Here is a 66,605-nt window from a genome sequence, read left to right as displayed (position 1 = left end):
TTACCACGACAAAGCCCTCGTCACCAGAGGCGAGGCAATAGTAACCAGCCTCCGACAAGACCCCAAGCGGTGGGACCGGCTTGTCGACCAGAAGGCCGGCAGCCGGTGGGGCCCACCAGTCGGTGGGCCCATCGGTCGGCGGAGAAGCTGGTCAGCCTAGACACAGACGGCTGGGGCCCGCGCCCAGCCGTATTACCATTGTACCCCCGGGGGGTAGGCCTATATAAACCCCCCGGGGCACCCATGCAGGGGGATCCCCCTTTCGATAGTTCCAGACACCTCATCAAGAGAAGCGGGCTAGCCTTGCCCTTCCTCATCCTTTCACCAAATAGCTCATGGAGCCTCTTGTAGCTACTTATCAATCTAGTGACCATGCGGAGACCCTGCAGAGCAGCAGTAGGGGTGTTATCTCCACGGAGAGCCCTGAAGCTGGGTAAGATCCGCCGGCGTGCATGTCTTCGCCTTATCCCGTTTCCAGGCACCGGCGATGTTTTATTGGCTCCCACAATGATAAGCCACCCGTTGGCATATGTCGCACCAACCACCCGACAGGCACGATTGGCCGTCTTGTCTGTGGGGTGGTGTCCCCCGCCCCCAAATGAATCTGGCTCTTCGGCCAAAGCAGGGGCCAACTTACGCAGGCGCTGAGGGTCATCTCATCTTCTTCGTCGGCCCCAGCGGGTCGAATCGGAGGTAACAGCTCGTCGCAGCCTGGCAGCACCCGAACCACTTCAACCCTATACACTGTGGGTGGCATCGGATTACCGTGGAACACGGGGTTGCCCGGTTGAATGATTATGCCCTTGGCGACATTGACCAACTCGCCGCCCACGAAGTGCAGGAGAGTGCAAGGAACGTCAGCGGCGCCCTGCGAAAACATGTAGGGCGTCAGGGATGCCCAGTCAAAGGCAAGGAAATGAAGTCATCGACCGAGAGGCTTAGTTACCATGATGCCGTCGAGCTCGGCTAATGTCGAGGCACCGCCAACGGCGGGCGTGCAACTGACGAAGGGGCTGCTTGCTGGAGAGGTGCCGGCCGGTGTACACCCGGGTGCATTAAGCTCCAATGCCAGTGCCGGCACCGGAGACACGAATATTGCCTCTGCCGGAGACACCAATGGCGCCGCCTGCGCGTTGTGCGAGTTGCTGGCCGTGAAGCTGGGAACCGGGGGAGGCCCCTGTTGGCCGCCCGCAATCCATGTCGTCAGCCCATAAATCAACGTAGGCACCATGGCGTTGAGCGTCGTTCCCAGTTGTTGTTGCACTTGCTCTTGGACAATCTCCGGAATCCGTGCCACTTGTGCCTTGAGTGCTTCAACCTCGCGCAACTGGCTTTCCGAGCTGGTCTTTTTCTCCTTTCGCCCACCAGCGGTATAGTATGACGACCATTTTGTGGACAAGCCTTTGCCGGCCACACGACCAGCTGACGTCGGCTTACTGAGCTTATCCTTGTTTTTCATTACGTTCAACGCCCTATTTAAAGGGGTGTCGAAAGGGGAGCTCTGAGACGACCCCGCATTACTACTTTCATTGTCCTGCGGAAGGAACGTGAACCATTTAGAAATATTGGGGATTAATTAGAATGCAACCCTAAACCTGAAGCTGGGTAAGATCCGCCGGCGTGCATGTCTTCGCCTTATCCCGTTTCCAGGCACCGGCGATGTTTTATTGGCTCCCACAATGATAAGCCACCCGTTGGCATATGTCGCACCAACCACCCGACAGGCACGATTGGCAGTCTTGTCTGTGGGGTGGTGTCCCCCGCCCCCAAATGAATCTGGCTCTTCGGCCAAAGCAGGGGCCAACTTACGCAGGCGCTGAGGGTCATCTCATCTTCTTCGTCGGCCCCAGCGGGTCGAATCGGAGGTAACAGCTCGTCGCAGCCTGGCAGCACCCGAACCACTTCAACCCTATACACTGTGGGTGGCATCGGATTACCGTGGAACACGGGGTTGCCCGGTTGAATGATTATGCCCTTGGCGACATTGACCAACTCGCCGCCCACGAAGTGCAGGAGAGTGCAAGGAACGTCAGCGGCGCCCTGCGAAAACATGTAGGGCGTCAGGGATGCCCAGTCAAAGGCAAGGAAATGAAGTCATCGACCGAGAGGCTTAGTTACCATGATGCCGTCGAGCTCGGCTAATGTCGGGGCACCGCCAACGGCGGGCGTGCAACTGACGAAGGGGCTGCTTGCTGGCGAGGTGCCGGCCGGCGTACACCCGAGTGCATTAAGCTCCAATGCCAGTGCCGGCACCGGAGACACGAATATTGCCTCTGCCGGAGACACCAATGGCGCTGCCTGCGCGTTGTGCGAGTTGCTGGCCGTGAAGCTGGGAACCGGGGGAGGCCCCTGTTGGCCGCCCGCAATCCATGTCGTCAGCCCATAAATCAACGTAGGCACCATGGCGTTGAGCGTTGTTCCCAGTTGTTGTTGCACTTGCTCTTGGACAATCTCCGGAATCCGTGCCACTTGTGCCTTGAGTGCTTCAACCTCGCGCAACTGGCTTTCCGAGCTGGTCTTTTTCTCCTTTCGCCCACCAGCGGTATAGTATGACGACCATTTTGTGGACAAGCCTTTGCCGGCCACACGACCAGCTGACGTCGGCTTACTGAGCTTATCCTTGTTTTTCATTACGTTCAACGCCCTATTTAAAGGGGTGTCGAAAGGGGAGCTCTGAGACGACCCCGCATTACTGCTTTCATTGTCCTGCGGAAGGAACGTGAACCATTTAGAAATATTGGGGATTAATTAGAATGCAACCCTAAACCTGAAGCTGGGTAAGATCCGCCGGCGTGCATGTCTTCGCCTTATCCCGTTTCCAGGCACCGGCGATGTTTTATTGGCTCCCACAATGATAAGCCACCCGTTGGCATATGTCGCACCAACCACCCGACAGGCACGATTGGCCGTCTTGTCTGTGGGGTGGTGTCCCCCGCCCCCAAATGAATCTGGCTCTTCGGCCAAAGCAGGGGCCAACTTACGCAGGCGCTAAGGGTCATCTCATCTTTTTCGTCGGCCCCAGCGGGTCGAATCGGAGGTAACAGCTCGTCGCAGCCTGGCAGCACCCGAACCACTTCAACCCTATACACTGTGGGTGGCATCGGATTACCGTGGAACACGGGGTTGCCCGGTTGAATGATTATGCCCTTGGCGACATTGACCAACTCGCCGCCCACGAAGTGCAGGAGAGTGCAAGGAACGTCAGCGGCGCCCTGCGAAAACATGTAGGGCGTCAGGGATGCCCAGTCAAAGGCAAGGAAATGAAGTCATCGACCGAGAGGCTTAGTTACCATGATGCCGTCGAGCTCGGCTAATGTCGGGGCACCGCCAACGGCGGGCGTGCAACTGACGAAGGGGCTGCTTGCTGGCGAGGTGCCGGCCGGCGTACACCCGGGTGCATTAAGCTCCAATGCCAGTGCCGGCACCGGAGACACGAATATTGCCTCTGCCGGAGACACCAATGGCGCCGCCTGCGCGTTGTGCGAGTTGCTGGCCGTGAAGCTGGGAACCGGGGGAGGCCCCTGTTGGCCGCCCGCAATCCATGTCGTCAGCCCATAAATCAACGTAGGCACCATGGCGTTGAGCATCGTTCCCAGTTGTTGTTGCGCTTGCTCTTGGACAATCTCCGGAATCCGTGCCACTTGTGCCTTGAGTGCTTCAACCTCGCGCAACTGGCTTTCCGAGCTGGTCTTTTTCTCCTTTCGCCCACCAGCGGTATAGTATGACGACCATTTTGTGGACAAGCCTTTGCCGGCCACACGACCAGCTGACGTCGGCTTACTGAGCTTATCCTTGTTTTTCATTACGTTCAACGCCCTATTTAAAGGGGTGTCGAAAGGGGAGCTCTGAGACGACCCCGCATTACTGCTTTCATTGTCCTGCGGAAGGAACGTGAACCATTTAGAAATATTGGGGATTAATTAGAATGCAACCCTAAACCTGAAGCTGGGTAAGATCCGCCGGCGTGCATGTCTTCGCCTTATCCCGTTTCCAGGCACCGGCGATGTTTTATTGGCTCCCACAATGATAAGCCACCCGTTGGCATATGTCGCACCAACCACCCGACAGGCACGATTGGCCGTCTTGTCTGTGGGGTGGTGTCCCCCGCCCCCAAATGAATCTGGCTCTTCGGCCAAAGCAGGGGCCAACTTACGCAGGCGCTAAGGGTCATCTCATCTTTTTCGTCGGCCCCAGCGGGTCGAATCGGAGGTAACAGCTCGTCGCAGCCTGGCAGCACCCGAACCACTTCAACCCTATACACTGTGGGTGGCATCGGATTACCGTGGAACACGGGGTTGCCCGGTTGAATGATTATGCCCTTGGCGACATTGACCAACTCGCCGCCCACGAAGTGCAGGAGAGTGCAAGGAACGTCAGCGGCGCCCTGCGAAAACATGTAGGGCGTCAGGGATGCCCAGTCAAAGGCAAGGAAATGAAGTCATCGACCGAGAGGCTTAGTTACCATGATGCCGTCGAGCTCGGCTAATGTCGGGGCACCGCCAACGGTGGGCGTGCAACTGACGAAGGGGCTGCTTGCTGGCGAGGTGCCGGCCGGCGTACACCCGGGTGCATTAAGCTCCAATGCCAGTGCCGGCACCGGAGACACGAATATTGCCTCTGCCGGAGACACCAATGGCGCCGCCTGCGCGTTGTGCGAGTTGCTGGCCGTGAAGCTGGGAACCGGGGGAGGCCCCTGTTGGCCGCCCGCAATCCATGTCGTCAGCCCATAAATCAACGTAGGCACCATGGCGTTGAGCATCGTTCCCAGTTGTTGTTGCGCTTTCTCTTGGACAATCTCCGGAATCCGTGCCACTTGTGCCTTGAGTGCTTCAACCTCGCGCAACTAGCTTTCCGAGCTGGTCTTTTTCTCCTTTCGCCCACCAGCGGTATAGTATGACGACCATTTTGTGGACAAGCCTTTGCCGGCCACACGACCAGCTGACGTCGGCTTACTGAGCTTATCCTTATTTTTCATTACGTTCAACGCCCTATTTAAAGGGGTGTCGAAAGGGGAGCTCTGAGACGACCCCGCATTACTGCTTTCATTGTCCTGCGGAAGGAACGTGAACCATTTAGAAATATTGGGGATTAATTAGAATGCAACCATATGGAGCTAATTACGCGGGGGTGTATTCCTTACCAGAACAAGCTCAAACGCCCTGGTCTTCGGATCCGTGGTAAGCTCCTTTGTTACCGGGTCCTCCTTGTACCGGTCCCTGAGAAAGTTCCTGGTCTGCTTGTCACGGTATTTCTCGAAGCGGGGCGGTAGGCCTTGCTCGGCACGCTCCGCATCCTCCTTGTCCCATATAGGCTCCGCCACTCTGTAACCGCCGGGACCGAGTTGGTGGACCCCTAAGTTCAACTTCCGCATTTCTTTCCCCCACTGACTTGATTCGGAGGTTACGCTGCTCTCGCACTTGATCTTGAACTCCTTGTAGTCATCTTCGCTCATCAAGGGATATTTCGCCTTGATCTTCTCATAACTATCATCTTTTTTGCCTTCACCGTGCTTTTCCAAGTAGACAAGGCCGTGCTCATCCTCGTGAGGGTGGCACCGTTCACTTTATTCCCTGAGAGGCGTGTGTTTGCAAACTCAGCGGGGAACTTGTATCGTTCGTGCAACTTCGTGAAGAGGAGGCTGCGCAAATTCCCTCGGTCCTTATGCCTTAGGTTCTCGGTGTTGATCAAGATGGTGCTCCGGAGAATGCACCCGAGCTGAACCGAGTACCCCGTGACTACTTCTTTGGGCACCGTCGGATGCCCGTCGGAGTTCACTTCAGTAAATTCCTCCCTGACGGTGTCGAGCACGCTCGGGCGCCGGTCCTTCCGTTGCCTCTTCGGTTGGTTGCCATCTGTGCGTGCGCCGCCATCATCAGTGGTGGCATCCGCAGCGCCATCATCAGTGGTGTCATCCCCAACGCCACTAGGGGTTGTGTAGTCAGGATTGGTGTCTTCCGCGGCGTCCTCATAGCGGTGAGGTTCTTTCTCCAACTCCTGGGACAGCTCCCAGAATTGTTTGCCGCCCGAACCGCCGGCCTCATCGTTGTGGGCCATGTTTCGCTCTAAATAGGAAAAAAGTTTGGTCAAAAAGTTGGTTATTGTCAAGGAACAAGATCATGGTCTCATCATTTAGGGTTTTTCGACACCGAGGCATCCTAAAAGCTAAGCTTTTATCATTTAGGGTTTGTCGACGCCGAGGCACCCTAAAAGCCTAAGCATACATCATTTAGGTTCTCATCGACACCGAGGCACCCTATAGAAGCCAAGTTAAGTTTTCATCATTTAGGGTTTATCGATGCCGAGGCACCCTAGGTTGGGCCTAATCATTTGGCACTAATCACTTGGATCTATTGCCACCTATGTTGGGTTTATCATCTAGGGTTTATCGATGCTAAGGAGAATTCTAAGTTGGGCCTAATCACTTGGCTCTATTGCCACCTATGGTTTAATGCAGCAAGAATGGCGGGGCAGTTGATCCTACTTAACTAAGTACTAAGATACCTCGGCCCATGCATTAGTCGCAAGTACCCCATATGTCCTATTTTTAGCAAAGTCATGCTAAAATTCATGGAAAATTTTAGCATGACCTTTGCTGAAAATAGGACATATGGAGTACCCGAATTTGCCGGAACGGAAGTTAATCAACATTCCAGCAAACTCAAGGGCCTCTCGGGGTACCTGCAAATTCATCACGACACAATGGTCGGAGACAAAACCCAGCAACTTTACAAGTCTTTCACAGATTTGTTTGCAAGTTCTGATATGTAATAAAGATGAGCCTCCAATGCTGATTTGTTTGCCTCAAGACAAGATGAACCTCCAATGCAACAAGTAATAAAATGTTTGCAAGTTCTGATATGTTTGCAAGATGAACCTCCAATGCAACAGTCTTAGACATTAGGACACTACAATGATCTACAACCTTATGTAAAGTGCCAACTCCACATATTTCTTTTTCATAGCTTTTATATTATTTCTAGAAGCAACACAACAGGGTTAAACACCAGAATCTTGAGTTTAATTTGATTAAGCTGCATTGTCTTGAGGCCTGGCTTACTTGTCTTTGTCTATCAGCCAGCTCATGCATGCATGGGCATCTAACTCACTGGTATCAGATCTGGTTATTAATAGAACAACAGGAGAAAAAAGAAAAAAAATCATATAGAAGCACATATGAGAAGATTCATCGAATCTGCATGACTTCACAGAAAAGATACCTTTACCTGGCACCATCATGTTTGTTGGACAGAAAGAATAAAATCAACCTCTTGTTAATGTTTAATTATCGTGCAGCTCTGTTAGGCATGCAGTGTTGCTGTACTACTTAGGTACACAGACAGTACGATTCTCCTTAAAATGCACCTATTTTTTTTCCTTACGAAAGTAACTAAAACATTTTTGTCAAAAGAGCACTACTACTGAAATAAGATGTTCTGCATGCATAGAAAATGAGGATTCAACATACTCAAGTCAAGCATTGTGACAGGTTCTCAACATGAACATGAACATGCATTGACAGTCATATCACCTGGGCTGGGCACCATGCCACTGCCCTAATTAAACCCTAAAATAAACATTTCTCTTTCCCCTCCCCCCTCCCCCCTCCTATCCCTCTGTCTCTCTTTCCCAGCTCCAACCCCAAACACAAATTAAACCCTATATTTACTTGTAATTAAGATTCAGCCCTGGATAATCAACATACTCATCTTGAACCCTATATTTACTTGTAATTAAGAGTCCATATCTCTTGACTAGAACCACACCAAACCCATCTTGTGTTATGTATCACACCAAACAGACCAGCAACTGAATACTGGGGCTTTAAGTTGCTTGCAGAGACTAGATAGCTCTACTCATTCTCAGGAGCCAGCACTACATACTTTATCCTATATTTTATTTTACTGGGATATAATAAAGAGCACAGTTTGCAATTAGTCTGTATCTAGTTGCAAACAGGATTGGATCCAGTTTCAGTCCTACATGTCTCTTACCTTGCAGGACAGTGGTAGCAGCACACTGCTTGCAATGGTTAATGTCCAAAATAACTCATTTTCATCTATAAACCATGGAAAAATACATGATACAGTGCATTTTTCTTCAGTGTGTCCAGTGCATTTTTTCGTCTATAAACCATGGACAAATACATGTTTGCTAGGCACCAAGTACTCATTGCGTGGTTTATGTAACAGTTTAGCGGCTTATTGCGTAGATGAAAAATAAGGACATGTTTTTTGGTAGTGCTATATAAGCAGAAAATTCTCTTTACAGGTGAGGGAGTCCTGGATTAGGGGGTGTCCGGATAGCCGGACTATAACCTTTGGCCGGACTCTCAGACTATGAAGATACAAGATTGAAGACTTCGTCCCGTGTCCGGATGGGACTTTTCTTGGCGTGGAAGGCAAGCTTGGCAATACGGATATGTAGATCTCCTCCCATTGTAACCGACTATGTGTAACCCTAGCCCTCTTCGGTGTCTATATAAACCGGAGGGTTTTAGTCCATAGGACGAACAACAATCATACCATAGGCTAGCTTCTAGGGTTTAGCCTCTTTGATTTCGTGGTAGATCTACTCTTGTACTACGCATATCATCAATATTAATCAAGCAGGAGTAGGGTTTTACCTCCATCGAGAGGGCCCGAACCTGGGTAAAAACATTGTGTCCCTTGTCTCCTGTTACCATCCGTCTAGACGCACAGTTCGGGACCCCCTACCCGAGATCCGCCGGTTTTGACACTGACGTTGGTGCTTTCATTGAGAGTTCCTCTGTGCCGTCACCTTTAGGCCCGATGGTTCTTCCGATCATCAACAATGATGCGGTCCAGGGTGAGACCTTTCTCCCCGGACAGATCTTCGTGTTCGGCGGCTTTGCACTCCGGGCTAATTCGCTTGGCCATCTGGAGCAGATTGAAAGCTACGCCCCTGGCCATCAGGTCAGATTTGGAAGTTTGAACTACATGGCCGACATCCGCGGAGACTTGATCTTCGATGGATTCGAGCCACAGCCGGGCGCGCCGCACTGTCATGATGGGTATGACCTAGCTCTGCCGCCGAACAGTACCCCAGAGGCCGCGCCCGCATCAGCTCCGACCCTTAGCTCGGAGCCAACTACGCCGATCGAGGACGGGTGGCTAGACACCGCCTCGGGGGCTACAGTCTCAACGGCGATCGAGCCGAACACCAGCCTCATCCTCTGCGAAGCCCGTGACTCCAAGGTGTCGGACTCTTTTCCGGACTCTGAACCTTTCGCGCCCCTGCTAATCGAATCCGATTGGGCGCCGATCATGGAATCACCGCCACGGATATCTTTCAGCACTCGCCCTTCGACGACATTCTGAATTCACTAAGGTCTCTCTCTTTGTCAGGAGGGCCCTGGCCGGACTATGGCCAACAGGATTGGGATGCGGACGACAAAGAAATTCGACGCCCACCCACCACCCACTTCGTAGCCACTGTCGATGATCTAACCGACATGCTCGACTTCGACTCCGAAGACATCGACGGTATGGACGACGATGTAGGAGACGAACATGAACCAGCGCCTATAGGGCACTGGAAAGCCACCTCGTCATATGACATATATATGGTGGATACACCCAAAGAAGGCAATGGCGACGGAACAACGGGGGACGACCCCTCCAAGAAGCAACCCAAGTGCCGGCGTCAGCGGCGCCGCTCTAAGTCCCGCCAAAGCAAAAATGGTGATGCCGGCACGGGAGATAACAACACCCCGGACAGTGCCGAAGACAATTCCCTCCAGCAAGATTCAGCGCAGGAGGATGGAGAAGCTAGCCCCCCTGAGAGAGCGGCAGACAGAGAAGAAGAGGATGATAATTACATGCCTCCGTCCGAAGACGAGGCAAGCCTCGGCGACGACGAATTTGCCGTGCCTGAGGATCCCGTCGAACAAGAGCACTTTAAGCGCAGGCTTATGTCAACGGCGAGTAGCCTTAAGAAAAAACAGCAACAGCTTAGAGCTAATCAAGACTTGCTAGCCGAAAGATGGACAGAAGTCCTTGCGGCCGAGGAATACGAACTCGAACGCCCCTCCAAGAGCTACCCAAAGCGCAGGTTGCTACCCCGTTTAGAGGAGGAAGCACTTAAGCCTACATCACCAGCGCATGATGCGGCTGACCGGCCACCTCACGGCCGCGACAGAGAGTCCTCCCGGCCCTCCACTCAAGCCGCACCCCGGCGTCGCTCAAAAAATACCAAGGCACGAGGAAATGCGCTAGACCTGCGAGATATGTTGGAAGATAGGGAAAGGCAAACAAGATCGATCTACGGATCGCGGGGGCGCCCCATGACACGAGACGATAACCGTCACGCCGGATACAGTAAATCCAGCCAGGCCGAACACAACAGACAAAGCTCATTTGAGCTACGTCGTGATATAGCCTAGTACATAAGCACCGCACACCCACTATGCTTCACAGATGATGTAATGAATCATCAAATCCCAGAGGGTTTCAAACCCGTAAACATTGAATCATACGATGGCACAACAGATCCTGCTGTATGGATCGAGGACTATCTCCTTCATATCCACATGGCCTGTGGCGATGATCTACACGCCATCAAATACCTCCCACTCAAGCTTAAAGGACCAGCACGGCATTGGCTTAACAGCCTGCCAGCAGAATCAATTGGTTGTTGGGAGGACCTGGAAGCCGCATTCCTTAACAATTTCCAGGGCACTTATGTGCGACCACCAGACGCCGATGACCTGAGCCACATAATTCAGCAGCCAGAAGAATCTTCCAGACAATTCTGGACATGGTTCCTAACCAAGAAAAATCAAATTGTAGAATGTCCGGACGCAGAGGCCCTAGCAGCCTTCAAGCATAACATCCGTGACAAGTGGCTTGCCCGGCACCTTGGACAGGAAAAGCCGAAATCTATGGCAGCCCTCATGACACTCATGACCCGCTTTTGCGCAGGAGAAGACAGCTGGCTGGCTCGTAGCAATAACATGACCAAGAGCCCTGGTAATTCGGATACCAAGGACAGCAATGGCAGGTCGCGTCGCAACAAGCACAAGGGCCGCATTAACAGCGACAACGCTGAAGATACGGCAGTTAATGCCGGATTCAGAGGCTCTAAGCCCGGTCAGCGGAAAAAGCCATTTAAGAGGAACACTCCGGGCCCATCCAGTTTGGACCGTATACTTGATCGCTCGTGCCAGATACATGGCACCCCCGAAAAACCAGCCAATCACACCAATAGGGATTGTTGGGTGTTCAAGCAGGCCAGGAAGTTAAATGCCGAAAACAGAGACAACGGGCTGCACAGCGACGAGGACGAAGAGCCCCGGCCGCCGAACAATAGTGGACAGAAGGGCTTCCCCCCACAAGTGCAGACGGTGAACATGATATACGCAACCCACATCCCCAAAAGGGAGCGGAAGCGTGCACTCAGGGACGTATACGCGTTGGAGCCAGTCGCCCCAAAGTTCAACCCATGGTCCTCCTGCCCGATCACTTTTGATCGAAGGGACCACCCCACTAGCATCCGCCATGGCGGATTCGCTGCATTGGTTCTAGACCCAATCATTGACGGATTTCACCTCACTAGAGTCCTTATGGATGGCGGCAGCATCCTGAACCTGCTTTATCAGGATACAGTGCGAAAAATGGGCATAGATCCCTCAAGGATTAAACCCACAAAAACAACCTTTAAAGGCGTCATACCAGGTGTAGAGGCCAACTGTACAGGCTCAGTTACACTTGAAGTGGTCTTCGGATCCCCGGATAATTTCCGAAGCGAGGAGTTAATCTTCGACATAGTCCCGTTCCGAAGTGGCTATCGCGCACTGCTCGGATGAACCGCATTTGCAAAGTTCAATGCGGTGCCGCACTACGCATATCTCAAGCTTAAGATGCCAGGCCCTCGAGGAGTCATTACGGTCAATGGAAACACCAAACGCTCTCTCCGAACGGAGGAGCACACGGCGGCCCTCGCAGCGGAAGTACAAAGCAGCCTCTCAAGGCAATTCTCCAGTCCGGCTATTAAACGTTCGGACACCGTCAAGAGCGCACGGAGTAACCTACAACAAGACCGCCTGGCACGTTCCGAGCAAGCATAGAAATACAGCCCCAGCTCCAGCCCACGCGAAACTGCGAAATCAGTACTACGCGTACATAACTACGCTCTAAAAATACCATGAGCACAGGGGGAGGGGCACGACCACGGCACGCCCAAAAATGCGGCTCAACCGCACTAGGGGCTCCCAATTTTGTCATTATTTCCTACTTTCAGGACTCCACTCTTCGGAAGGCCTGTCCGGCAGTACAACCGCTGAACACACGATGCAACAACCAAGGAGGAAGAAAGCTACGTCGAATTCCCAGGTGGTCTCTATAACGAGCAAAATACCTGTCTTACATACCGTCTCGCAGCTCGCCCCTGGAGGGGTAGATACGTTGGAGACGTATCAGCATCCCCAAGCTTAACTCCTACTCGTCCTCGAGTAGGTAAGTGATAAAAACAAATTTTTTGATGTGGAATGCCTAACATGTCAATCTTTTCTTTATAGCATGGACATTTGGACTTTTATGTTATTCAAAGCAATAGTCTAGTTTTGACATGATAATTTAAATACTCAAGCATATCAATAAGCAACCATGTCTTTCAAAATATCAACGCTAAAATAAGCTATCCCTAGCCCTTCATGCTCAATCATGGATCCATTCATGAAACACACTCGCATATTAGCTACACCCAATACTCAAGTACGATCATATTGCCTCCTAGTTGGTGCTTTTATAAGAGAAAATGGAGACTCAAATTCAAAAAAAAAATGCATAAAGTAAAAGAAAGGCCCTTCCCAGAGGGAAGTAGGGATTTGTAGAGGTGACAGAGCTCAAAGTGAAAAATTTAGAGATAAAAACATTTTGGTAGGTGTGTCCTTCCCACCAACGAAAATGACTTAGAGTTCCCAACACTTTCCATGCTAGATATATCATAGGCGGTTCCCAAACAAAAAATAAAGTTTATTCCTTTTTCAACCATGCTTTCACTTTCCATGCCTAGCCGTATCCACGGTTGCATTCCATACCAACACTTTCCAAGGAATTTATTATTTGACAACATAAAGTAAATTCATTTTTCATTTCAGGACTGGGCATCCCTAATACCTTTGCCTTACTCTCATGCAATGACAAGTGAATAAACACTCATCGTGAGAATAACACATCTAGCATGGAAAATATTAGCCACCCCTCATCGCTCCGCGAGCGGAACGAACACACAAAAGAGAAGTTTATTTTGAAAATTAGAGATGGCACATACAAATTTGCTTAGAACAACAAAAGAATACCACATATAGGTAGATATAGTGGAATCATGTGGCAAAACTGGTTTAAAGGTTTTTGGATGCACAAGTAGAGATCATACTTAGTGCAAAATGAAGGCTAGCAAAAGATTGAGAAGCGACCAACCAAGAAACGAATAATCTCATAAGAGAGCATTAAGCATAATTTACACCGACTAACGCACCACAAGTAGGATATAATTTCATTGCATAATTATTGGCTTTCGTGCTTGCATAGGGAATCACAAACCTTGACACCAATATTCTTACTAAAGCATAATTACTCATCAACATAACTCACATATCACATCATCATATCTCAAAACTATTACTAAGAATCAAGTTTATTTTTTCCAATGATCTTCATGAATTTTTTTATTATATCTTTCTTGGATATCTATCACTTTGGAACTAATTTTAATATTTTGCTTTTTATAATATCAAACAAATATAAGTGAAGATCATGAGCATAATTTTTTCTTTCTTTCTCTCAAATTAATTTAAGTGAAGCAAGAGAGAATTTCTTGAAAATTTTATTAACTCTCAAATAAATATAAGTGAAGAAAGAGAGCATTTCTCCAAAAATACTAAAGCACACCGTACTCAAAAAGGTATAAGTGAAGCACTAGAGCAAGCCCATAGCTCATAAAAGATTTAAGTGAAGCATAGAGAGCAATTCTAACAAGTCATGACATAATTTTGGCTCTCTCAAATAGGTGTGTCCAGCAAGGAATCAAGACTTAAAACACAAAATAAAACAAGCAAATACTCATATCATACAAGATGCTCCAAGCAAAACACATAGTATGTGACGAATAAAACTATAGCTTCGAGTAAAATACCGATGGTCGTTAGAAGAAAGAGGGGATGCCACTCGGGGCATCCCCAAGCTTAGTTGATTGTTCATTTTTGGATAATAGCTTGGGATGCTGGGGTATCCCCAAGCTTAGGCTCTTCTTACTCCTTATTCCTTCATCCATTGTAAGATAACCCAAAACTTGAAAACTTCAATCACACAAATCAACAAAACCTTCGTGAGATCTGTTAGTAAAAGAAAGCAAATAACTATTATAAGTACTGTACCAAACCAATTCATATTTTGTTTTTGTATTATATCTACTGTATTCCAACTTTTCTATGGCAAAAACTCATCAAAGAAAACCATAGAGCCATCAAAATAAGCACACAACGCAAAGAAAACAGAATCTGTCAAAACAGAACAGTCTGTAGCAATCTGACTATTTCAAAAACTTCTGGAACTCAAACAATTCTGAAAAATTAGGACGACCTGAACAATTTGTATATTAATCTTCTGAAAAAAGAATTGGCATTTTATCACGCTCTGGTAAAAAATAAGAATTGTTTTCATGAGCGCAAAAGTTTCTGTTTTTTCAGCAAGATCAAACAACTATCACCCAAGAAGATTCTAAAGGCTTTACTTGGAACAAACACTAATTAAAACACAAAATACACAATCATAACAGTAGCATAATTTTGCAAACACTCAAGAACAGAAAGCAAAAAGCAAAAATTAATTTTATTCATTGGGTTGCCTCCCAACAAGCGCTATCGTTTTACGCCCCTAGCTAGGCATAAGATTTCAATGATGCTCACATGAAATATAATAATTGAAACACAAAGAGAGAATCATAAAACATGTGACAAACACATTTAAGTCTAACATACTTCCTCTGCATAGGCATTTTATTAGAAAACAAATTATCAAGGCAAGCAAAAACTAGCATATGCAAGGAAGGAGAAATAAACAATCAATCTCAACATGACGAGAGGTAATTTAGTAACATGAAAATTTCTACAAACCATATTTCCCTCTCTCAAAATAATTATATATGGGATCATATTCAAATTCAACAATATAGCTATCACATAACATATTCTCTATATGATCCACATGCATACAACGTTGACACTCTTCCAAAATAGTGGGATTATCAAATAAAGTCATGACCTCCCCAAACTCACTTTCATAAAAAAATTCTTAAGAATGAACACTCTCCAAATATGTGGGATTATTTTTAGCTAAAGTTGACACTCTTCCAAACCCACTTTCAATATTATCGCAAACATATTCATCATGAGGCTTAAATAAATTTTCAAGATCATAAGAAACATTATCACCCCAATAATGATCATTGCAATAAGTAGCGAACATAACAAAACAAGCATCCCCAAGCTTGGGGTTTTGCATATTATTAGCACAATTGACACTAATAGAATTTATAGTAAATTATTGCAATCATGATTTTCATTCAAGGAGCTATCATGAATCACTTCATAAATTTCTTCATCACAATTTTCAAATTCACGAATCTCAAGCAAAACTTCATAAAGATAATCTAGTGCACTCAACTTACTAGCAATTGGTTCATCATGATTGGATCTTTTAAAAATATTAGCAAGTGGATGGGGATCCATATCAATAGATTTTTAGCAAGCGAATATGCAAGCATATAGAAGGCACATGGCAACACAAGCAAACAAAAGATCTGACGAGAAAAGGGCGAACGAAAAAGAGGGGCGAATAAAACAGAAAATCTTTGTGAAGTGGGGGAGAGGAAAACGAGAGGCAAATGGCAAATAATGTAAATTGCAAGGAGATGAGATTTGTGATTAGGAACCTGGTATATGTTGAAGATCCTCCCGGCAACGGCGCCAGAAATTCCTTTTGATGTCGGCTAGGACTACGTCGGTATTTCCCCAAAGAGGAAGGGATGATGCAGCACAATGACGGTAGGTATTTCCCTCAGTGATGAAACCAAGGTTATCGAACCAGTAGGAGAACCAAGCAACACAAAGTAAACAGCCCCTGCACACAAATAACAACCACTCGCAACCCGACGTGTTAAAGGGGTTGTCAATCCCTTTCAGGTAATGGCGCCTCAAATTGGTGTGTGGATGGGAGAAAGTTGTAATAAATTGAATAAATAGATTGCAAATAAAATAAAGTGCAGCAAAGTATTTTTGTATTTTTGGTTTAATAGATCTGAAAATAAATGGAAAGGAAAAGTAGATCGCAAAGGCAAATACATGAGAAAGAGACCCAAGGGCCGTAGGTTTCACTAGTGGCTTCTCTCGAGAAAAATAGCAAACGGTGGGTAAACAAATTACTGTTATGCAATTGATAGAACTTCAAATAATCATGACGATATCCAGGCAATGATCATTATATAGGCATCACGTCCAAGATTAGTAGACCGACTCCTGCCTGCATCTACTACTATTACTCCACACATCGACCGCTATCCATCATGCATCTAGTGTATTAAGTTCATGAAAAAACGGAGTAATGCAATAAGAACGATGACATGATGTAGACAAGATCTATCTATGTAGATATAGACCCCATCGTTTTATCCTTAGTAGCAACGATACATACGTGTCGGTTCCCCTTTTGTCACTGGGATCAAGCACCGTAAGATCGAACCCACTACAAAGCACTTCTTCCCATTGCAAGATAAATAGATCAAGTCGGCCAAACAAAACCCAAATATCGGAGAAGAAATATGAGGCTATAAGAGATCATGCATAAAAGAGATCAAAGAAACTCAAATACTTTCATGGATATAAAAAGATATAACTGATCATAAACTCAAAGTTCATCAGATCCCAACAAACACACCGCAAAAAGAGTTACATCATGTGGATCTCCAAGAGATCATTGTATTGAGACTTCAGCGAGAGAGAGGAAGCCATCTAGCTACTAACTACAGACCCAAGGTCTACAAAGAACTACTCACGCATCATCGGAGAGGCACCAATGGAGGTGGTGAACCCCATCCGAGATGGTGTCTAGATTGGATCTGGTGGTTCTGGACACTGCGGCGGCTGGATCAATATTTCGTCGTCTCCCCTAGGGTTTTGGGAATAATGGGGTATTTATAGAGCAAAGAGGCGGTCCGGGGGGGGGCACCCGAGGTGGGCACAACCCACCAGGGCACGCATGGGCCTCCAGGTGCGCCCTGGTGGGTTGTGCTCTCCTCGGAGCACCCCCCAGGCGCAGCCAGGGCCCATTAGGTGTCTTCCGGTCCAAAAAAATTCTCCATGAAGTTTCGTTGCATTTGGACTCCATTTGGTATTGATTTCATGTGATGTAAAAAGCATGCAGAAAATAGCAACTGACACTTGGCACTATGTCAATAGGTTAGTACCCAAAAATGATATAAAATGACTCTAAAATGATTATAAAACATCCAAGATTGATAATATAACATCATGGAACAATTAAAAATTATATATACGTTGGATACGTATCAACTCCTCAGTCAATATACTCTAACATAGGTGACTTTGTCGCCGACCAATTCTAGATGAAGTTCTCTAGTGTATTTCTGAGATCTTGCATTTGTCTCTTGCATGTTTGTTTCCCCTTTCAAAAAAAAACTTCATCTAGATTTCTTTTCTTTTCTCTATTTTGTTCTACATTCCCTGCATCCAATTCATTGCAGATCGTTCAGTTAATTCCTTGCAAATCTTGGTGAGATCTTATTTGCCTAAGTGAGCTGAGATGACAAATGCTTTCTCTCTGAGTTGAATTCGGACTCACCGGTTTGTTTCTTTCGGCTAAACCGAAACAACTCGGTGCCACCGAAGCTAATAACTCGGAGTAATCGAATTCAATACTGAGGAAACACTTTGTCATTTGCATCCTGCATATTTGTTCCAGCTCCACTAAATGATTCTAGTCCTCTACCTGCATCACATTCTATATGCTGCTTTGTCATGTGACTCAAGGACCAAACATATTCGACTCACACTCCAGAAGATCCCTTCTTGGAAATTGATGTCAAAGGGGGGAGAGATCACATCAAAGGGAGAGAGAGACCCTATGGGAAGGAAAGATTTCTTAGTCTTCCCAGATGCTTGGTATTCCAAGAGGAGAGAAGTCACATGTCTTTAAGAGGGGAAAAGACATGTATATGTTATAATTGTTTTGCTCTGATTTTCTTTTACCTTATCTTCTCCCATTATCCAATATAAGATTCAGGGGGAGAAAGATATCTAAGGGAAGGAAATCTTCGAATTCATTGCATATCTTTACTCTTTGGGGGGCATGTCTATATCCAAATAGAGTACCTAGTACTCACTCTCTACATGTCATCCCAATCTTGGTACTCTTATGGTTTGCTGTTCTTGCTCTGTTTAGTAGATGTTTCTGTGTTATCTAACCTTGTTTACTTAGGTTCATCTCTTCCAAAGCCAGCTCAAGACCACGAGGTAAGTATATGCATCACACTCATGTGCATGATGATCTCTTGCTGATGTACATATTGTTTGCAAGAAGGACTCGTGAACATGAAGGTATATTCCCAGTATCTACACCATTTGCTCTGATGCATATAACCAAGATACATGTAACTCATTGCTTGCTCTGACATGCTTATGCATTCACATGATCTTATATTCTAAATTTACATGATTGCATACATGTAGGGGGAGCCTATGCATGTTACATGTCTTTCCAAAGCTTTACTTATTATTCTTCATATCTTTATCTAAAGCTTTGATGTATGTTGTCATCAATTACCCAAAAGGGGAGATTGAAAGCACAAGTGCTCCCTAGGTGATTTTGGTAATTAATGCCAACATATCTCTTGTTGGACTAATATTTTCATCTAGTATATTTTAGATGAGTTCAATAGTGGAGTGGCATGGACAAGAGGATGTGGAACCCCTTCAAGATGCTAATGAAAAAGATTGGCGAAAGCTCAAGACTCTTCATTTCTATTTAGTGATCCAAGATCACATTGAGTCCATAGGAAAAGCCAATACTATTAAAAGGGGATGAGGTGTTGCTTAATGGCTTGCTTGCTCAAAGTGCTTAGTGATATGCTCCAAAGCCCTCAACCACTTTCTCATTTCCACATATATCCCAAACCTAAAGTAAAACTCGGTCCTACCGATTTAATCTATCCGGCACCACTGAGTTCACTTGACAAAGCCACTGCCAAAAATCCTAATCAGTTCGGTCTCACCGATGGGATCTCGGTCTCACCGAGATGGGATTGCAAACTCTCCGTTTCCCTTCGTAACGTTTCGGTCTAGCCGAGATGAGCGGTCGGTCCCACCGAGTTTGCCTGACCAACTCTTTGTTTGCCTATTATAGAAATCGGTCTCACCGAGATTACGTTATGACCTAACCCTAACACAATCGGTCCCACCGAAAAGCCTAACATTCATATTTTGAACTAAATCGGTCTGACCAAATTTCAGTATTCGGTCCCATCGAGTTTGGTAAATTGTGTGTAACGGTTAGATTTTGTGTATAGGCTATATATACCCCTCCACCCATCCTCCATTTGTGGAGAGAGCCATTAGAACGTGCCTACACTTCCAGCATTCATTTTTTGAGAGAGAACCACATATTCATGTGTTGAGACCAAGATATTCCAATCCAACCACAAGAATCTTGAACTCTAGCCTTCCCTAGGTTGCTTTCCACTCAAATCATCTTTCCATCATATCCAAATCTGTGAGAGAGAGTTGAGTGTTGGGGAGACTATCATTTGAAGCACAAGAGCAAGGAGTTCATCATCAACACACCATCTATTACCTTTTGGAGAGTGGTGTCTCCTAGATTGGTTAGGTGTCACTTGGGAGCCTCCGTCAAGATTGTGGAGTTGAACCAAGGAGTTTGTAAGGGCAAGGAGATCGCCTACTTCGTGAAGATCTACCCAAGTGAGGCAAGTCCTTCGTGGGCGATGGCCATGGTGGGATAGACAAGGTTGCTTCTTCGTGGACCCTTCATGGGTGGAGCCCTCCATGGACTCGCGCAACTGTTACCCTTCGTGGGTTGAAGTCTCCATCAACGTGGATGTACGATAGCACCACCTATCAGAACCACGCCAAAAATCTCCGTGTCTCCAATTGCGTTTGCACACTCCAATCCCATCCCTTTACTTTGTTGCAACTTGCATGCTTTACTTTCCGCAGCTCATATACTCTTCCCATTCTTGCTTGAAATGTATTGTGAATGTCTAAACTTGTGCTAAAACTCCACCTTAACTAGAAGAAATTAAAAACTACTAGTTTTCTTTATTGAGGGTCTCATCAACCCCCTCTAGACACCTCTTCTCGATCCTTTCATTTATTCTTGATATAAGAATTGTCTGAAGTCAAACTTTATAAAGTTTGACCATATCTATATAAAAAATATCAACAACTACCATGCTAAAGTTATACCATATGAAAATTTAAGTCATGGCGCATCTAATGATATTGATTTCACATTATGAATGTTGATATTTTTTTTCTATAAAGTTGGTCAAACTTTAAGAGGCTTGACTTCAGACAAATCTTATAGGTGAATTAAAAAGGACCGGAGGGAGTAGGGAGAGGGAGCTGTTGCTCAGGCCCTTCCCAACGCTCCACCTTGTACAGGTGCTAAGGCTGCCATGTAGGCAAAAAATCTAATGTGGCAAGGTAATTAAGAGGAGAGAGATGATTGTGGTGACCTCAGGAAGAAACAATGCTAAGTGCACGAACCTAGGCAAATCACTTAAATGAAAGAAGCCCACCAATGCATGAAGAAATTTAGTTGCAAAATCATTAAATGAAGAACGCTTAGCTACAAGTTAAACACCTATGCATTGGGAGCTTTAGTTGCTAAACTTTTTTAATGTGCTTAGCACCTCATGTAAGCACCAGTGCATTAGAAGAGGCCTCACAAGACAGGAGGTAGGGCTTCTTTTTGGGTTGTAAACACGGGGACCCTTTTACTTTCTTTTTGGGTCTGCATTTTGATTTCTTGCAGGCCCGCTAGTTTAATTTAGAAAGGAACTTGGAATCAAATCCCCCTTTATCGGGGGAACTAAATATAGCTTAGATCATTAGGATCTTTTTATTATTATATGGTGGAACACAACCCATCCGGGTTCAAGTTCTAAACTTGACACGAATGCGCATATTTCCTGCATTAATTTCAGTCTTATTTTTTTTTGTGGTATGACGTTTTTCGGTGGTAAGCCCTCTCTCTCTCTACAAACTAAACTGCTTGGGTGTTGCATCAGTCGTTACCTATCTATTTATATTTAGTACAACATGCATGTGCGTTGTTGCAAGTACACGGTACCAGTAAGTCTAGTACTCTCTCCGTTTTTATTTACTCTGCATATTATCTTTGATCAAAGTCAAACTTTGTAAACTTTGACAAAGTTTATAGACAAAAATATTAACATATACGATAACAAATCAATACCTTTTGATTTATTATTGAATATACTTTCACATCATATACATTTATTATTGTAAATATTCATATTTTTTCTATAAATATAGTCAAACTTTATGAAGTTTGACTTCAGTCAAACTTAATATGCAGAATAAATAAAAATGGAGGGAGTATTCTTGTCCAAGCGTCCGGTACAAGCAAGTCTTGTATTCTTGTCCAAGCGTCCGAGGATAAAATACGTTTGAATTCCTCCAAATTGCTTGTTGAATGGATGCAATCTCATGTTTTTTTTTCTCTAACAAAGTAGAAATGTATCTCATCTCAATATATATATGTCCAAGCGAAGGGATCCTCCTTCGGCAGTGTTGAAGGGGCGGCAATGGAGGAAGATTCAACATTCAAAAACAATGTGCTTGATCCGGACAATTGCTGTATCAAGATTGGGCAGCAGATCGGATCGCATGTTCTTGAAACTTTTCCTTCCTTTTGCACCATGATGCATCCTTTTTTATACATTTATCTCTTGATAGATAGTGGTATGGAACCCTAACCTTTTCTACTATCGTACAAGAGAGAAAAAAATACATAAACAGAGTACATGTAATAAATTATAGGACTAATTAATCAACAAAGCTAAAAACACAGGTGCTTTGTGATTTGCATCCGACCATACATACCATCAAAGCAAGTAGCATCAATGGCCATCTGCCCCTCAGCAACATAGGTTACTACAAACATTGGTTTAAAACAAGATTTTTCTTTTCTTCTCTTCTCTTTTGGCACACGGACAGACATAAAAACATATGTTTTCCTTTAATTATCCCTTTTCCTTTTTTCCTTTGATAACAATGACATAATTAATTACACATTAAAATGAACTCTTCTTCTTTTGAGCAAAAATAAAGAAAGAATCTTTCTTACACTTGGAAAACCAAGAAAAATACACTTGACTTGCTTATGCACATTTTACCGGTTGGTTGGTTGGTTGGTTGGCTGGCGCATATCTGAAACTTCAACGTTTCCAAACAACAAAGCTCTGCATCCAAATTTACATACAATTTTGAGTCCGTGTCCAGGTGGTACAATTGTGAGACCGTGTCCGTGTCCAGGGGAAGTGTCGGTGTGTCTGTGCTATGTTAGGCTTTCTTTCCCTGCATCTGCTAACACAACAACAACAACAACAATTCAATCACCTTTCTAAGGTTTTCTAAGGTTTCTGTGAAAGGAGCTCGTTACCTTTCTAAGGTACTTGGCGTGAAGTTTCAGTGCACCAGCGCAAGCCTTCTTTGCATCCAAGTTCCCATTCACATTGTTCAATATCTAAAACAAAACAACTTTCAGTCTAAAACAAATCTTATTTCAACGTTAATAATCGATTTCCAGTGTTCATGGTGCTTCAATTTTTTCCTTGCTACACACGGAAAATCCTCTTTTTTTCTCATTACTTGACTAGCCATAATTGAGCCAAACGATTTGTTATGTGAAGTTTAGCCTGTTTTCGCTCATATTATCAATTCTGAAATATGTATGTCTTGCATCATAAAACAAGAAACACGGAAAAAGCTTACCAAAATGATGTCATCTAATCCCCGGGCTTCTTGCAACAGCTTCTGACTGTTCTCTTTCAATACACTAGCAACCAGGAAAACAGAAATAGGGACAGGCCCATCAACACCGTTAGTAGCACTCTTCATATTCGCCCTCTCGTACTTGCCAAACTGACGGGTTGATTTTACTCTTGGTTTATATCCTTGAGCACTTCTGTCAGTTGCAGGCCCGCTCTCTTCATATGTGGAGAACATGTCAGGGTCATATTCTAGAGCCCACATCATCTGCAGATCCATTCAACAACCAGGGTCAATCTTTATTTGCAAAGCAGAGTTTAAACTTGAAGAAACATAAAGCATTATTATTCCTTAAGACATGACAACCAGGCTCATAGTTGGGTGGCCTTTAACTGGATAACTCGTGGACACACAACAGTTTGCAACGATGCCAATAAAACTAGCTAGCGCTTAAAAATCCATGGATTCAACCCAACTAAGCTTGAGTGTGTGACCGTTTTTGGTTGGCTGGTACTACCATTCATTTTATTTTCTGGACACAAGAACAACCATGACCACACACAAAAGAAAAACAGTAGGAAACAATGACACATATTCTGTTGGATGACTAAACCTGGTTTTCAACACCTTTGAACATAGACATGGTATCATTAAAGAGAATGGAAGAAAATATCTGAATATGGCATCTAAACAATAGTGAATTCCATTTGAACAAAAAGACGTTCAGCCCAGGATACTTTTGAGGCATTGAGGCCAACTGTACAACACACACACACACACTACTGTGCTGAATTTAGTTCATAGATCAAAGCTCACCCGGATGAAATAAATACAACAAATGTTTTAGATTTAGCTCCTCGTCAAAAAGAAGTATTTACCTCCCAAAGGTACAAGGAGTCCCCAAATGACAGTTCACGGCGAAACAATACCATGAACATGCGGAATGCAAAGAGATAGTCGCCTCCGCCAAGTGTTTCTGTGTTCAAGAGTCAACAAGCACCAATTGCAGTGTAAGAACATCAAACGGATATCCAGGTTGATTGATCCCTCCTTGAGTGTTGATTAAATACATACATACCGAGGTGGTCATGTAACTTTGGGTCCAGCACCTGAATGATAGAGGCAAGGTGCTGAAGCTGGTTCTCAACCCCAACGGATTGCTGTGTGCATCTGAAATTCCCGCGCTTTAAAAATCACAGATAGATAACAATAATAAGTGAAACTAGAAGAGACCAAAATCACAGATAGATAGCATGCAGTGTGTACCGACCAGTCTACGCATGAGTCTCTCAAAGCACCAAAACGCGTCTGCTTCATCATTGAGTAGCACTATCATCGGTGAGCATAAATCACTCATTCCTGTTTGAGATGTGAAGATTACGAACGTGCATAAGAAAGCATCGACTTTTCATCAGGCAATAAATAAGCATATTCTGGTGCAAATCAAATCAAATCAAATCAAATAGGAGGTAGGCAGCTAGCATATCCACCTTGGCAATACCCAACTTCTTTGTCGATCCACGCATAGACAGCTAGAATATCCCATAACTTGGAGAGATTTTCTTTCTTCTCGTAGAAGACCATGGAGCGGTCAGTGCGAAGAACATCAAGACCTGTAAGTGATATATATTATCCCCGCGACATGACATAGTCGTGGATAAGACTGGGGTCAGTAGAATAATGCTGGAAGTAATCGATGATTAGGCCCCATCATACCGATTTGGTGCAGCGTAAGCTTCCATTCGATAGTCTGTTTATCCGTGAGGCGGTGGTCGGCCTCATCTCCATTCTTGGTGCTGATCAAACTAGCTTGCTGGTCTGGAGTGGCGGCTTCAAGTAAAACCAAAGGGTCCTTGATAGGCACGCCATCCTCGGTTATGATGGGGGCGGTGATGATTTTGCCGCTGCCGACGTGAGGATCCATGTGTTTGCATTGTTCCTTCCATCTAGCATACTGTATCCTGCATGCATATATTGGTGGTCACACATGGACATTACATTTGAGTTAATGCTAATGGTATCCTCTTGTTGAAGCATTGAGGACAAGTATTGATAGAGATAGTGAGCATACATACCTTCTTGCTTGCCTGATGTGGTCGCGGTCATCGAATGTGCTGTCGGGATCGAAGCAGCCGAGCAGGAACTCCCAGACCTCTCCCCTGATTGCAGGGTGCACACCCTAGTTATTATTAGAAAACAAACAAGAGAGAGTTATGCTTGCTTGTGTTAGACGACGACCAGGAGGAGGAGGAGGAGATGAGGAAGAAAATTGGTTTGAGTCTTTGAGGAGACAGACAGACAGCCATACCCCGCTCTGAATCCGGTTTAGAACAGAGGCGATGTGGAGGGATCCGTGGTGCGTGAAGGCGGCGTGCCATTTGCGTACGCTCAGCGTCTTGCCAATCTGCCATCCATCCATCTTTCTTTCTTGAGTAACTCCTACTACTAGTCGGAGGGACGAATTGCTCCAAAACAAACAGAGCAAGGAAAGAAAGCAAAGAGGAAAAGAAAGAAGAGACCTTGATCTTGAACTTGGTGTCGGGGACGTTGTGGGCGCAGTCGGGGCGCAGCTGGTAGAAGGTGGAATCCGACGACGACGCCGATTCCCTTCCCTTGTGCCGCCGCAGCATCCTCCCTTCCCTTCCCCTTCCCTTCGCTGGTACAAGGTTGGATCTTGGCCGGCCGGCAGCAGAGCAGAGCAGAGCACTTCTGGATCTTGCTTCTTCTCCTTGATCCAATTCCGATTCCGGTCGAGGGGAAAGGGGGATCTGTCCGCCTGCCCGGTGCCGGTGCCGGTGGAGATGCCGGTGGCGGCTGGTGGAGGGAGATGCGCTGGCTTCCCTTCCCTTCCCTTCCCTTGCCTTGCCTTTGACTTGTTGACCCTTTCCTTCCTTCCTTCTTCCAATGTTTTTTTAATTAATACGTACTATATGATATTCCTTGTTGGCGGTAAAGCACCACGGACTACCCCTAAGATGCTATGTGACAAACACCAAACACCATGTACCTGCCTGCCTCTGAAAACAATCAAATCATTATTCACAAAAATGAATAAATCTCGTATATATTCCCGTCTTGGAATTAACAGAGACCAATGATAAATCCGCTTCCGGTGACATAAAAAATTTCTTACATGAGGGTCACCACATATTTACTAGACCACAAATGAACCAAACTTACACTTTGACAACAGACGAGACACACAAAAAATGATCTTGCTTCCATATAGTATATACTTATATTTGATATAAATAATAATAATAATGGTAAAAAGAAGAAACTTGTAACACACATGATGCGGCTATATCTTCCACGTGCCGGAGCACGACTTAGAGGCATAACTGCATAGTAGCCATGTCGCAAAAGGGGTAATCTTTACACATCTCATTTACTGAATAAGAAAGAGGTACAGAGTTGGCTTACAATCGCCACTTCACACAATACATAAATATAGCATTACATCATCCAGATACAATCAAGGTCCGACTACGGAACCAAAATAAAAGAAGACAACCCCAAATGCTAGATCTCCAATCGCCCCAACCGGACTCCTCTACTGATCGTCCAGAAAGGAAACATAGTAACGGCCTGAATCCTCGTCGAACTCCCACTTGAGTTCGGTCGCGTCCCCTACACTGGCATCATCGGCACCTGCATCTGTTTGGGAAGTAATATATGAGTCACGGGGACTCAGCAATCTCACACCCTTGCGATCAAGGCTATTTAAGCTTATGGGTAGAAAAAGGTAGTGAGGTGGAGCTGCAGCAAGCACTAGCATGTATGGTGGCTAACTTACGCAAATGAGAGCGAGAAGAGAAGCAAAGCACGGTCGAGAAGCTATAAAGATCAAGAAGTGATCCTGAAACTACTCACGTTCAAGCATAACACGAGATCGTGTTCTTTTCCCAGACTCCGCCGAAAAGAGACCATCACGGTTACACACGCGGTTGATTCATTTTAATTAAGTTAAGTTTCAAGTTTTTTACAACCGGACATTAACAAATTCCCATCTACCCATAACCGCGGGCACGGCTTTCGAAAGTTCAAAACCCTGCAGGGGTGTCCCAACTTAGCCCATCACAAGCTCTCACGGTCAACGAAGGATATTCCTTCTCCCAGGATGACCCGATCAGACTCGGAATCCCGGTTACAAGACATTTCGACAATGGTAAAACAAGACTAGCAAAGCCACCCGAATGTGCCGACAAATCCCGATAGGAGCTGCACTTATCTCGTTCTCAGGGCACACCGGATAAGCAATCCGTACAACTAAAACCAACCCTCAAGTTTCCCCGAGGTGGCGCTGCAAGGTGCTCTAGTTTGGACCAACACTCAGAGGAGCACTGGCCTGGGGGTTTAAAATAAAGACGACCCTTGAGTCCGCGGAACCCAAGGGAAAAAGGCTTAGGTGGCAAATGGTAAAACCAAGGTTGGGCCTTGCTGGAGGAGTTTTATTCAAGACGAACTGTCAAGGTGTTCCCATTATAATCTGACCACATAAGGAACGCAAAATCAAGGAACATAACACCGGTATGACGGAAACTAAGGCGGCAAGAGTGAAACAAAACACCAGGCATAAGGTCAAGCCTTCCACCCTTTACCAAGTATATAGATGCATTAAAGTAACAAGATATAATAATGATATCCCAATAATATCCATGTTCCAACATGGAACAAACTCCATCTTCACCTGCAACTAGCAACGCTATAAGAGGGGCTGAGCAAGCGGTAACATAGCCAAACAACGGTTTGCTAGGACAGGCGGGTTAGAGGCTTGTCATGGCAATATGAGAGGCATGATATAGCAAGTGGTAGGTATCGCGGCATAGCAATAGAGCGAACAACTAGCAAGCAAAAATAAAAGTGATTTCGAGTGTATGGTCATCTTGCCTGCAAAGTTCTCAGAGTTGACGAAAGCTTGATCCTCGCAAGCGTACTCAACAGGTTCCTCGATCACGTACTAGTCTCCCGGCTCTACCCAAAGCAAGAACACAAGCAAAGGACCAACAATCAATCACGGTGCAATGCGCAAGCAACATGATGCAAAACATGGCATGATATGCGAGATGCAATATGCAATGCATATGCGTGCTCCGGAAGGAAAAGATTGATCAAGGCATCAACTTGGCAAACCAAGTGTGCCGCTGGAAAGATGAGTTGATTTTCGGTCGAAATCGATATAAAGATCACCGGAATCGGATGCACGGTTTGCAAATGGCAAGCAAAACAAGAATGACACAATTCTGCGATTAACAGTACGATGCCATCTGGAATGCAACAAGAAACTAAGCTACTGCACTCCAACATAGCAAGAAGGCACATCGCAGTGATCTACTCAAGATGCTTGACAAAAGATGAACACTGGGCTACGGCTAAATCACACAAGAGCAGGTTCAAACAAGCATGGCAAAAGTGCAAAAGATAATAGCATCACAGACTTAGTGAAAATAACAACATGCCAGGAATTAACATCAGGAAGCAATGTTTAGAGCAAGCTAGCAACATGCTACATGAACATATCATAGCAAAACAAGGCATGTCGTGAATCTACTCAAAGCATAGAACAAAAGTCCCTTACTGACCATAAGCCAAAAAGGATCAGAAGATATGATGGCACCCATGTAAACATAGCAAGTTTCGTTAACAGATTCAGACTTTGCAAAAAACTGGGCATGGCATAAACAGAATTACGAAGGCATCTTTGCGAGCTCGATTCACTCATCACAAAGCCTTGCATGACAAGATAAGCATAGCAATATCAAGAAGACATGTTCAACAAGCTAACCAAGGCAAGAGCAAGTTTATATCATGCATGGATCAACTACAATAACCATGGCAAAATTGATTAACATGTAAACAATCTGCCAGGAACATTTTATAGCAAAAGTAGAGCAAGATCAAGTCATGCTAGGGCACTCCATAATTGCAAACAGGGGCATGGATGGATAGAGCATAACCATATGTCAAAATCATCCTTACTGAACATACTCAAACAAATCATGGATCTCACTGTAGCAACATGAATACATGGCATAAAAAATAACAGTAAAGCAATGACTTAGTGAAATTCTAAGTCTCTGAAATCAGCAATATCACGAGAGCTACTTTGCATGCATGTGCTAGTCACCACAAAGATCACAAAAATACATGGCATACACCCATGTAAAGATGGCATGGCATAGACCAAAACACATGTAGAGCTCATGCCCATAGGCAACACACAACAATTGCAGCAAAAATGGCAAATGCTCATAAACTGATAAGTAACAAGAACTAACATTTTATAGCACTCTTGCATCAACGATTTGGGCATCAAGATGGACTCAAACAAGTATGACACAATGGAATAAAATGAAGAGCACATCATGATGAACATTTCTGTATATCATGCGCATGAAACGGAGCCGCGAGCACAAAGTTACGGCAGGTCAAAGGTAGCACCAGAATATAAGACTTTAGGGACTTAGCAGAATTCTCACCACGGGGAAAATGGACGGAGAGGTTCAGTGGGATGGCGCGGTTCGGGACGGCGTTTGGTTGCCGGACTTGGTGGATCTTGTCCCGATCCGGGGGCGGCAGATCCGGCGACGCTCCGGCGACGGGCGAGGCGGCGGCGCCGGCGGGGTGCGCAGGAGGCGGCGGAGCAGTGCGACGCTGGCGGCGGGAGGCAAGGTGGCGCGCCGGTGGGACCGAGCCGGCGCGGGCGGCAGGGCGAAGGCGGCGGCGCGGCGAGGCGAACGGCGACGAGGTGGAGCTCGCCGGCGGGGAGCGGAGTGGCGGCGCAGGCGCGAGGCGGCGGCGCACGGCGGGCGCGGGCGGCGGACGGAGAGGCGTCGCGAGGCACGGGCCCGGTCGGCGGAGCGGGAGGGCCGGCCTCGGGCCAGGCGGGCCGGCGGCGGTGGAAGGTCCGGGGCGCCACGTGGCGGCCTGTGAGTGGAGGGGAGCGGCGGCGCGGACGTGTCCGGCGCGGTCGGGACGCGTCTGGCGGCGAGGGGGAGCGGGGCTAGGGTTTGGACCCGAAAATTGGAGAGGGGATCACATATTTATACATAGAAGAAGGTGGGAGTGTTCAAATGAGGTGTAGTTTTCGACCACGCGATCGTGATCCTACGGCGGAGGACATGGAAGGGGTTTGGAATGGTTATTGGGCCATTTTGGAGGGGTGTTGGGCTGCAATACACAAGAGGCCTTTACGGTTCCCCGGTTAACCGTTGGAGTATCAAACGGACTCCAAATGGCACGACACTTGACAGGCGGTCTACCGGTGGTGTACCAAGGCCGCTTGGCAAATCTCGGTCCATTCCGAGAAAGTTTAACACCCGCTCACGAAAAGAGACAAAAGGGGGCACCGGGTGCAAGTAGGAGTGTCGTATTGCAAAACGGACAACGGGGAAATGCTCGAATGCATGAGACGAACACGTATGCAAATGCGATGCACATGATGACATGATATGAAAAGCATGACAAGAACAAAATGCAAAACAAAGACAAGAACCCAACCACGAATCTCATAACTTAAAGCCGGAAATGGCAAGAGTCGGAGTACAAATATAGTAAGTTACATCCGGGGTGTTACAACACTCCACCACTATGAAAGGATCTCGTCCCGAGATTTAGGATGGCACCGGAGGGAAAAGGGAGAGGAAGATAAGAGGTAAAACTAAGTTGTTTCTTTGACAAACGAGTGAAACCAAAGAACCTTAAAAGATTAAACCGTTTCAAGAAAAAACTACAATGGAGATAAACGAAGTTGACAATCTCCGTCAGAAAAGGGGAAAAAGGAAGAACAAATTCGGACGGCACTCCGGTTGAAAAGAGATGCAACACTTGGTAAGGCGAAAAGAACTTGAGCAGAGGATACAACACTGGTTAAACAAGATAGGAGCGGTGATGTTGAGTTCAGGTAACTCTTATGTGTGACACCCAATACGTGAGTTGTTCATTTTTCACGCAGGTCAGTGATCAGTGTGTGATTGCGTTGGACGGATACTCTGGAAGTTGGGAGCACAAACTAGAGTAACAAGGAACTTAATTTTGCTCGAGTGTTGACTGTGGTCAAGAAAAAAAGGGACTACAAGTTGCAGGTGGAGTCATATGGAGTCTTTGGAGTAGCAGCGGTTCTCATGGGATAAGCTCAAGTCCAATGTACATGGAAGTTTGACGCATGGACAAATCCAGGGTGGTGGAGTATATTCGCCAAGGTGGAGTTTATTGGAGTTGTGTCGAATATAGTGTACAAGGTAGGTTACAGTTGTACTTGTAGTTGTATTGTGTTTAGATAGGATATGGAGTCGTGTCCTAGTAGGACACTTGTATCCTAGGCCTCTCATATATAGTGGGGCTAGACACACGATATAACCTATGCCAACATAATAGCACCGGAACGCAGGGGAAGTCGGCGGTTTGTGCTAGTGTCCAGGGCGACCGGGTGCGGTATTGTAGCGGTGTCATGGGAAGGAGTGCCCATAGTCAAGCCCCGGGGATGTAGCCATATCGGTGAACCTCGTTAACAAATCTCGGTGCCGTGCTCGTGTGATTGCTTGGTTCTCGGATAATCAATGGTATGCCTTGGATTTATTCTAACAAGAACCACTCTTCCTGCTTGTTGGATGCCATCGAAAGGGTGGACAAAATGGTGGAAGGAGGAGATGGGAAGCGACGGAGTCGTGCGATTCTTGCCCGGCGTTTGGCCTCGTTTAAATATAGGGCGGGAGGGAGGAGCTTGCCCAACGTTGCGTTTAATGATGGCCCGCTCCTGCATGGATGTGTGGCCGGAGTAGGTTTCTCAGCTTTCACTTGTATTCAATGGAGGCATTTGAATGCGGCGAGGAGGCGTGTTCAGCCGGGCGTGCAGTGGACGGCGCTCTAGGCCGGTGTGCCGCTTCAATGGCAGAGGCAGTGAGAGATCACTCCGTCCTGAGCCGCCTTCAATATGGAGCGGCGCGCTCTACAGGGGCATGAATGCGGGCAGCTGGCGATGGGCGGGAAGTGCGCGCAAGAGGTGGGAGGGGTTTTGGTGAGTCAGAACGGTCAGAAGCGGGTGTGGGGGTGGTCACGCAAAGCCCCACACATTTGTCTCTGGTTTGAGGGAGAAAGTACGCCCGGACCACACCGCGGAGCGATACGGGCCCGCGTTGGAGGCTTCCGCTGTTCAGATAGGACGGTCCGAACGGATGTGGGAGATTTGAGAGTCGGCGTTGGAGATGCCTTGAGAACAGAAACAGAGGAAAGCAGGGAAATTGAGGCAGAGGACCTTCATCTTCAATTATTCGGGGTGACTTGCTGGATTCTCCACCCGGGCCCGACAGCATGATATTGATAGAATAACATAACATGGGGGAGGCAAGTGATAAATCCACCTCTAGACTCTAGTCTAGTTCCAATGACCAAATCACAAAATCATCTTAACATTTTTGTTTAGGGTCTGCTCTGCTCCTTGCAGTAGTAGAATTGAGGACCAAACTGCTTACACTACACTACATTGCACCAAAAATGAACTTTTCGTATTTAATATATCAATGTCAATGGTAAAACAAAACAAAAAATAGGCATCATGTCACCACCACCTCTCGTCTCATTCCTCTAATTTATACGTACCAGGTCTGGCCTATCTATGCAACAATTTCCCTTGTCAACTCTACTCTTTCTACTATACATTACATTGCATTCATTCATATACACACAAACACTATATTATATATAAATTAAATAAAGAAGAAGGCCTAACGTTTCTGGAAGTTCAACACCTTGATGGAGTAGCCAAACACAAAGAAGAAGGCGATGATGAATGCAAAGTGCGCCAGCACCACATACCCAAGGAAATCGTGCTTGATGCCCAGGTTGTCCTCCAAGAACTGCTTCACAAACGTGTCGCTCCCGCCGGGGACCTTGAGAGGACTCTTGTTGTCGCCAAACTGCGACGCCACCACGCCGTAGATGGTCCACGACACAGGGTTGGCCCAGTAGTACCACCTCCACCAGATGGGTATCAACTGCAACAACCAAACAATCATCAGTCTTGACCCAACCAACGAATAACGCCAAAATGCGTTGCTTAATTTTGCTTTTCCTTACCGGTCTGACGACGAGGAACCCAGCAAACAGGTTCCAAAGAGGGAGTACAAAGGATATCAGTATGTTTGCGAGCATGGAAGAGGGAGTCAGTGACACCAGCATCATGCCAAACAATGTGAAGTAGTTGAAGCTTGAAACTATGAAGAAGAGGAAATAGAAGAACTTTGCCGCTTTCCACTCATATCCAATCATCGCATAGATGATCGCCGTGTATTCAATCCCCTGCACGATGTTGTACATCACCTCCACACATGTCTGCACCAATGCACAATCCTCAGACTTTGCTCCTTATATTATGAATGAATGAATGGATTCTCAATCAAACTAAACAACAAAATATTACCTGAGCGAATGCATAGGATAACGGAGAGTACATCCCTGCCGCCTTTTCACGGTAGAAAACTGTTCGCTCGATTGACACAACAGGCTGAACCGTGATGCAGTTGGCGGCTCCAAGGAAGAAGACAGCAGCATAAGTGGCTCCAAGTAGATTGAAGAGATCTTGTTGCGAGCCTCTGCAAACGAATCGAACATAAGAAAAGAAAAAAAAAAGGGGGTCCATACAAGCTACTCCTATATAGTTAATCATTCAAAACTACGTACGTAGCAAACAATATATAGCAAAACAGGATCATACATTTTCGTCCCTTTCTGCCAAAACACCGTGCCAAATACAAGGCCATTGATCATGGTCATGAGAAAGCGCATGGCGTTGTGGGGCGGATTCTTCCAATATGATTTGTATTGCTTCCAGAAGTTTGCAATGCATTGGTTGTAGAAATTCTGAGAATACTTGGTAGGGAATGAGAGATCCTCGTAGCCTGGCGGAGGAACGCTTAATTCCTTAATAAGTTGTTGGTTTTCCCTGCTCATATTTAAGAAATAGGAACTCAGTGTGCATATATAGAAAACAACTGCACTCTGTTTCAACAGAATATGTCCTAGTTGTTTTAAAGTTTCAAGAGAATATGTCCTAGTTGTTTTAACGGGAGCAACAATCAGCAGATAAGAATACTGAAAGGTTGGCTACTTACCTATAAAGTTCAGAATTAGCATAAATTTCAGCAAAGTTTACGTTCAGGCGAGCCTCGGCTAAAGGGGAGCTAACTTCCAGCATCCATGTTGCGGGATTATATCCTTGTGTGATCTTTTCAACACCTGGAATTGCCTGCAATATAATGCAATGAAAATCTCATGGGTTAGTAAGCAAGTTATTTGCTGCCCCACCGATCGAAACATGTAAGCTAAGGAAACTCGCCTCAAAATATTCAACTAGTTTATAAGAGTGGCGACCAAGTTCACCAGCATAAATAACTTGTCCTCCTCTTTTCATAAGCAGAAGCTACAAAAGGAACCAATCGTGAGTTTGTTGCATTTCCAAAAACTTGTAACAAAATAATTTGTCCTTTTCTAAAAACAAAATAATATGTAGAGAGAGGTGCATACTTGCATAGTGAGAGAGAGAGAGAGAGAGAGAGAGAGAGTACCTCATCAAAAGACTCGAATATATCAATGCTAGGTTGATGGATAGTGCAAACCACAGTTCGCCCAGTGTTGACTGTATTTCTCACTGCCCGCATTACAATTGCTGCGGCTCTAGCATCAAGTCCAGAAGTTGGCTCATCCATGAATATGATTGAAGGATTTGCTACCAGCTCCACGGCAATTGTCAGTCTCTTTCTTTGTTCGGTCGATAACCCGTCCACTCCAGGGAGGCCAACCATAGCATTACGCAACACATCAAGCTCCACAAGAGTCATGACTTCCTCCACAAACAACTGTTGTGAGGGACAAGGTTAATTTCATTTTCATTAGATTAAATCTTTAATAACACAAAGTTTCAAACATAAAGAGCTTGAAACATACGTGGCTTGAATGTATGTATATACTATATAGTACCTTTCTCGTTTTTTCGTCAACATCTGAGGAAAGACGCAGCCAGGCAGAGTAGAGAATGGATTCATATACAGTAACATTTGGTGAATGGATATCGGTCTGTTCACAGTAGCCACTGATGCGGGCAAAAGTTTCTTGCTTTTTAGGGTAACCAGAGAGGGTGATGCTTCCTTCAATCGACCCACTGGTTTTCCTTCCTGCGAGGACATCCATTAGAGTGGTTTTCCCAGCTCCACTCACACCAACTAATGCTGTCAGAACACCTGGCCTAAAAGCACCACTGATATCAGAGAGCAACTGGAGACGACTTTCGGCGAATCCTTGCTCTCTCATTTCCTGAAACACAAGTTGACAAATTTTATGTTAGACCACATCTGCAGATAATGCTATCATGCATACATGATGAATCTATATATGTCCTAACAGTAACACGATATCTGTGAGTAGAGTAGAAAGACTTACTGCAGGCATGTCCACGTAATAGTTTACATGGTTGAAAGATAGTGCAAGAGGCTGGAAAGGCAGGGTGATTTGTGTCTGAGTTGCTCGATTTGTGGCTTCATCATTAGTACCTACACAACACATATTGCAAGTGAAGATAGTGACAAATTAGCATTATTGTTAGCGGCTTCAAGTGGCATCACAAATACGTAAAGTAGATGGTACAATGACTGTAATATGGATATGTAAGAAAGAACTCACCCATCGGTGTTGAAGTGTTTGTCTCATTCTCATTCTCTTGGTCTGAAACTGTGTTTGAGCCGCTGGGAGCTGGAAAAAAACAGAGCATGTATACTACTGTAAGTACCTTGCTAATTAAGGCGTCAAAGAAGAAGAAGAAGAAGAAGAAGAAGCGGCACTCACGGCTCAAGTGCGTAAGCGCCAGAATGTACAATATATTGAACAAAATAGTGAACCCTAGGATGGCTCCCATGGAAACCCAAAATCCCCAATCTCCAGTAAACAAGCCTTTGGATTTAAGAATAGCCTCGCCCACTGTTGATGCATCGATAGATGCTTCAGTGTTTTTCTGTAGCAAATATGAAAAGGCGCAGCATTAGATTAGTTGATTCCTTGCCATCCAGCTTAGAAGAAAGAAACTAAAAGAAGAACAGGGTAAAAAAGAAGAAAAACTTACGTTGGCCCACCTACTGGAAAGGAATTCATTGACTGATATTGCATTTTGACTGTACATCATAGGAGATGACCAGTAAGCCCAGATCCACCATGGTCGGATGTCACCTGTGTAATTAACAAGAGACAAGGAAGGTTTACTACTTTGATCGTCCATGAAAATGAGATTTTTCATGCCAAACAAGGGTGCTTACCTCTAGGTATGACAAATCCTCCAAATATAAAAATAAGAAGGATCACAAACATGCCAAAGGTGTTGGCCACAACCATTGATTTCAAAACAGCACCAAGAAATCGGAACAAAGCCATTGCCATCTGGTGAGTACCGAAGAAAGCTAAAAGCTGACGAAAGAACCTGCGCGCATGCAATGAGCAAATAGCTAGATCAAGTTACAGATTCAAAACTTACTTTTTTAAGTGAAAAGGTTGATGCATGTATAATATATACCTTGCTGGAGCAGGTGCGAAGCCCATGACATAGTAGGTGAGGACGACCCATACCGCAGACTCCATAAGCGAAACAGGAATTCTTAAGATGATTGTTACCAGCGCAAAGGTCCACGGGGGAAAGAAGAGGAAATCCCTTTGCTTGTAGAAGGTAGGAAGCATTTTAATCGTCAGTTGTAGCTCAGCAAACCCATTGAACAAGACGGTGATCAAACTGAAAGTCAGAGCACCAAAGAATTTGCCGCCGTCGGAGATGTGCCCATATGGCATCTTTGTTCTGAGGAACACAGTCATGGCCATGAGCCCAAGGATGATCAGCTGGGTAACCTTGAAGATGTAGATGAAGGAGTTGCGCTTCATCAACAGCTGCTCTCTGGACAGCACCGTCTTGATCGACTCCCAGCTGGACTGCCCATACTTGTTGGTGGTGAGTGCAGCAGGATGAGTTTTGGACTTGTCAAAAGGGATTTGCAGCTCCTTGAGCATCTGCTGCCCTACGTGGAATGACTTGAAACGTTGGGCAAACTCTGGGACAGACACATGACGATACTGCTGCTGCTCAAGGTACCAGTACTGCTGCTGGTCTTTCTTGGAAGTCACCTCTTGAAGAAAGTCAGCAACCCCTTTCCTTTCAGGGCACCGGAAACCAGCAGCTTCAAAGAATTCCAAGATGTTGTCGCGTGGCCCATGGTACACTATGTACCCTTCTGAGAGCAGAATAATGTCATCAAAGAGGTTGTAGGTCTCTGGCGGTGGTTGTAGGAGGGAGATCATCACGGTCTCATTCATCACATGGACCAGCTGTCTTATGTATTTCACAATCTCAAATGTGCTAGAGCTGTCCAAACCAGTGGAAATTTCATCCATGAACAATGCCCTTGCAGGTCCCGTTAACATCTCCCCTGCCATCGGCAAAAGTAAAAAAAATATTAGTTAAGTAAAGGAAATCCTTTTAACAATGAATGATTGAATGGATGGGGGGTTGAACTTAATCTATGTATTCCTGCACACATACCGGTTGTTACACGCTTCTTTTGCCCGCCAGAAATTCCTCTGATCATCTCATCACCAATGGGCATATCGGCACAAATGTCAAGCCCAAGCACCTGAGATGAGAGTGAGGTGGTTTTTCTTCTTGTTAGACTCAAAAATGTGCCTAGAGAATTTCAAGTAAGTAATTGAGAGAATAGAGAAAAACCTTGAGGGTAAGATCGGTGACAATGTTAGTCTCCTGCCCTTGCACGGCAGTAGCTTTCATGTAAGCATCGATCTCAGGGTCTGGCTTTATGCCAGCTTCGCGCTCCCTGGCAGCGAGCTCAGCGAGCATGTCATATCTGGCACCAATGCCTAAGCAGCGCCTGGAGAAATCGAGCGTCTCTCTTACAGTCATCTCTGCATTGTGGAGATCGTACTGACTAACATACGCGCTGGTCCTCTCGGGGTAGAACTCCTCGAAGGTATGACCACAGTAGGTGATGCTGCCAGATACCTGTTCATTCATGTGGCCATAATATAATGCATGCATGAGTAAAAAGAAATGAATGCTCGCATGAGTGTTGTTGAAGTTGAAAGAAAGAAAGAAAGAAACCTTGAGGGTTTTGTCGAGCTTGCCAGTGAGAGCTCGCATGAGTGTGCTCTTTCCTGAAGATGGAGGTCCAAGCAGAAGGGTCATCCTGAAAACAAAAACACCATGATGAAATAACTAGTTACTACTAGCTAGTAGGCTTGAATGAAAAGAAAAAGGAAGAAGAATTGATGACCACACCTACGTACGTACCTGGATGGTTTGAGGATGCCGTCGACGTTTCGGAGTATGTTGATGGTCTTCTTGTTGGAGGAAGCGAGGCGTCCCACAAGACTCTGCATGCATGCAGGCAGTGGGCATTTCATTTCATGGACGGATCATGTAAGCAAATAAATCATGTTCCTTCCTTTGTGATGCATGATGCGTGGGGTGCATACACGGAGGGACAGACAGACAGACAGAAGCAGTGGGCACAGTACATACTACTTCCTTCATGGAGGGACAGTACAGAAGCAGACAGGCAGACAGACAGAAGCAAATAAACTATGTTTATATACATTCGTATGATGTAGTCCATTTGAAATCGCTAGAAAGACTTATATTTAGGAACGGAGGGAGTGCATACTAGATAGAGAAGAGGATGTGAAAATTTGATTGATACACTCAATTAAGGATATGATAGGTCTTGGTCTTGGTATTGGTGTTGGTCTTGGGTTGGGGTCTAAGAGACATTTGGTCGAACACCTGAGGTGCATCTTCCCTCTCTCTGGACTGAGCAGGACTCACTGACCCAATTCACAGTCACAACCTGGTTGGTGGGACCTTCCCTTCCTTTCCTTTCCTTTGGCCGCCGCCGCCGCCGCCGCGGAGGAGGAGGAATTGGCCTTGGGTGGAGGGCCATCGCCCATCGCCATAGGGAGGGAGGGAGGCAAGGAAGAGCAAGTGAAGAAAGTGAATCTGGATGACGTGGAGGGCCTACGGCCACGGCCCACCAGCTGGGTAAAATAAATATCCCTGACCAGAGCAGAGCCACCCTCCTTTCTCTCTCTCTCTAAAAAAAGCAGAGCAGAGCCACCCTCCTCTCTCTCAAAAAAAAGCAGAGCAGAGCCAGAGGTGAAAACAAACTGTAAAAAACACATACAGGAAACTAGAGTGTTTTATAGATAAAGAAAGAGAGAGAGAGAGAGATGATGGAAATAAATTTGGAGTACGTCCGTAAAGAAAGAAATACAAGAGTGTTTATAGATAACTAAAGTAGTGATGTAAATATTAGTATACAGAGGGAGTAGCTAGAATATAAGATGATGGGAAATTTGTCCACAAAAGAAAAAAGAAAGGACATGCATAGAACTTACCTGTAGGAAGTTAGTGGCCGAGTTCCAGAGCGTGGGGAGGGCGCTGGTGCCGACGAAGGCGTCCACCTCCACCGACAAGCCCTGGTACCTCACCTCGATCGCCGGCAGGTCGATGCCCACCCGGTCCACCCGGTCACGGAGGCGTCGGAGGAAGCGCTCGCTGTCGTCCTGGAACACCCTCTCCAAGAGGGCCCGCCCGGCCTCGCCGCTGGCCAGCTGCTCGATGTCCACCAGCCCCTGTAGCTCATCACCGTCGGCGCCTCCAGCTCCAGCTCCAGCGTGATTCAGGAGGACCGCGCGGCGCATGCGGTCGTAGGTGGGCAGCTTCTCCAGGGCTGCCCATCGGAGGTTCTCCTCGTCGTCATCGTGGCCCTGCTGCGACGCGGCTCGGCCGAAGGGGTCGTCGGCGCCGGCAGGCTGGCGGAAGGAGTGGGAGATGGAGCCTGTGCCCCCGGAGCGGCGCGAGCCGTAGGAGGAGCCCATGCTGCGGCGGCTGCCGGAGAGCGTGCCCAGCTGTATCTGTATCCCCGGGCCAGGAGGATCCATGGCTGCCTGCCTCTGTGCCAAGCCAAGCTTGATCGCTAGCTAGCTCTGTCTCTGGTCTCTGAAGAGACGAGAGAGTGGTGGAGGAAAGGAAGGAAGACGTTGGCGTTGGGAATGGGAATGGGAATGGGCGATCCTCACTCCATGTGCACGCCCGATTTTGTTCCTTGCCTTGCTTTGCCTTGTGGTAGCAGATGAGATGCAAATATCATACATATATAGATAGAACATACAAGGCAAGGCAGGGAAGGGAACTACTCCAGAAGAAGAAGAAGAAGAAGAAGGCCGGTGCATGCATGCATGTGGGAAACGATTCCATTCATGCTCAGCAGCCTGCCTGCCTCATTATCTTTATTATTATTATTATTATATTGTTTCTAGCATAACGAACCAACCAAACGTAATTTGACTGACTGACTGACGTTGATGGATGGATGGATGGGATGGACCGTTTGATCCCATCCATCCATTGCTCTTCAACGCGGACCTCAAGCAGCCTGTCCGAGGTCTTTTCAATTACGCGCTCCGTATGTGTTGTGCCATTCAATACAGGCCTATAAAGATAGAGCTATATTAAAAATTTAAGACGGGCGAGTCTATGCTTTAACATGTACATAGGCCTTGTTTTTGCTCACTACATAGCATATTACTCATGAAATTGCTTTGGGTTGGGCGTGCCAAGGCATAGTGTAGCTTCGCCGGTACGGGCCTGTATTGGTCCACCGAGCGGTTCGGACGTGCTTTTTCCCGCAAGCCGATGACAAACTAGAGAGGCTTTGCTTCCCGCCCGTATTCCTGCTGCTGTAGAGAGGCCGCTCCGCATTGCCGACCCAGGGCAGACGCGGCCTCTCACTAGCAGCGGCTGAACACGCCTCCTCGCAACATCCAAACGGATCAAGTCTACCTGCCTTCCGTCCTTTAAACCCATGCGTGTGTCGAGAAACCTACTCCGGTCACACATCCGTCATCATTGAGGAGAAGTAGGACATGGGAGGCCGCCGCCGCTCAGGTCCCATGAAGGCCACCACCGAGGCCACGCCAGCGTACACAACCGGTGTCTTGCCTGGTCGCAGTCCACCGTCGTCCCCCGCAGCCCCAACAACGAACCCTGATCCATGCAGCTTAGGGCACCCTTCCCCTCTAGCTAAAGCATTAGCCGGCGGTTTCACTTTGATGAGCTACACTGACAAACATGGGGAAGCGAGCGAGCCACCTTTTTGTGTTGAAGCATATACCTCTAGGGCTCACGACAGTCCGATGAGTGAGCTGCCGAACATGGAAAAGACGGCCGGCCGTAGACTAGTCAAGGGTATCCGTGTCGTCGAAATGGATATCTGCCGGCGCCGGTTGTAGACTAGTTTTACTTTAGTCCGGTATCATTTTGAAGTTAAAAATGTCTAAAATGTATGAATTTAGCCCGGTTTTATGTGAAATCTGTTGCGTTTACATGAATTTTCATTCGGTTAGTTCAAACGATGGTTGAAATGTATCTGTGTGCATGACTGGTCAAGGCCGCCATCTGTGTCAGTGTGTGTATGACTAGTCGGCGGTCACATGATCCATGAAAAGAAAAGAGCGAGGGAGTTTGGCAAGTCAAACTTTGCTTGCTTGCTTGGCGCCTTTCCTGCTGCAAGTAACACAGCAGGCTGACCACATTTTACAATTAGTAGTAATAACTTAACAATAATACTAGTAGTAATCACACGCACGCACGGACGCAAGCGACCGCTCCCTCGCTGTATAGCATATGGAGATGGAGATGGTGCAGAATTAATAATCCACTCCCGTCCGGCTCCGGCTCCTCTAGACAAGACACGGGAATGGACTGGAGTAGAAGAAGAAGAAGAGACAAAAGCTGGGCTAACTTGCGGAAATCAGAGCATATGCTGCTTCCAACTCTACTCTACATTTCATTTCACTCGCACCCAACCCAGCCTAATCCAGTCCATCCATCCATATCCATATATATAGCTCTGCTCTTCATGTGTCTTTGTGTCTTACCTCTATATGCATATGCAGTTTTTTTTTTTTTTGGAAAAGGGGTGATATGCATATGCAGTTGACGCAGGCTGAAAACGACAGATCCACTACCTTTTCCTTATAAATACTCCCTCCGTCCGAAAATACTTGTCTTTAAAATGGTTGTATCTAGACTTATTTTAGTTATAAATACATTCATTTTATCCATTTTCAAGACAAGTATTTCCAGACTAGCTACAACAGGTTTATCCCTTAATTAATTTTCTCCAACTATGTATGTATGATCTTTCTGTGCAGGTTTTCTCTTGAATGTTACGGTGCATATGCATTACTTGCGGCCAGGATTGATTGATTAGTTGTTTTGGTTTAGGGCTTCTTCTCTCTTTCTTTCTTTCTTTCTTTCTTTCTTTGTGCACAAGCAACATCAAATATATAGTAGTACTGTAGTACAACATGCATGCATGCATAGAAGCATTCCGTTCCATTGAGTTGAATTGAAATGTTGATCCGGCTGGCTAGCTAGCTAGGTCGTCTCGTCCGTATATATATAAGCAATATAAGGACGCAGGCATCATGCCATACGTAGCTACTACAGCACTCCTTCTAGAAGATCCTAACTAATTACTAGTTAATCAAGGTTTACTATATATATATATATATATATATATATATATAGTATGGGCGGGGTACTCAAACTCAATTCCACTCACCTCAATAATTCCTATGACGCTATGCCCGGCCTACTGCTACCTGCAGTAGGTATATAATCCTTGTTATAATTACGAGAGGAGAGGAGAGGAGAGAAAAAGGATCGATGATTTGCTCACAACAAACGACAACAGCACAAACAGTGCATTCTTACCCTGATTTCAACCCTTAAATTCCATCGCGTTAATTGGTTTTCTCAAAGAAACATAGTACTAAAATTTCCTTTTTCTTCCAAATTACTTCTCCCATCCAACCAAGAGACGACCAATTCCATTACGAAAAGACCGGCGGCTGACGCTCCTGGGAAGAAACAATTCAACGTTATCTTCTCTCTTCTTTTTTTGCGAATGAGATTCAACATCTCCATTTTTTTTGCGGGCAAAATGAGATTCAACATCTCGTACTAGCTAATACAGTTCATTTCATTTTGCAACACAAGGAAAAACCGTAATAATGCATACTACTACACAATGTGCGTGCACGTGCGTACCGTGTATCGAATCCATTAAAATATTTTTTATCATAACATACTGCCAGATGCTGATGTGGCGTTGCATATTCATTTACTTATTTATTGTACAAACGTACTAGTTGTAGATTTGATTATAGTACCGTATAATATCATCAGTATCAACTAATAACAAACGTATATATGTGATTGATGGACTCATGGGCGACAGCCAGTTGTATATATGTAGAAATTCTATCTCTTGTTTGAAATCAATTCATTGATACGGACGGGATCTTGTGCACGTATGTACATACCTTGGTGCGCACGCAGATGAATGATGATGGTGTATGCGTGCATGATTGGGTTGGGCCGATGCTTCTTCTTCGACTATACTATGTATTTATTTATTTACATACGACCAACTAGTTGATTGAACTGAACAATTCCGTTACATGCATTGAGTTGAATTGAAATGTCGTCAAGTGCATCCATATATCATCATATAGTAATATGTGCTCATGCATCATGGCATACGCATATGGATCCTACCTTCTTCTTCTTCTTCTTCTTCTAGAAGGAGATGCTTGGCCAGGGAATGAGAATGATGATGAGATGGACATGTTATTAGCAGCCAGCCGGTCAAAAATGCACCCTCCATCCCGTAATATAAGAGCGTTTTTTACACTACACTAGTGCTCTCGTATTATGGGACGGGTGGAGTATATCTGTGGTTAACGATGGATGGATGAAGTTGGATCAAACTCAAATTCAAATCGGCCGGACTATGTAGTATGCATGTGGACTAATCAACCACGTCCTAGCATGGCTATACGCACGTAATACTCCCTAAGAAAGGTATATAGTGTAAGTGCATCTCTAACAGATCCCCTAAAACCTATATTTAAGAACCAAAGTGGGTTTTAGGGAGTTATAAGCACTAGCTAGCAGATCCCCTATAACCAACTTTACTAAAAAAAATGAATGATACCCACTCCTTGAAAACTATCCCCAGATGACTATATTTGGTCCAGTCCTGGCCATTGGACCAAGAATAGAGTAGGGAGACGGGAGTGAAGCCCCCTGTGTGCCACGCCGCCGCAACCATAAACCCGTGTTGCCGGCTGTTCGCCGCCCCTGTGATTGGGAAAATGAAATACCCCACCGCCCCGCTACTCGTGTGACCTTGCCGATGGGACCGCCCCTGCTACTTTGGTGACCCGTGCCGAGGTCGCCAAGGGTTTGGTGGGCGGCCGATGTGGTGGAGCGGTAGCACCGGCGAGAGAGGAAGTGGATGCAGAGAAGAAGGAAAGGATGGAGATGTGGGGTCTGAAAAGGGTTTTGGTTGTCGGAGTTTGGCTGTTGTTCGGATTCCCACAAAACCCTTCATAATTTGCTTTTGGTTTGTGGAGAAAAGGACATCCATACCGATCGGCACACGGATACAGGATCATATTAGATGGCAAAACACGTCCAGACCATGAGGTTTGGACATATGCGGGCGGTTTGAGATTCCACTTTGGAGATGCCCTTAATTAGATGAGCAGCAGCAAGGAATAGGATACATCGTCCCAGCACGAGAGTAGTACATACTACTCCCTCTGTTTCGAATTACTTGTCGCAGATATGAATGTATTTAGATGTATTTTAATTTTAGATACATCCATTTTTGCGACGGGTAATTTGAAACGGAGGGAGTACAAGTTAGTAGTAGGATATGGACTGCAGTGCATCCATCTAATTCTAATCTACACGTTGGTCTGGATGATGAATGATGGATGATGGATGGAGTACACCATGGATCCAACATTCACGTCGTGAAACGTCTCACGCGGTGACTCACGGCGTGCACTTGCACTTGAGGAGGGATGTGACAAAACAAGAGTCGTGAATTGAATTCAACATTCTCTAGTGGAACTAGCATTCATTCATTCATCCTCTTCTTCTTCTTCTTCTTATGGAAGAAATGCACGCACGAGGGAGCTGAGTGCTCTCCACAAGTCAAGTCGTCTCGTCGGACCAAAACACACTCACGCACTCTCAGGCAGGAAGGCATCTTGACATGATGTAAGGCCATCCATTCATTCAATTCATTCATTTTTCCCTCCTTATTACTCCATTTTATGTGGAGCTGGACAATACATACACCATGGATGGACTAATCAACGTGCGTTCAGTGACGTACGGTCCATTCAAACCATTGACGGTTCCTTACTTCCTTGAGTTGGACTAGCACTAGCACTAGCAGTCTTCATTATCAGCTCACTCCTAATTAGTACTAGTAAAATCTAATCCATTCATTTCTGATCCACTACTACCATAATACTGTATCACCACACAATCAGCTTCCTTCCTTCCTTCCTTCCTTCCTTCTAGATAGCACATGGCAAGACTTTCTTTGAATCAAGACTTTACAAACGTACGACTTTCTAGTATTAAACACCGGCTGCCCCTGACTGCTGATATGACATGAGGATGATCGAGTCTACCTCAACAAGCACCTGCTTCATGGCTTCCTCATCCATCTCGGCGATGGTGAGGCGACGCTGCCGTCTTCGATTGTCACGACGATCCTCGTCGATGAAAAGCCGTGGGAGAGGCGTGAGATCCTGCGTCCGCTAGCTCATCGACACGTCGGGAAAATTTATCTACCGACGAGGCCGCCGGAGGCGCCACGCCGCCGCGTCGTACGAGCGGGCCGCCTCCTCTATGGTGTCAAAGGTGTCACGACCAAGGCGTTTCTCGCCAAACCAGATCTCCAAGGAGAAGGCGCTGGAGCGGCGCTCGCGAACTCTGCAAAAATCCGGAGCGCCCAGGCGGCGCATCGATATGATGGCGCAGAAGCGGCGAGACTAGTGAGTGGGGGCGAGTCGAGTGGTGGGCGGACATAGTGTGGAGGGAACGCCTTCTTAATAATGCGCGCCGAACACAGCGCGCCAAAACCAGCGCACGCGCTAGGCCGATTTTCCCCCGCACGTGCGATCCTTTCTCGCGCGCTGGAGCGCTAAAACTAGGGCGACGACATGGCCGCTTGTATGATCTATGGCCATGGGCCTTTTTTAAAAATTGTGCGCGGACATGAAATGGATTGGCGTGTTAGGCGCACTGCCGACCTAAATCTAAAAGAGGGCCGATGCCGGGCGAGCGGCCGACCAAACAGACAAAAGGCGGACAAAAGCATCGTCCGTTTGGATTGCCCTGTTGGAGTTGCTCTAACGGCAATGACATAATAAATGTACTTAGATATACTTGAAAAACGGATTTTTAACGGAGAATCAATCCAACAATATTTCCATCCATGTGTACAACGTGCGCACCGTCCAATCCATTTATTCCTCTACTACTATGCTTTTATATGTAAACTATGCTTTTATATGTAAACAACTAACTAATTAATTAATTAATGCTGGCATTGTCAGGAGTTCGTACTACGTACTGATCTGATTTGATTCCCGTCCTTAATGAAGCAACTAGTACAGCAGCACGATTGATTGGCAAGCACATGGAATGCATCTTCTCTGTGTTTCGTTTATATATAAATAAAAGCAGAGCAGGCAACATCCATCATCGCATACGTGTCCTACCTGTTTCTAGAAGACAATGAGATCCACAACTAATCATTTAATGCATCTACAGCTACTCGTTATTTTTTTCCTTTGAAAAAAAGACACGTTTATTAGTTTAAAATATAGTGTCCAGCGGGTTTGAGTCAAAATGAGAATGCATATAAACATTTTATCATTATATAAGGAAATATAAATAACAACTTTATTATTGCCTCTAGGGCATATTTCCTTCATTTAATCTGTCAAAACTGATTTTTTACCTCTTAAATATGACTTTTGAGGGATCTGCTAGAGATGCTCTTAGACTAGTCACAGTGTAGAGTAACTTACATCAGTAATATACACGCTATTCTAGACTATGTTACTACTACCTCACACTGGATAGTAACATAGGTGTAGTGTCATGCAAAGCTTCATTTATTAGGCTATACAGACTCATTTTGTGTTTGAATGTGTGATGTTACTCATAGAACGAGTAACTAGCTAAGTTACTTAATTTATCTCTCTCCTCATTAACTCATTGCCACATAGATAAATTTACCGACTTGGACTTGATGTTACTCTTAGCCCTTTTCCTTACTCTCTCTATCTCTTTCCTCCCATATAATGTTTTCTTTATCTCGGACAACGCGTAGAGCAAAAGTTTTGTGTAAGTGGGCTTATAGCCTAGTATTATACTTGTCCTAACCATTTGCCTTGGTTGAGAGGATTTTTTAGTTGAGCCCTTCAAACCGAAAGGAATGTGTTAGTAACATTTGGTTGAGATCGTGGGTGAAAGATGCAAGTAGTCGTATGAAGGTGCCGCTCTTTAGATCGCCACAGCTAGGGACTCACTTAATTGGTATTAGGACCGAGGGATGATGGAGGTGACGGCCCTTGCAGCGTGCGGTGCTCACTAGGAGTGTGCCTGACCGGTGTGGGACCCAATCCAGATAGTGGCTTGGAGGGCACACCTGGCTTTAGATGTTAGGCTTTAGTGTGATGTCTGTTTGATATTAGGCCCGGACATTCGGCACGCCTTCATTAAGGAAATAGGAGTAGCAACGGTGTTGCCAAGATGATGGCTTCAGACTTATTGATATATCATCTTGTATGGTTTTTATGAATAATTAGTAATATGGCTGCATGCATCGTCCAGATGCAGAAGCCGAAGGTACATCCTCCTTTTCTAAAAGAAAGAACTTAATTGGTACTCCCAAATTCTTTTCATTGTCGCTGAAGATCCATGCGTTGCAGCCACAGCCATGATGCTAGCAAAGCCGGCCGCGTCTAGCCACTTGAGGTTCACACACACCTATATTGAATCCCAAGCCACGGACCAGTTGCCACCTCTAGCTTCACATCAACCATCGTGAAAATGGGGAAAATATCTGGTGCACCGGTGTTTGTAGTGCTACCGGTGCATCGAACTTAAGTTGCACATTTTAAATGCGTGAAAAATTCTGAAAAAAATGTAGCACATTCACACAACATTAACGTAGATTGTCATAAAATTTCAAGTAAATATTCGAAGCATAGCTCCTAAAACAAAAATGATAAATTCAACATTGAATAGTACATAACATAAATTGGGCTTCAGATTTGGCCCGTTATCACACTGATGTCAATTTTGTCATTTTTGTATCTCAAAAAATATTTCATATTTTGATATGAAATTTTGTGGAGACATACATTGTTGTTGTGTCAATGTGCTAGATATTTTTCAGATTTTTTGAAATGTTGCATGGCATCCGGTGCACCGGTAGCACCACAAGTGTGGGTGCACCGGATACGTTCCCCGTGAAAATGCATGATAAATGTGGCAACAGACAAAACATGAAGATAACTTGCGGAAAGAGAGGATATGCCCCTCTTTGAATAATTTTATTTGATTTGATTCCAGAGACGTCAAACATCGATCGATTACTTGTTAATTACTAACTGACTAGTTAACAATATACGGATGAATGGGTGACGACAGCAAGACTGACCTGCTCTCTCTCTCTCTCTCTCTCTCTCTCTCTCTATATATATATATATATATATATATATATATATATATATAATGTATGTGCATCTCGGCGGCGGCTGTTGGAAAATGATGGAACAGCTACCCTTTCAATTCCAATCCAGGGTACTCCTACTAGTACTAGCTAGTAATTAAAAATACTCCCTATCGTCTTGCAAGCTAAAACCAAAATGATCTTATATTATGAGAAGTTGGGGTAGATAAATATCTCTGATCAAGGCCACGAATGAACTAGTTAGTAACTGTTGAACAAATTAAAAGTAGTCGATGGATCTCCTCATATATTATATTGTAGGGAAGTATATATATTTTCTCTGGTTTGAATTGAATTGAGTTTTGGGCTGGTTGAATTGACACCAGACAATCCATCAATCCATCCGGCAGCATTTACCTACCCCCTCATATATTATATTGTAGGCATCAATCAATCCTCAGATGGATGGATTGTAGCGACAACAACACAAGACAACACAAGAGTTGTTTTTTAGAAGCAAAAACACTAAGCGTGGGGTCCGGCCGGCAGCAACACACAAAACATGAAGATAACTTGCGGAAAGAGAGCTCCTCTTTGAATATACTAATAAGCGTGCACGTGCAAATGCACGTCTCAACTAATATACAAATATATATGTAAGAATAATATGCATATAAAGATAGTTTGATTGCACCAGAAAATATTACAAATCAAGAAAAGACAAACAAGCCTGCCTTTGCATATATAGCCTTTTTTTTATTTAGAGATAGAAGACTATAGGAGATCCAGAGCAGCGTGCAATTCTCTGCAGCCGGTCGAGCTTCATATGAAGCACCAGAGTGACACCTTGTTTCAGTAGAAGCTCCTGTATGCCCCGCGAAACTGTTTTCTCCACCAGGATGACATCTGGAGCACATTTCTCCATCACTTCGCTGATATCAGGTCCGGCTTGGAGAAATTGGCAATAATGTATCAAAATTGGCAATCAGGATGCTAGCCAGAGCCTCAAAATCATGCTCGAACAATATATATGTAAAATATGTAGATACAAATGTCGTGCTGGGGGTAATCTTCTTTCTTTGGGGTTATTCACTCCTGACAGAGGAAAAGAGCAATATTCCAGTACTTACTACATCGATGCATGTACATTTATATAACAAAGTTTCTCTACCAATGAAATTAAATATTAACCATAATTCTTAAATAAGAAAACAAAGTCCCCTGCACGCAAGCAGGGACAAATCTGAAAAATTAACCTTCTCCTATAAAAAAGAACTGAACAGAGGAATCAATAGAAGCCTGGGCTTTCTAAAAAATAATGTCATCACAAAGAAGCCAATGAGGACTAGAATAGGTAAAATGCTGCAGATCTTGTAGTGCTGAGAAATTATAATAGCCATACACAATGCTTGAACTCTTGTGCATCTCCCCACCACATGATGTACATCTTCATTAGTCGCAACACAGACCGTCAGGTCTTGTCAGTCTAATACAGTAATTAGAAGCACCATATCACACTGAAACTTCCATCTACACTCCAGCAATATGAATTCAAAAATTCTAAACTTCCCCAAGGAGTCATGTGTGCAACTGCTCTGTATAGTGCAAACTGGACATAAGATAAGATGAACCTTTTAAATATGTATGTAGAGGTAGATTTAAAAAATGCTGGACTGACAAGAGCGAAAGTACAAATTTGCATATAAAAAAACAACCTGGCAGTGCTGCTAGAGCAAATAATAGGTGTTACTGAGACAAGCGTTCGTCATAACAGGATAGTTAATGATTAATTCATGAATGATAATCATGTAGGATGGAGCATGTGTGATCACAACAAAGGTTTTCAACCATGAATAAATGAGACTGCTAGGTACACCAACAAATAGTTAAGAGCTAACTTTGAACAATAAAATGTTTCGCAACGCAACTTACAGAAGATGGCTTCTGTATCCTTCCAACAGAATGTGTACTGGAAAATCTGCATTTAGAAACATATGATGTTAGTTCTAAGAAACATTATAAATACACGCCCAATAGTAGAAATCCACAACAATATTTATGGATGACAAACTTGCTTCATCCCTTCAAGACATCTCTATACACAATGTTTTTGGTGCTTTTACCAGTTTGATCTATTTCTTTATTTGGCTTTGCCAGAACCCGAGTTGTCTGCCTTGAAACACCCCTTGACAGTGCAACATAAAGCTGACCGTGAGAGAATACAGGCTCCGGAAGGTAAATGCCAACAGTTGGGATGGTTTGCCCCTGGGCTTTGTTTATGGTCATTGCAAAACTCAGACGAATAGGGAATTGCTTCCTCTTCAATTTGAAAGGAAGTGAAATATCCTCCGAGGGTGCCATCGGGATCCTAGGGATGAACACTCTCTTTCCAGCATGTCCACCAACAATCTCCGCGTCGATTGCGTTATTTTGGAAAGCTCTAATCATCAATCTCGTTCCATTGCAAAGTCCATTATTAGGATCGAGATTTCGGAGCAGAATGACAGGACAATTAACTTTAACTTTCAAAATATGGGGAGGCAAGCCATTTGGAGTGAGGTTGTTCAGATAGTCAATTGGTAGTTATTGCGTGTATCATCATCGACATAATCAAAGCTATAGTATACCTTTTCTTGGCCGGGAAATCTGTCAATCATCTTTCCATTTAGGTTGTCCACGTGCTCATTCTTGGTAGAAAGAATAGCACATGTGCTCATGTAGGCACCGGATGATGCGTTCTCATGAAGAGATGGGAACACGTGTTCAATAAGCTTCATGACTGGTGCGTCACCAGGTGTGTAACCTATCACAATGTCATCAGGCAGACGCACATAATCATCACCGATCGTCTCCTCCGTTCCATTGCCAATTCTCAAGAGGTATTTGGAGAACCACGGGTCAGTCTGTGCTCTCATATTACGCGTGAGGCATACTTGTCTAATTCTCTCCCATAGATATGATCTTTGCAGCGTGACGTCAGTGATTTGTGCTCTTGTCCCACGCGGGACCACGTGAAGGACCTGCCTAAAATCCCCTCCAAACACCACAACCTTCCCCCCAAATGGCATAACACATCCCATGATATCCTGTAGTGACCTATCAAGTGCCTCAACTGCTCGACGCTTTGTCATGGCAACCTCATCCCAGATTATGAGAGATGCTCTCCGAAGCAACTCCGCAGTACCACTCTGCTTGGTGAAGCTGCAGATGCTATTATCCATGAGCTTAACCGGAATTTTGAACCTGGAGTGGGCGGTACATCCACCGGGCCTGATTGATGCGGCTATTCCGGATGTCGCGGTTGCAATAGCTATTTTACCCAATGAATGCACTTTAGCAAGAAGCGCCTTGTAGAGATAAGTCTTACCCGTGCCACTAGGACCATCAACAAAGAAAACCTGTTTCCTATTGTTCACCACGTGATCCAAGATTTCCTCAAACCCAGCCCTCTGCTCAATGTTCAGGGATGTATACATATCTAAATGCTCTTGATCCACACCGACCGACAACTCCTCTCGAACCTCCCTTAGGAGGTCGCCGGAACCATCACCGGTCTCAACCAGCTTCGGGAGGCCATAGCTTTTAATACCTTTGCCCATCGAATGCACCAAATCCCGGATGTCTCTAAGGACCATCTGTTCCAGCGCAGCCTGGTTGGACTGGGTACGACGGTAATCCTCAGACATTGACTCCAGGTGCTTCTCCCACAATGCACGGATGTTGGTCGCCTCATAGAACACATGAATAGTTGCAAAAAGCCTTCTTAGAGTACATGGCATCTGGAAAGTAGCAGACTCAGTCAAGCAGTCGTCAAGAGATTTGTCAGTCTCTATTAGGCCCATGAGCTCACACGCTTCCCTGAAAGTCGAGCAGAGCATTCCATTTACAGTTCTCAAATCCTCATATGAAGTGGCACCACTTCTATGATTCAGAAGCACTTTCAAAAAGTACCTCTCACCATCAGCAGCGTGTGCATAAACAATCCTTCCAACTTGCCCGTGCCCCCTTTGGCTTCTTTTCTGCCACTTTTTCTCACCCTTAATCCATCGAAAGAATTCTGGGAACTCTTTATACAAGAAGTTTCGTGCATAATGGTCCACCTCATTCATCCTAAAGTATTCCGTGAGCATGGTTTGGGAAGAGGACGGTCGGTTCATAACATCCTCCAGGTTATCAGTACCGTTGAATGCAACAGTATGCATGTTTGGCAAATGCAGCTGTAGTTGCAACACAGCAGGAGAGACACCAAACATACGGAAAGCACATACCCTGTACATAGACTCTGGGGGTGTTACAAACCTTGCATCCCTGTATTGCCGAATCTCATTTATCACAACACCATCATTTGCCGCCGGGTCAACTGAGAAGGAAGCACGGTCATGCCCCTTGTATATGTACTTGTACAAATATTTGACTGATTTTATGCTCGAGCAAGCTTCAACATTAATGTGAAAATTATATCTCATAAGCAGTCCGGGGTTGTATGGGACAACCCATCTGTTGTCCAACACTGCATTCCTAACTTTAACTCGGCGGCCATCATCTCGTCTCCTATATATAGGGTATGAGTCCTTTCCTTGTTGTGTTGCAGGGCAAAACTGTCGAGGGTAACGAAAACGACAATTTCCATCTATCATGCAAGGACAACTCTTCTGGAGAGTACCACATGGGCCGTGGAGCATATGCTTGATAACCAGTCCATGCAACACATGGTACTTGTCACGGCTAGGGATCTCTGCCGAGATTACCATATCATAGGCGTCTGGATTTGTCAGCTTACTATATGAGGCCATGATCAGAAGGAAGTGCTCATGCGGCAGACCCCTTTTTTGGAACTCGGTAACATGAGCATACGCCGCAACCGGACCAAAGTACTTCTTTTTTATCATAAGATCTTTCAGACTCCGCATCTTGGCCCTATATACTTTGGCCACCAGGTCAGGACAGTCTTGTGGTGTTTGTCCGGGTGCAATTCTGGAAGTTATCTCCTCCCAGTAAGGGTTGAAAGTCATAGTGATTAAGTAACCAGGCTTCCCGTATCTCTGAACAACGGCTATCACATCAAGGAATCTTCGCTGCATGTCTCGATCACCTCCCAGAAAAGTCCGAGGGAGCACGATTATGTTTCCAATCTGAGCAGCACACGTCTCTCCAGAAGCAATGGTGTCAACAACACCCTATGAAACAAATGAATAAGGCTCATAATTGGTTCTTGCTTTTAGAATACAAGCATGCCGATAACCAACAAGACTATACATTAGGCTCATATTTGGTTCACGTTTAATTATAGTTATTCAGTAACATACCGGTGTGTGTCAAGTTGTCATAGTATGTTGATGAGACTGGGGAGATTTTTGTTACCTGGTATAGCTCAACACGTATGAGTTTTTGATTCTGAGGCTTCGAGTAGAAATCAAGCCTCATAGTCTCCATTTTGATGTACATGTCAACAAGCCACTGTTGGAGAAGACGCCCCCCAAACAATAGGATGTTAAAAATTCCTTCCCTGATCTGCAACTTGAAACAGTAATACTCCCTCGCACTAACATATTTTTTAGACTCAGTGGCTTCATCATCATCTTGTTCTTCGTTGTCATCTACAAGATGGTTGTGGCAAAGAATTATGAATAATGCTACTACTAAAGATTAGAGGAATTCCTGGATGGGTCACCAATTGTTACGATACCATTACCTGTTTCTCGTTCATTGTCTTGGTTGTCGTCGTCATTGTCATTGCCTGCCTGAGTCGGTGTTGGTCCCTCATATGGCAGGCAACGGTTCCATCCTGTCTCCCCAGCTGGGTTAGATAATGGGTACGCTAAAGGATCATAGCATCCATAGTAGGCTTTGATGTACAAAGGACGGTCCCCTTTTGCATGCACAATAACACTTCTCTCAAAAGTGTGTTGAGGGTCAGTACCTTCAACCCACATTGCAGCCACCTGTGAAGCTGTAGGGGCATTGTACCTCCGTTGGTCCAATTTTATATTTGTGTTTAGTGTAATTTTATATTCCGCTAGGTCTGGAACTGAACCAAGGCTCTTAAAAGTCTCGACATATGGGTTATTCTCCAGTATACGCAGAATCTTCCGTATGAGGTTGATATCTAGATCTGGAGAGCGCTTCACCCTATGTTCTAAGGCTTCATCTGTATCATAAATGTACAGCTGCAAATGCCTGGGTCCGTGATCACCTGGTACTAGATGGTCTAGACGGTGGTACAACTGACCATGAGCACGGAAGGTGTATACACCGGTTCTTGCCGCGGTGTTGACCCGTTTGTCCAGGGTAACTCCAAGGCTTGTGAAGGAGAAGTGGGAGTTGAAATATCGAATGTGCTACCTAAAGTACTTTGCATCCTCATCTACCTGACCTGGAAATAATCTTTGCAGCTCTTGAGGAACCTCTGGGATAAATACCTTGACCTTACCTTTTCTGCAACAGAAGGCTGGACCTTCGTACTGGAACCTAATTGCTCCACAATGGATACTGTCTTTTACTGGCTTCAAAACATGATGCTTGGTGGGTAGATTGTTGTAGACGTAGTCGTAAGGATCATGAGTCTCAAAATCATACGAACCATCAGTTGTCACTCTGTACGATTCGAAGTCATTACCTGGAAAGTCATGAGCAAGAATTAAATCCGGGGTCGCAAAGAATAGTGACTCACAACAGTAATGAATTATAATCTCATGGTATAAGTAATCTTGTGCGCTGAAGCGGCTACTCTCCTCCTCCTCATCATCATACACAGTCTCTCCCTCCTGGGAGGTGCCCATGTTTTCTATGGGAACACAATGATTGAATCAGCTAAATATAATAAATGTGGGTAACATTATGGGAGGGAAGACAACACACCTTCAATTTGAGCATCCGGTCTCATTGGCTCGAAAATTCCGGCTACATCAGAGTCCTCGTCAATGTTGCTGACTCCTGGAAGACATAGGAAAACCAACCCAAGAGAGTAGACAAAGTTGTCAAATGTATAATAGCATTCTCAGTGTGAATATCAAGCGGCTTATGCGTTTAAGATCCCCATCAAACCATACTATGCAATTCAATCAGACGGTTAAATACATAGATGGTTGTTTTGTATGGCAGGTGTGCATGGTGACTGGCATACGGATCCAGATGTCTTACCAGCATGGTCGTACTGGTCGGATGAGGCACAAGTCATCCGCTTTCTTTTCTTGTACTCACGAACCCGATATAATAAGGCATCTCTCTGGTCCGTGCTCATTTCCAAGTATTTTGTTCTCTTATGAATGCGCTCCTTCTCGTAGCGGGCAGCTGGATCTATATAACGTAAGGTAGAAGTCTCCATGTCATGTCGAAAGGACATTGTGTTGTAATATAACAGAATGAATAATTGCTGGTAAGTTTCAGCATACCTTGTGGTTCAATGGACGGACTGAAGATAAAACTCGTGGGCACAAAGTCATGTTGTCCGTGCTCTCCTCCTGTCTGTAAGACGTTACTATTGTGTTCAGCCAACCTCGCTCCCCGTACGTAAGTTGGATTCATGTGCAACCAATCATCAGAATCGTCCTCCTTTGTCGTCTGGCTCTCCAACCAGCGTGTGTCCCAGACGGGTGATACTGGAATGTGCCAATCCATAATGTGTGATACCTACAGTTGATGTAGAAACTTGTGGGATGATAAGCATTCCAGCTTCAGTCCACAATTTATGTGACATTGCAAGTATGAACTGAAAACAAATGTTAGCGCTCTGACCAGGTGACGCTTCCCCGGCAGATGGTTGGCGCTGTTTGACACTCGCAGCGCTAGTTGCAGTTGTCGCTTTGTGCCGTGCCACGGGAAGACAAGTACTCTCAGAGATTGGTACCGTAATGGCTGAACCTGTTTTGAAGAAGAGCAGACAAACTCATAAACCTTGATGAAGATGTGTCATTAATACAGTGGTATTTGAAGGTGGTATTACCAGGTGAAGATCGCGAGTACGAGCTGTGAGGTAATTCGACAGTAACACTGTCAGCTACAGCTTTTTTTTGCACGCGAGCCAACCGCAACTTATGCAAGTGTTCTGCTCTTTGTTCGTCTGTTAGTCGAGCATACCAATTATGGGCACTCCTTTTTGGCCCAACATTAGCATCTTCGGAATGTCGAACAGTAGTCGTGGAGTCCCCTGTACATCTTGCATCTGACATAACGCAGGAGTCAGACGTACAAGCAAAATGAGTAAATGGTCATTTAGTAATTATGATATGCAGAGTATGAACATACCATTTGTGTGTGTGTTGATTATGTTGCTCAAAGGGGTAAATTCCTTGGATCCTAACGAAGCATGTGCCTCAGGTGCTAGTTGACCACTAACAATATTCAGAGTCTGAGCCTTCTTTTCTTGTCGGGACATACGACGTTTTTCGAGGAATGCTGCTCTCTTCTCATCAGACAGTCGGGCATACCATGTATTCTTTTTTGCTTGTTGACTATTGGTAGTGACACTTTCATTCTCAATGGTAGACGAGCTCGTTATGTCTGTAAATGGCGAACGATGCGTAGTCGTTTGTGGAACTTTGTCTGGATTACTCTTCGTCATCTTATAGGAAAAACACAAATGTTAAGAAGAATCAACAAAGTACAGAAAGAGGTGAAGAAGCAAATGCAATAACCAGACGCTGGAACAACATGTGCAATGTGCAACTACAGAGTTCGGAGCAACCAACATAGATAAAGTGCAGGACTGAAAGTCGAGCAATACATATATTTGCACTGTAAATTGATTTATTAGAAGAAGATATAAACAGAGCTTTAATTAATAGCAAGGCTATTGGATCTGGACACCAAAATAATGAATTAAATAAGTAGAACTTCAGAGAAACTACCACTATTTAAAAAGAGAGTTGTTGTATTGATCAAATGAATAGGTTATTTTAAAATGAAAAGGCCTTACCACAGAGATGTTAATTATCCTAGAGAGTTAGAAGACCAAAAATTATTTAACCCACTATGCTAATTATCAAGAAGTATATACATACATTATTTTACAAATGAGGGTGTATACAACAAATCTCAGAGTATATAGTAGTACCATATGGAGTATATACCTATGATACTGGCAATATGATTAGTATATACTCCCTCCGTTCGTAAATACTTGTATCAAGACGTATTTTAGTTTTAGATACATCTCTTTTTATCCATCTTGATGACAAGTATTTTCGGACGAAGGGAGTACTTGATTGTCAGAAAGGAGTATACTACTACAAAAATATGCAACTGTCATGATGCAACTCAAGCATCGACGAATTTGCATCTGGTGAAGAACAGATCGATTCTCCATATTTAACTTAGCTCATGTATGTATGTGATTAATCTGACCAGGCTCAAACAATACCTAGAACTGAGAGCAGCAGAAACACCAACAGAAATTAGAAGGTATTGAACATGGTACAATTAAACCAAAAATTGCGACAGCAAGCAGGAAGAATGTGAGGGTAAAGCACCTACAGCGTGGAGGTCCGGCATGGGCTGTGTCCTAGCGGCGCGTGGACGCGGCGGCCCGGTCAAGTTGTTGTACACTATGTCGTAGCTGTAATTCCCGATAACAAAAATGAATAGAATATCATAGCTAATTTATTGTTGAAAGGTGCAGAATGTAAGCAGGTATGAAATCAACCATTGTGTGTATGCATGTCAGATACATAGTTCTAGCTAGTGCTCCTTCAGATACATATGTAAATTAAGCTCAGCTCCTTTCAGCACATGGGTAGAACGAAATTTAGCAATGGCCAGCTGCATAACAACAGGGATTCTGAAAAAAAGAGCAGAAAACATCTCGTTGATCGTGAAGCAGGTATGGGGGGAGTATGGACATGATTCGTACGTACGGCAGGCTGGCCGACTCACGACCAGACTTATCGATCCCGACGACATGGGCATCCACATTAAAAGGAGACATGAAGAGAAGGAAAAACAACGCATCCTGGAGTAGCCATGCAGACCCGGTGAAGGAATTGAAGATGGACCTTTGTAGGCGGCCGTGCGAGGAGAGAACGGTGTCAACGGCGTCGTGGATGGGTCGGCCCGGGCGGCTGGCGCGTGGACGGGGCGGTCTGGCGGCGGCGTGTAGACGGAGGGGGGGGGGCGTGGACGGGGCGGTCCGGCGGTGGCGTGCAGACGGAAGCCTAGGTCGAGGGCGGTGGCGTGCAGACGGAGGCCTAGGTCGAGGGCGGTGGCTGGCGGGGAGGATCTGGGGAAGAGGTGGGGCGAAAACTGCACACGCCGTCGGGGCAGCGACGTGATGGTGAGGTTTTTTTTGGACGGGGTGTTAACCCAATGGCAATGGTGGGTAAGTAATTACCGTAACGGCATGGTGGGTAATTAAAGTATAAAACATGTTTAATATGCTGGAGGGATGTAGACCATCAGATTGAAGATTTCGATGGGTAGGATGATTTGATTCTCCGCCCTCTCGTGCTTTTATAGGGGTAGTAGATAGATAATTTGATTTGATTTGATTACTTGTTAATTAACTGACTAGTAACTACTCCTACAGTACCGGTATAGATGGGTGACCTGCTCTCTTTCTCTCTATGTTTGTATGTTGGTGGGTATCTCTCTTCGACTTTTTTTAATGAATCGGGTTCTAAGAGACCACGTTTCAAAAAAAAATATAGCTACCATCTCAATTTCACTCCATACCTTAATTTACTACTCACTCTTCAGTCACAAAATAAGTGTCGGGCTGGTTGAATTTGACTAGTACTACAGTAGTATATACTAGTAAACTAATGTAGTACTACGTAGCTGCTCTGCTGAATTGATCCATCCATTCCATCCATCCGTTGAGTTGAATTGAATTGAATTGTCATCGCTACACTCAACTAAGCTAGCTTTAGGGGTCGTCCCTTCCGTTGCTTTGCTTGCATCCGTATCTATCTATCTACTTCCTCTATAAATTAATATAAAAATATAGTAATCTAAACACTCTCATATTAATTTACGGAAGGAGTATCTATATGCATCCATCATGGCATACGTGCTACCTTCTTCTACTACAAGGAGAATAAGATTAGCTGCCACTCCCTTACCTAGCTGCCGTGTCCCATAGCACATTATTAAACCCATTAAGTGTCGCATGAAGGGCGGCCAACCAGCTATGCCACATGGCGCAAGCTGATTGGCTATGGTGAAAAAGCTTTTTGGATATTATTTTTAGATGGAGGTGAGAACTTTTTTAAATGTTTTTTTCCTTTTTAGATGAAGGTCATGGCCCCACATATTTTTTTTAAAATTAAGGGCTACGCAAAGTGGCGCTCGCTGGTAGGCTGCGTTGATGATTTTTTCTTTTCTTTTTTACTTCTTTTTCTAGACGGAGGTGCGGATTTTTCAATGTTTTTCTAGATGGAGGCGAGGACTCCGTCTATTTTTTACATAAAAATATGTGCATAACTTCCTCTCAAGCGGCGCCACAGGGTGGTGCCCCAACACTAGTAGAAAAAGGATCAAACGTGAAGCACATTAGTGCCGGTTTGAATTTGAGCCGGCACTAATGGTACCATTAGTGCCGGTTCGAACGGCTATGCATTAATGCCGGTTCGTGTTGAACCTTTAGTACCAGTTCGTGCCACGAACCGGTACTAAAGGGGTGATGGCAGGCTGGCGTCAGGCCGGGGCCCCACGATTACCTTTAGTACCGGTTCGTGTCACAAACCGGTACTAAAGGGCTAACCTTCAGTACCGGTTTGTGCCACGAACCGGTACTAAAGGGGTCTGACCTATAGTACCGGTTTGTGACACAAACCAGCACTATAGGGCAATTTTCAAACTCTACCCCCCTCCCTCCCCCCGTGTGTCGCCATTTCAGTTCTGAAAAAATCAAAAGAAAATGATAAAAACTTCAAAAAATAAAATCCTTCGAGAAGTAGTTATATTACTACATCTACTAGTTAGGAAAATTTGAAAACTTAAATTTGGACATGTTTTGCAAAAAGTGTAGGGAAAATGTAAAACGGCTATAACTTTTGCATACGATGTCGGAAAAAACGTATAATATATCAAAAGATTCAGCACGAAAATCCGCATCCGATGGAGACGGCCTACGGCCTGTTTGCAATTTTTTAGAATCTTCAAATTCCAAAAGGAAAAAAAGATATGGTCAAATTTCAGTTTTTTTAAAAAAATTGTTAAATCTAGTCAAACTACTTATTCAAGAAGTATTAATGTTACTACATAATTATTCAAGAATATTAGTGTTACTAAATAATTATTTCAATTTTTTAAATTTTGGTCAAATCTGGTCAAACTATGGTCAAACTGTGGTCAAACTGTGGTCAAACTTATTCAAGAAATATTAGTGTTACTAAATAATTACTGTTTTTTAGAATAATAGTTTCAAACTCAAACAGTGAAATGTGTGACTTCATGCTCAAGCTAAACTCCTGAGGGTTAATAGGATTGGCATCTTACTATTGTCAGGAAAACAACAAGTGCAGACGTGGAAACGAAGGAGAATAGAAACCGAAAGTTAAGCGTGCTCGGGCTGGAGTAGTGAGAGGGATGGGTGACCGGTCGGGAAGTTAGATGATTTGGAATGAGTGATCCACACTTGAGTAGTTAAGAGAGGTGATTAGAGACTAAATCACCAAATAATTCAGAAAAATTAAAAATCGAAAAAATAAAAATAAAAAAAATTTCCAAAATTTTCAAAAAAAATTCAAAAAAAACCTTTAGTACCGGTTGGTAACACCAACCGGTACTAAAGGTCCTCCATACCAGGGCGCGAGCTCACGCCACGTGGTGGCACTTTAGCGCCGGTTCGTGCCGAACCGGTACTAAGGGGGGGGGGCCTTTAGTGCCCACTAATTAGTGCTGGTTATGGAACCGGCACTAAAGGCCCTTACGAACCGGTTTTAAAGCTCCGTTTTCTACTAGTGCAACCACTAGTATATGGTATTTGAGTGCCAGTTAGGTTCATCTGGACACCACTAAACAAATTCCTCACCATCGGGTTAACTGCCCCTCGCGTCGCCCCCGTCTTGGGCGACTCGGGGGCCTCTCCAACCCTAGGCGCCGTCGCCGCCCTCTTCCTCCTCCCCTCCTCGCGCCGCCACCGGGTGAAACCCGCGCGACAGACGACGGTGGCGGGGGGACTCCCTCTCCCGACTCCCCTTCCTCCGTGGGCGGCGGATCTAGGCGGCAGGCGACGGTGTCCTGCGGCGCTCGCGGTTTGGCGCGAGGTGGCAGGCCTCGGCGAGCGGTGGCGGCTGCACGTGGGGCTGACTCCGGGGCGGCGACGCGGGCATGGATCCATCGCGGGTCTGGTCCTGCTGGCGTGGTCTCGGCCTCCCCTGCTCGGCCGGCGGTTCTCGGTGAGGGGGGAGGGGAGGGGAGGGTTCTCCTTGCTGAAATCTGGCAACGGGATCATCCGGATCCCGGCAAGGATGGCGGCGACCCGTGCACGAAAGATGAAGGTCTTCGATCAGATTTGGGTGAAAACCTAGTATTGGCTATTGCCAAGGCCGGCGATGGCGACGCTGTCTACGCCGTTCCCTTCCTGAAGGCATCGCCGTGGAGAAGTTCAAGGCCACTCTCTGCTACCTCCGGGGGAAACCCTAAATCAGTAGATCGGATAACGGCGGCTCTCTGGTGTCGTTTCCCCCTGGGGACGTCATTTTTGGAGGTGCACACGGGCTCGAGGGACTAGAGGAAGACGACTTTGGTGGAGCGGTGCTTCATCTTACACATTGATGATGGCGGATCTCGGCGGCGTGGCGCTGTGGAGATTCGGCGTCTGATGCGCGGAGATGGACTCGTGCAGGAGGAGGAAGCCGTCTGGTGTCATGGTGGCGTTGATGGCAGATAGGCCTGGCAAGGTCAGTGATTCAGTTCTGCTCTGAGGATGAACCGAGGGATGATGGAGGTGACAGTCCTTGCAGCGTGCGGTGCTCACTGGGAGTGTGCCAGACCGGTGTGGGATCCAATCCAGGTAGTGTCTTGGATGGGACACTCGGCTTTAGATGTTAGACTTTCATGCAATGTGTGTTTGGTATTAGACCCGGACATTCAGCACGCCTTCATCAAAGGGATAGGAATAGCAACGGTGTTGCCAAGATGGTGGCTTCAGACTTATTGATGTATCATCTTGTATGGTCTTTGTGAATAATTAATAATATGGCTGCATGCATCATCCAGATGCAGAGGCCGGGGTATATCCTCCTTTTAAAAAAAACTAAACAAATTCCTAATTGGAGTTCGTAGTAGCTACTACTGCTGTATATTTGTAATTCAGTTCAACTAGGGTACTATATATTGCTAGCTAGCTACAGTAAGTAGTAAACGATGGATGATCGGACTAACAAGTGCATAGACATGGACTAATCTCCCCGCAAAAAAAAAGATATGGACTAATCAACGCCCCCATATATCTATATAGAAAGAAGTATACAAATCACCCTCAAATCCACTCTTTGGGATACATACCCCCCTGAACTCAAAACCGGGATAAATAACACTCTGAAATTACTCAAACCGGGTTAATAACCCCCTTGAGCGGTTTATATGTAATCTGGAGCGGTTTATGTGCGCCCATGATTCTGATTAGGCGCTGACTGGACAGAGAACGCTGAGTAGGCCAGTGTGGGTCCCATTAGTCAGATGGTTGTCTCGTTTCTTCCTTTTTCTATCGTCTCCTTCCCTTTTTCTTCGTCAAAGCTCCGCCTCTAGAAGAATCGCCTCCCCTCTTTCGTTCGCTAGGGCTTGGCAATCGCATGCGCCGTCCGCTGTCGCCTCCCTCATCTGTCGCTCATCCGTAGCGGGCGGAACCAAACCATGTGTCCAGGTGCGTCTTCCTCCATCTCTGCTGCTCCTCTGTTTGGGTTCAGGTGTCGTTCGCCGACGGAATCGCGAGCGCCGGCAGAATCGCGTGTCCTGTAGAGGCATGGGTTCATATGACGGGAATTGAGCGCTTTAGTGCTACAATTTTAGGGGTAGATGTGGCTTTTTGATTGATGCCATGTTTTGTCAACTGCGTTCTATGTTAGTTCAGAAAAAAGTGGCCATATCTCTGGGAACTGATGGCCATATCTCTCTCTATCTTATTCCATGTTTCTCCTACAGAGTAAATGGGAGAATTTGTTGTGGGTGGTTGCCCTATTCCTATTGTTGGGGAACGTAGTAATTTCAAAAAAATTCCTACGCACACGCAAGATCATGGTGATGCATAGCAACGAGAGGGGAGAGTGTTGTCCACGTATCCTCGTAGACCGAAAGCGGAAGCGTTAGCAAAACGCGGTTGATGTAGTCGTACGTCTTCACGATCCGACCGATCAAGTACCGAACGCACGACACCTCCGAGTTCTGCACACGTTCAACTCGATGACGTCCCTCGAACTCCGTTCCAGCCGAGTGTTGAGGGAGAGTTTCGTCAGCACAACGGCGTGGTGACGATGATGATGTTCTACCGACGCAGGGCTTCGCCTAAGCACCGCTACGATATGACCGAGGTAGATTATGGTGGAGGGGGCACCGCACACGGCTAAGAGATCAAGAGATCAATTGTTGTGTCTTTGGGGTGCCCCCTGCCCCCGTATATAAAGGAGTGGAGGAGGGGGAGGGCCGGCCCTCTCTATAGCGCGCCCTAGGGGAGTCCTACTCCCACCGGGAGTAGGATTCCCCCTTTCCTAGTAGAACTAGGAGCCCTTCCAAGTAGTAGGAGTAGGAGGAAAGGAAAGGGAAGGGAAAAGGAGAAGGAAGGAAGGGGGCGCCCCCCTCCCTAGTCCAATTCGGACCAGCCCATGGGGAGGGGTGCGGCCACCCTTTGAGGCCTTTCTCTCCTTTCCCGTATGGCCCATTAAGGCCCAATACGAATTCCCATAACTCCCCGGTACTCCCGAAAATACCCGAATCACTCGGAACCTTTCCGATGTCCGAATATAGTCATCCAATATATCGATCTTTATGTCTCGACCATTTCGAGACTCCTCGTCGTGTCCCCGGTCTCATCCGGGATTCCGAACTCCTTCGGTACATCAAAACATATAAACTCATAATATAACTATCATCGTAGCGTTAACCGTGCGGACCCTACGGGTTCGAGAATTATGTAGACATGACCGAGACACGTCTCCGGTCAATAACCAATAGAGGAACCTGGATGCTCATATTGGCTCCTACATATTCTACGAAGATCTTTATCGGTCAGACCGCATAACAACATACGTTGTTCCCTTTGTCATCGGTAAGTTACTTGCCCGAGATTCGATCGTCGGTATCTCAATACCTAGTTCAATATCGTTACCGGCAAGTCTCTTTACTCGTTCCGTAATACATCATCCCGCAACTAACTCATTAGTTGCAATGATTGCAAGGTTTAAGTGATGTGCATTACCGAGAGGGCCCAGAGATACCTCTCCGACAATCGGAGTGACAAATCCTAATCTCAAAATACGCCAACCCAACAAGTACCTTCGGATACACCTGTAGAGCACCTTTATAATCACCCAGTTACGTTGTGACGTTTGGTAGCACACAAAGTGTTCCTGCATAATCTCATAGTCATAGGAACATGTATAAGTCATGAAGAAAGCAATAGCAACAAACTAAATGATCAAGTGCTATGCTAACGAAATGTGTCAAGTCAATCACATCATTCTCCTAATGATGTGATCCCGTTAATCAAATGACAACTCATGTCTATGGTTAGGAAACATAACCATCTTTGATCAACGAGCTAGTCAAGTAGAGGCATACTAGTGACACTCTGTTTGTCTATGTATTCACACATGTATTATGTTTCCGGTTAATACAATTCTAGCATGAATAATAAACATTTATCATGAAATAAGGAAATAAACAATAACTTTATTATTGCATCTAGGGCATATTTCCTTCAGTCTCCCACTTGCACTAGAGTCAATAATCTAGTTCACATCGCCATGTGATTTAATATCAATAGTTCACATCACCATGTGATTAACACCCATAGTTCACATCATCATGTGACCAACACCCAAAGGGTTTACTAGATTCAATAATCTATTTTACATCTCTATGTGATTAACGCCCAAAGAGTACTAAGGTGTGATCATGTTTTGCTTGTGAGAGAAGTTTAGTCAATGGGTCTGCCACATTCAGATCCGTAAGTATTTTGCAAATTTCTATGTCAACAATGCTCTGAACTAAGCTACTCTAGCTAATTGCTCCCACTTTCAATATGTATCCAGATTGAGACTTTGAGTCATCTGGATCAGTGTCAAAACTTGCATCGACGTAACCATTTACGACGAACCTTTTGTCACTTCCATAATTGAGAAGCATATCCTTATTCCGCTAAGGATAATTTTGACCCCTGTCCAGTGATCTACTCCTAGATCACTATTGTACTCCCTTGCCAAACTTATGGTGACGTACACAATAGATCTGGTACACAACATGGCATACTTTATAGAACCTATGGCCAAGGCATAGGGAATGACTTTCATTCTCTTTCTATCTTCTGCCGTGGTCGGGCTTTGAGTCTTACTCAGTTTCACACCTTGTAACACAAGCAAGAACTCTTTCTTTGACTGTTCCATTTTGAACTACTTCAAAATCTTGTCAAGGTATGTACTCATTGAAAAACTTATCAAGCGTCTTGATCTATCTCTATAGATCTTGATGCTCAATATGTAAGCAGTTTCACCGAGGCATTTCTTTGAAAAAACTCCTTTCAAACATTCCTTTATGCTTTGTAGAATAATTATACATCATCTCCGATCAACAATATATCATACATATACTTATCAGAAATGTTGTAGTGCTCCCACTCACTTTCTTGTAAATGCAGGCTTCACCGCAAGTCTGTATAAAACTATATGCTTTGATCAATTTATCAAAGCGTATATTCCAACTTCGAGATGCTTGCACCAGTCCATAGATGG

The 66,605-nt window shown here is 45.3% G+C and overlaps 3 protein-coding genes across 5 annotated transcripts; all 3 read right to left on the bottom strand.

Annotated features, from left to right (window-relative positions):
* Nucleotides 1-22,290: 22,290 nt before the first annotated feature.
* Nucleotides 22,291-25,965, bottom strand: LOC125553275 (rab GTPase-activating protein 22). 2 transcript variants are annotated; one of them, XM_048717085.2, is made up of 11 exons: nt 25,585-25,963; nt 25,374-25,469; nt 25,141-25,244; nt 24,782-25,026; nt 24,556-24,678; nt 24,336-24,424; nt 24,144-24,249; nt 23,944-24,041; nt 23,069-23,332; nt 22,737-22,820; nt 22,291-22,657 (listed from the first exon to the last, which is right to left on the bottom strand). In XM_048717085.2, exons 1-11 carry the CDS (start codon nt 25,693-25,695, stop codon nt 22,637-22,639), a joined length of 1,341 nt encoding a protein of 446 aa, XP_048573042.2. In that variant the 5' UTR covers nt 25,696-25,963; the 3' UTR covers nt 22,291-22,636. The 2 variants fall into 2 exon arrangements, with proteins under 2 accessions (XP_048573042.2, XP_087375501.1); XM_087519375.1 differs by lacking the exon at nt 22,291-22,657 and having other exon boundaries at nt 22,698-22,820; nt 25,585-25,965.
* A 6,656-nt stretch (nt 25,966-32,621) lies between these two features.
* On the bottom strand, nt 32,622-40,318 carry LOC125553274 (ABC transporter G family member 48). 2 transcript variants are annotated; one of them, XM_048717083.2, is made up of 19 exons: nt 39,497-40,317; nt 38,394-38,476; nt 38,205-38,289; nt 37,815-38,105; nt 37,632-37,722; nt 36,618-37,518; nt 36,364-36,524; nt 36,174-36,277; nt 35,900-36,065; nt 35,738-35,806; nt 35,498-35,607; nt 35,039-35,371; nt 34,627-34,917; nt 34,398-34,481; nt 34,174-34,307; nt 33,777-34,004; nt 33,483-33,654; nt 33,140-33,394; nt 32,622-33,057 (listed from the first exon to the last, which is right to left on the bottom strand). In XM_048717083.2, exons 1-19 carry the CDS (start codon nt 40,040-40,042, stop codon nt 32,788-32,790), a joined length of 4,374 nt encoding a protein of 1,457 aa, XP_048573040.2. In that variant the 5' UTR covers nt 40,043-40,317; the 3' UTR covers nt 32,622-32,787. The 2 variants fall into 2 exon arrangements, with proteins under 2 accessions (XP_048573040.2, XP_087375500.1); XM_087519374.1 differs by having other exon boundaries at nt 37,815-38,289; nt 39,497-40,318.
* Nucleotides 40,319-49,483: 9,165 nt separating this feature from the next.
* LOC147977501 (uncharacterized) lies at nt 49,484-52,502 on the bottom strand. The gene is made up of 3 exons (XM_087521183.1): nt 51,351-52,502; nt 50,656-50,701; nt 49,484-49,671 (listed from the first exon to the last, which is right to left on the bottom strand). Exons 1-3 carry the CDS (start codon nt 52,500-52,502, stop codon nt 49,484-49,486), a joined length of 1,386 nt encoding a protein of 461 aa, XP_087377309.1.
* Between the last annotated feature and the right edge of the window lie 14,103 nt (nt 52,503-66,605).

This window comes from Triticum urartu, chromosome 4A (genome assembly GCF_056163025.1).
Source record: "Triticum urartu cultivar PI428250 chromosome 4A, HENAU_Tu73, whole genome shotgun sequence".
Taxonomy (NCBI): domain Eukaryota; kingdom Viridiplantae; phylum Streptophyta; class Magnoliopsida; order Poales; family Poaceae; genus Triticum; species Triticum urartu.
This window is presented reverse-complemented; position numbering and strand designations above follow the sequence as displayed.

What these genes read in the sequence shown, in the direction of transcription:
- LOC125553275 (XM_087519375.1), bottom strand. Translation starts at nt 25,695, where the DNA reads ATGCTGCGGCGGCACAAGGGAAGGGAATCGGCGTCGTCGTCGGATTCC. An exon ending in ACTCCTTGTACCTTTGGGAG is followed by an intron (nt 23,333 to 23,943) that starts GTAAATACTTCT and finishes ATGGATCTGCAG; the next exon opens with ATGATGTGGGCTCTAGAATA. An exon ending in GATTAGATGACATCATTTTG is followed by an intron (nt 22,821 to 23,068) that starts GTAAGCTTTTTC and finishes GTTTTGTTTTAG; the next exon opens with ATATTGAACAATGTGAATGG.
- LOC125553274 (XM_087519374.1), bottom strand. Translation starts at nt 40,042, where the DNA reads ATGGATCCTCCTGGCCCGGGGATACAGATACAGCTGGGCACGCTCTCC. An exon ending in TTCGCACCTGCTCCAGCAAG is followed by an intron (nt 36,525 to 36,617) that starts GTATATATTATA and finishes GCATGCGCGCAG; the next exon opens with GTTCTTTCGTCAGCTTTTAG. An exon ending in AACTAGTTGAATATTTTGAG is followed by an intron (nt 34,308 to 34,397) that starts GCGAGTTTCCTT and finishes ATTATATTGCAG; the next exon opens with GCAATTCCAGGTGTTGAAAA.
- LOC147977501 (XM_087521183.1), bottom strand. Translation starts at nt 52,502, where the DNA reads ATGCCATGTACTCTAAGAAGGCTTTTTGCAACTATTCATGTGTTCTAT. An exon ending in GATTTCCCGGCCAAGAAAAG is followed by an intron (nt 50,702 to 51,350) that starts GTATACTATAGC and finishes TTCTAAATGCAG; the next exon opens with ATTTTCCAGTACACATTCTG. An exon ending in GGATACAGAAGCCATCTTCT is followed by an intron (nt 49,672 to 50,655) that starts GTAAGTTGCGTT and finishes AATTTCTCCAAG; the next exon opens with CCGGACCTGATATCAGCGAA.